General features: G+C 43.0%; 2 protein-coding genes across 3 annotated transcripts; both read right to left on the bottom strand.

The window, feature by feature from the left end:
* Positions 1-14778: 14778 nt before the first annotated feature.
* LOC144889137 (receptor-type tyrosine-protein phosphatase H-like) lies at positions 14779-45482 on the bottom strand. Of its 2 annotated transcripts, none has more exons than XM_078769073.1 (4): positions 45216-45482; positions 17734-17997; positions 15785-16054; positions 14779-15462 (listed from the first exon to the last, which is right to left on the bottom strand). In XM_078769073.1, exons 1-4 carry the CDS (start codon positions 45466-45468, stop codon positions 15047-15049), a joined length of 1203 nt encoding a protein of 400 aa, XP_078625199.1. In that variant the 5' UTR covers positions 45469-45482; the 3' UTR covers positions 14779-15046. The 2 variants fall into 2 exon arrangements, with proteins under 2 accessions (XP_078625199.1, XP_078625200.1); XM_078769074.1 differs by having other exon boundaries at positions 14858-15462; positions 15785-16050; positions 17733-17997.
* A 2019-nt stretch (positions 45483-47501) lies between these two features.
* LOC144889138 (uncharacterized) lies at positions 47502-54933 on the bottom strand. The gene is made up of 4 exons (XM_078769076.1): positions 53022-54933; positions 49752-50239; positions 49487-49547; positions 47502-47617 (listed from the first exon to the last, which is right to left on the bottom strand). The coding sequence occupies exons 1-4, from the start codon at positions 54931-54933 to the stop codon at positions 47502-47504; spliced, it is 2577 nt and encodes an 858-aa protein (XP_078625202.1).
* Positions 54934-72089: the final 17156 nt, after the last annotated feature.

Raw genomic sequence — 72089 nt, 5'->3', positions numbered from 1 at the left:
AGATCAAAGCAGAGGAGATTTTGGGGCAATAATTGTGATAAAGATCAAAGCACAGGAGATTTTGGGGTAATAATTGTGATAAAGATCAAAGCAGAGGAGATTTTGGGGCAATAATTGTGATAAAGATCAAAGCACAGGAGATTTTGTGGTAATAATTGTGATAAAGATCAAAGCAGAGGAGATTTTGGGGTAATAATTGTGATAAAGATCAAAGCACAGGAAATTTTGGGGTAATAATTGTGATAAAGATCAAAGCAGAGGGGATTTTGGGGTAATAATTGTGATAAAGATCAAAGCAGAGGTGATTTTGGGGTAATAATTGTGATAAAGATCAAAGCACAGGAGATTTTGGGGTAATAATTGTGATAAAGATCAAAGCACAGGAAATTTTGGGGCAATAATTGTGATAAAGATCAAAGCACATGAGATTTTGGGGTAATAATTGTGATAAAGATCAAAGCAGAGGAGATTTTGGGGCAATAATTGTGATAAAGATCAAAGCACAGGAGATTTTGGGGTAATAATTGTGATAAAGATCAAAGCAGAGGGGATTTTGGGGTAATAATTGTGATAAAGATCAAAGCAGTGGAGATTTTGGGGCAATAATTGTGATAAAGATCAAAGCACAGGAGATTTTGGGGTAATAATTGTGATAAAGATCAAAGCAGAGGAGATTTTGGGGCAATAATTGTGATAAAGATCAAAGCACAGGAGATTTTGGGGTAATAATTGTGATAAAGATCAAAGCACAGGAAATTTTGGGGCAATAATTGTGATAAAGATCAAAGCAGAGGAGATTTTGGGGCAATAATTGTGATAAAGATCAAAGCACAGGAGATTTTGGGGTAATAATTGTGATAAAGATCAAAGCACAGGAGATTTTGGGGTAATAATTGTGATAAAGATCAAAGCAGAGGAGATTTTGGGGCAATAATTGTGATAAAGATCAAAGCAGAGGAGATTTTGGGGTAATAATTGTGATAAAGATCAAAGCACAGGAGATTTTGTGGTAATAATTGTGATAAAGATCAAAGCAGAGGAGATTTTGGGGTAATAATTGTGATAAAGATCAAAGCAGAGGAGATTTTGGGGCAATAATTGTGATAAAGATCAAAGCAGAGGAGATTTTGGGGTAATGATTGTGATAAAGATCAAAGCAGAGGAGATTTTGGGGCAATAATTGTGATAAAGATCAAAGCAGAGGAGATTTTGGGGTAATAATTGTGATAAAGATCAAAGCAGAGGAGATTTTGGGGCAATAATTGTGATAAAGATCAAAGCACAGGAGATTTTGTGGTAATAATTGTGATAACGATCAAAGCAGAGGAGATTTTGGGGTAATAATTGTGATAAAGATCAAAGCAGAGGAGATTTTGGGGCAATAATTGTGATAAAGATCAAAGCAGAGGAGATTTTGGGGTAATAATTGTGATAAAGATCAAAGCAGAGGAGATTTTGGGGTAATAATTGTGATAAAGATCAAAGCATAGGAGATTTTGGGGTAATAATTGTGATAACGATCAAAGCAGAGGAGATTTTGGGGTAATAATTGTGATAAAGATCAAAGCAGAGGAGATTTTGGGGTAATAATTGTGATAAAGATCAAAGCAGAGGGGATTTTGGGGTAATAATTGTGATAAAGATCAAAGCACAGGAGATTTTGTGGTAATAATTGTGATAACGATCAAAGCAGAGGAGATTTTGGGGCAATAATTGTGATAAAGATCAAAGCAGAGGAGATTTTGGGGTAATAATTGTGATAAAGATCAAATCAGAGGAGATTTTGGGGTAATAATTGTGATAAAGATCAAAGCAGAGGAGATTTTGGGGTAATAATTGTGATAACGATCAAAGCAGAGGAGATTTTGGGGTAATAATTGTGATAAAGATCAAAGCAGAGGAGATTTTGGGGTAATAATTGTGATAAAGATCAAAGCAGAGGAGATTTTGGGGTAATAATTGTGATAAAGATCAAAGCAGAGGAGATTTTGGGGTAATAATTGTGATAAAGATCAAAGCAGAGGAGATTTTGGGGTAATAATTGTGATAAAGATCAAAGCAGAGGAGATTTTGGGGCAATAATTGTGATAAAGATCAAAGCAGAGGAGATTTTGGGGTAATAATTGTGATAAAGATCAAAGCAGAGGAGATTTTGGGGTAATAATTGTGATAAAGATCAAAGCAGAGGAGATTTTGGGGTAATAATTGTGATAAGATCAAAGCAGAGGAGATTTTGGGGTAATAATTGTGATAAAGATCAAAGCAGAGGAGATTTTGGGGTAATAATTGTGATAAAGATGAAAGCAGAGGAGATTTTGGGGCAATAATTGTGATAAAGATCAAAGCAGAGGAGATTTTGGGGTAATAATTGTGATAAAGATCAAAGCACAGGAGATTTTGGGGCAATAATTGTGATAAAGATCAAAGCAGAGGAGATTTTGGGGCAATAATTGTGATAAAGATCAAAGCACAGGAGATTTTGGGGTAATAATTGTGATAAAGATCAAAGCAGAGGAGATTTTGGGGTAATGATTGTGATAAAGATGAAAGCAGAGGAGATTTTGGGGCAATAATTGTGATAAAGATCAAAGCAGAGGAGATTTTGGGGTAATAATTGTGATAAAGATCAAAGCACAGGAGATTTTGGGGCAATAATTGTGATAAAGATCAAAGCAGAGGAGATTTTGGGGCAATAATTGTGATAAAGATCAAAGCACAGGAGATTTTGGGGTAATAATTGTGATAAAGATCAAAGCAGAGGAGATTTTGGGGCAATAATTGTGATAAAGATCAAAGCACAGGAGATTTTGGGGCAATAATTGTGATAAAGATCAAAGCACAGGAGATTTTGGGGTAATAATTGTCATAAAGATCAAAGCACAGGAGATTTTGGGGCAATAATTGTGATAAAGATCAAAGCAGAGGAGATTTTGGGGCAATAATTGTGATAAAGATCAAAGCACAGGAGATTTTGGGGCAATAATTGTGATAAAGATCAAAGCAGAGGAGATTTTGGGGTAATAATTGTGATAAAGATCAAAGCACAGGAGATTTTGTGGCAATAATTGTGATAAAGATCAAAGCAGAGGAGATTTTGGGGTAATAATTGTGATAAAGATCAAAGCACAGGAGATTTTGGGGCAATAATTGTGATAAAGATCAAAGCACAGGAGATTTTGGGGCAATAATTGTGATAAAGATCAAAGCAGAGGAGATTTTGGGGCAATAATTGTGATAAAGATCAAAGCACAGGAGATTTTGGGGCAATAATTGTGATAAAGATCAAAGCAGAGGAGATTTTGGGGTAATAATTGTGATAAAGATCAAAGCACAGGAGATTTTGGTGCAATAATTGTGATAAAGATCAAAGCACAGGAGATTTTGGGGTAATAATTGTCATAAAGATCAAAGCACAGGAGATTTTGGGGCAATAATTGTGATAAAGATCAAAGCAGAGGAGATTTTGGGGCAATAATTGTGATAAAGATCAAAGCACAGGAGATTTTGGGGCAATAATTGTGATAAAGATCAAAGCAGAGGAGATTTTGGGGTAATAATTGTGATAAAGATCAAAGCACAGGAGATTTTGTGGCAATAATTGTGATAAAGATCAAAGCACAGGAGATTTTGGGGCAATAATTGTGATAAAGATCAAAGCAGAGGAGATTTTGGGGTAATAATTGTGATAAAGATCAAAGCACAGGAGATTTTGGGGCAATAATTGTGATAAAGATCAAAGGAGAGGAGATTTTGGGGCAATAATTGTGATAAAGATCAAAGCACAGGAGATTTTGGGGTAATAATTGTGATAAAGATCAAAGCAGAGGAGATTTTGGGGCAATAATTGTGATAAAGATCAAAGCACAGGAGATTTTGGGGCAATAATTGTGATAAAGATCAAAGCAGAGGAGATTTTGGGGCAATAATTGTGATAAAGATCAAAGCACAGGAGATTTTGGGGAAATAATTGTGATAAAGATCAAAGCAAAGGAGATTTTGGGGCAATAATTGTGATAAAGATCAAAGCACAGGAGATTTTGGGGTAATAATTGTGATAAAGATCAAAGCAGAGGAGCTTTTGGGGCAATAATTGTGATAAAGATCAAAGCACAGGAGATTTTGGGGCAATAATTGTGATAAAGCTCAAAGCAGAGGGTATTTTGGGGTAATGATTGTGATAAAGATCAAAGCACAGGAGATTTTGGGGCAATAATTGTGATAAAGATCAAAGCACAGGAGATTTTGGGGCAATAATTGTGATAAAGATCAAAGCAGAGGAGATTTTGGGGTAATAATTGTGATAAAGATCAAAGCAGAGGAGATTTTGGGGTAATAATTGTGATAAAGATCAAAGCACAGGAGATTTTGGGGCAATAATTGTGATAAAGATCAAAGCAGAGGAGATTTTGGGGTAATAATTGTGATAAAGATCAAAGCACAGGAGATTTTGGGGCAATAATTGTGATAAAGATCAAAGCACAGGAGATTTTGGGGCAATAATTGTGATAAAGATCAAAGCAGAGGAGATTTTGGGGTAATAATTGTGATAAAGATCAAAGCACAGGAGATTTTGGGGCAATAATTGTGATAAAGATCAAAGCAGAGGAGATTTTGGGGCAATAATTGTGATAAAGATCAAAGCACAGGAGATTTTGGGGTAATAATTGTGATAAAGATCAAAGCAGAGGAGATTTTGGGGCAATAATTGTGATAAAGATCAAAGCACAGGAGATTTTGGGGCAATAATTGTGATAAAGATCAAAGCAGAGGAGATTTTGGGGCAATAATTGTGATAAAGATCAAAGCACAGGAGATTTTGGGGTAATAATTGTGATAAAGATCAAAGCAGAGGAGATTTTGGGGCAATAATTGTGATAAAGATCAAAGCACAGGAGATTTTGTGGTAATAATTGTGATAAAGATCAAAGCAGAGGAGATTTTGGGGTAATAATTGTGATAACGATCAAAGCAGAGGAGATTTTGGGGCAATAATTGTGATAAAGATCAAAGCAGAGGAGATTTTGGGGTAATGATTGTGATAAAGATCAAAGCAGAGGAGATTTTGGGGCAATAATTGTGATAGAGATCAAAGCAGAGGAGATTTTGGGGTAATAATTGTGATAAAGATCAAAGCACAGGAGATTTTGTGGTAATAATTGTGATAAAGATCAAAGCAGAGGAGATTTTGGGGCAATAATTGTGATAAAGATCAAAGCAGAGGAGATTTTGGGGTAATAATTGTGATAACGATCAAAGCAGAGGAGATTTTGGGGCAATAATTGTGATAAAGATCAAAGCAGAGGAGATTTTGGGGTAATAATTGTGATAAAGATCAAAGCAGAGGAGATTTTGGGGCAATAATTGTGATAAAGATCAAAGCAGAGGAGATTTTGGGGTAATGATTGTGATAAAGATCAAAGCAGAGGAGATTTTGGGGCAATAATTGTGATAAAGATCAAAGCAGAGGAGATTTTGGGGTAATAATTGTGATAAAGATCAAAGCAGAGGAGATTTTGGGGTAATAATTGTGATAAAGATCAAAGCAGAGGAGATTTTGGGGTAATAATTGTGATAAAGATCAAAGCAGAGGAAATTTTGGGGTAATAATTGTGATAACGATCAAAGCAGAGGAGATTTTGGGGTAATAATTGTGATAAAGATCAAAGCAGAGGAGATTTTGGGGTAATAATTGTGATAACGATCAAAGCAGAGGAGATTTTGGGGTAATAATTGTGATAAAGATCAAAGCAGAGGAGATTTTGGGGTAATAATTGTGATAAAGATCAAAGCAGAGGAGATTTTGGGGTAATAATTGTGATAAAGATCAAAGCAGAGGAGATTTTGGGGCAATAATTGTGATAAAGATCAAAGCAGAGAAGATTTTGGGGTAATAATTGTGATAAAGATCAAAGCAGAGGAGATTTTGGGGCAATAATTGTGATAAAGATCAAAGCAGAGGAGATTTTGGGGTAATAATTGTGATAAAGATCAAAGCAGAGGAGATTTTGGGGTAATAATTGTGATAAAGATCAAAGCAGAGGAGATTTTGGGGTAATAATTGTGATAAAGATCAAAGCAGAGGAGATTTTGGGGTAATAATTGTGATAAAGATCAAAGCAGAGGAGATTTTGGGGCAATAATTGTGATAAAGATCAAAGCAGAGGAGATTTTGGGGTAATAATTGTGATAAAGATCAAAGCAGAGGAGATTTTGGGGTAATAATTGTGATAAAGATCAAAGCAGAGGAGATTTTGGGGTAATAATTGTGATAACGATCAAAGCAGAGGAGATTTTGGGGTAATAATTGTGATAAAGATCAAAGCAGAGGAAATTTTGGGGTAATAATTGTGATAAAGATCAAAGCAGCGGAGATTTTGGGGTAATAATTGTGATAAAGATCAAAGCAGCAGAGATTTTGTGGTAATAATTGTGATAACGATCAAAGCAGAGGAGATTTTGGGGCAATAATTGTGATAAAGATCAAAGCAGAGGAGATTTTGGGGTAATAATTGTGATAACGATCAAAGCAGAGGAGATTTTGGGGCAATAATTGTGATAAAGATCAAAGCAGAGGAGATTTTGGGGTAATAATTGTGATAAAGATCAAAGCAGAGGAGATTTTGGGGTAATAATTGTGATAAAGATCAAAGCAGAGGAGATTTTGGGGTAATAATTGTGATAACGATCAAAGCAGAGGAGGTTTGGGGTAATAATTGTGATAAAGATCAAAGCAGAGGAGATTTTGGGGTAATAATTGTGATAAAGATCAAAGCAGAGGAGATTTTGGGGTAATAATTGTGATAAAGATCAAAGCAGAGGAGATTTTGGGGTAATAATTGTGATAAAGATCAAAGCAGAGGAGATTTTGGGGTAATAATTGTGATAAAGATCAAAGCAGAGGAGATTTTGGGGTAATAATTGTGATAAAGATCAAAGCAGAGGAGATTTTGGGGTAATAATTGTGATAAAGATCAAAGCAGAGGAGATTTTGGGGTAATAATTGTGATAAAGATCAAAGCAGAGGAGATTTTGGGGTAATAATTGTGATAAAGATCAAAGCAGAGGAGATTTTGGGGCAATAATTGTGATAAAGATCAAAGCAGAGGAGATTTTGGGGTAATAATTGTGATAAAGATCAAAGCAGAGGAGATTTTGGGGTAATAATTGTGATAAAGATCAAAGCAGAGGAGATTTTGGGGTAATAATTGTGATAAAGATCAAAGCAGAGGAGATTTTGGGGTAATAATTGTGATAAAGATCAAAGCAGAGGTGATTTTGGGGTAATAATTGTGATAAAGATCAAAGCAGAGGAGATTTTGGGGCAATAATTGTGATAAAGATCAAAGCACAGGAAATTTTGGGGTAATAATTGTGATAAAGATCAAAGCAGAGGGGATTTTGGGGTAATAATTGTGATAAAGATCAAAGCAGAGGTGATTTTGGGGTAATAATTGTGATAAAGATCAAAGCACAGGAGATTTTGGGGTAATAATTGTGATAAAGATCAAAGCACAGGAAATTTTGGGGCAATAATTGTGATAAAGATCAAAGCACATGAGATTTTGGGGTAATAATTGTGATAAAGATCAAAGCAGAGGAGATTTTGGGGCAATAATTGTGATAAAGATCAAAGCACAGGAGATTTTGGGGTAATAATTGTGATAAAGATCAAAGCAGAGGGGATTTTGGGGTAATAATTGTGATAAAGATCAAAGCAGAGGAGATTTTGGGGCAATAATTGTGATAAAGATCAAAGCACAGGAGATTTTGGGGTAATAATTGTGATAAAGATCAAAGCAGAGGAGATTTTGGGGCAATAATTGTGATAAAGATCAAAGCACAGGAGATTTTGGGGTAATAATTGTGATAAAGATCAAAGCACAGGAAATTTTGGGGCAATAATTGTGATAAAGATCAAAGCAGAGGAGATTTTGGGGCAATAATTGTGATAAAGATCAAAGCACAGGAGATTTTGGGGTAATAATTGTGATAAAGATCAAAGCAGAGGGGATTTTGGGGTAATAATTGTGATAAAGATCAAAGCAGAGGAGATTTTGGGGTAATAATTGTGATAAAGATCAAAGCACAGGAGATTTTGGGGTAATAATTGTGATAAAGATCAAAGCAGAGGAGATTTTGGGGCAATAATTGTGATAAAGATCAAAGCAGAGGAGATTTTGGGGTAATAATTGTGATAAAGATCAAAGCACAGGAGATTTTGTGGTAATAATTGTGATAAAGATCAAAGCAGAGGAGATTTTGGGGTAATAATTGTGATAAAGATCAAAGCAGAGGAGATTTTGGGGCAATAATTGTGATAAAGATCAAAGCAGAGGAGATTTTGGGGTAATGATTGTGATAAAGATCAAAGCAGAGGAGATTTTGGGGCAATAATTGTGATAAAGATCAAAGCAGAGGAGATTTTGGGGTAATAATTGTGATAAAGATCAAAGCAGAGGAGATTTTGGGGCAATAATTGTGATAAAGATCAAAGCACAGGAGATTTTGTGGTAATAATTGTGATAACGATCAAAGCAGAGGAGATTTTGGGGCAATAATTGTGATAAAGATCAAAGCAGAGGAGATTTTGGGGCAATAATTGTGATAAAGATCAAAGCAGAGGAGATTTTGGGGTAATAATTGTGATAAAGATCAAAGCAGAGGAGATTTTGGGGCAATAATTGTGATAAAGATCAAAGCACAGGAGATTTTGGGGTAATAATTGTGATAAAGATCAAAGCAGAGGGGATTTTGGGGTAATAATTGTGATAAAGATCAAAGCAGAGGAGATTTTGGGGTAATAATTGTGATAAAGATCAAAGCACAGGAGATTTTGGGGTAATAATTGTGATAAAGATCAAAGCAGAGGAGATTTTGGGGCAATAATTGTGATAAAGATCAAAGCAGAGGAGATTTTGGGGTAATAATTGTGATAAAGATCAAAGCACAGGAGATTTTGTGGTAATAATTGTGATAAAGATCAAAGCAGAGGAGATTTTGGGGTAATAATTGTGATAAAGATCAAAGCAGAGGAGATTTTGGGGCAATAATTGTGATAAAGATCAAAGCAGAGGAGATTTTGGGGTAATGATTGTGATAAAGATCAAAGCAGAGGAGATTTTGGGGCAATAATTGTGATAAAGATCAAAGCAGAGGAGATTTTGGGGTAATAATTGTGATAAAGATCAAAGCAGAGGAGATTTTGGGGCAATAATTGTGATAAAGATCAAAGCACAGGAGATTTTGTGGTAATAATTGTGATAACGATCAAAGCAGAGGAGATTTTGGGGCAATAATTGTGATAAAGATCAAAGCAGAGGAGATTTTGGGGCAATAATTGTGATAAAGATCAAAGCAGAGGAGATTTTGGGGTAATAATTGTGATAAAGATCAAAGCAGAGGAGATTTTGGGGTAATAATTGTGATAAAGATCAAAGCAGAGGAGATTTTGGGGTAATAATTGTGATAACGATCAAAGCAGAGGAGATTTTGGGGTAATAATTGTGATAAAGATCAAAGCAGAGGAGATTTTGGGGTAATAATTGTGATAAAGATCAAAGCAGAGGGGATTTTGGGGTAATAATTGTGATAAAGATCAAAGCACAGGAGATTTTGTGGTAATAATTGTGATAACGATCAAAGCAGAGGAGATTTTGGGGCAATAATTGTGATAAAGATCAAAGCAGAGGAGATTTTGGGGTAATAATTGTGATAAAGATCAAAGCAGAGGAGATTTTGGGGTAATAATTGTGATAAAGATCAAAGCAGAGGAGATTTTGGGGTAATAATTGTGATAACGATCAAAGCAGAGGAGATTTTGGGGTAATAATTGTGATAAAGATCAAAGCAGAGGAGATTTTGGGGTAATAATTGTGATAAAGATCAAAGCAGAGGAGATTTTGGGGTAATAATTGTGATAAAGATCAAAGCAGAGGAGATTTTGGGGTAATAATTGTGATAAAGATCAAAGCAGAGGAGATTTTGGGGTAATAATTGTGATAAAGATCAAAGCAGAGGAGATTTTGGGGCAATAATTGTGATAAAGATCAAAGCAGAGGAGATTTTGGGGTAATAATTGTGATAAAGATCAAAGCAGAGGAGATTTTGGGGTAATAATTGTGATAAAGATCAAAGCAGAGGAGATTTTGGGGTAATAATTGTGATAAGATCAAAGCAGAGGAGATTTTGGGGTAATAATTGTGATAAAGATCAAAGCAGAGGAGATTTTGGGGTAATAATTGTGATAAAGATGAAAGCAGAGGAGATTTTGGGGCAATAATTGTGATAAAGATCAAAGCAGAGGAGATTTTGGGGTAATAATTGTGATAAAGATCAAAGCACAGGAGATTTTGGGGCAATAATTGTGATAAAGATCAAAGCAGAGGAGATTTTGGGGCAATAATTGTGATAAAGATCAAAGCACAGGAGATTTTGGGGTAATAATTGTGATAAAGATCAAAGCAGAGGAGATTTTGGGGCAATAATTGTGATAAAGATCAAAGCACAGGAGATTTTGTGGTAATAATTGTGATAAAGATCAAAGCAGAGGAGATTTTGGGGTAATAATTGTGATAACGATCAAAGCAGAGGAGATTTTGGGGCAATAATTGTGATAAAGATCAAAGCAGAGGAGATTTTGGGGTAATGATTGTGATAAAGATCAAAGCAGAGGAGATTTTGGGGCAATAATTGTGATAAAGATCAAAGCAGAGGAGATTTTGGGGTAATAATTGTGATAAAGATCAAAGCACAGGAGATTTTGTGGTAATAATTGTGATAAAGATCAAAGCAGAGGAGATTTTGGGGCAATAATTGTGATAAAGATCAAAGCAGAGGAGATTTTGGGGTAATAATTGTGATAACGATCAAAGCAGAGGAGATTTTGGGGCAATAATTGTGATAAAGATCAAAGCAGAGGAGATTTTGGGGTAATGATTGTGATAAAGATCAAAGCAGAGGAGATTTTGGGGCAATAATTGTGATAAAGATCAAAGCAGAGGAGATTTTGGGGTAATAATTGTGATAAAGATCAAAGCACAGGAGATTTTGTGGTAATAATTGTGATAAAGATCAAAGCAGAGGAGATTTTGGGGCAATAATTGTGATAAAGATCAAAGCAGAGGAGATTTTGGGGTAATAATTGTGATAAAGATCAAAGCAGAGGAGATTTTGGGGCAATAATTGTGATAAAGATCAAAGCAGAGGAGATTTTGGGGTAAGGATTGTGATAAAGATCAAAGCAGAGGAGATTTTGGGGCAATAATTGTGATAAAGATCAAAGCAGAGGAGATTTTGGGGTAATAATTGTGATAAAGATCAAAGCAGAGGAGATTTTGGGGCAATAATTGTGATAAAGATCAAAGCACAGGAGATTTTGTGGTAATAATTGTGATAACGATCAAAGCAGAGGAGATTTTGGGGCAATAATTGTGATAAAGATCAAAGCAGAGGAGATTTTGGGGTAATAATTGTGATAAAGATCAAAGCAGAGGAGATTTTGGGGTAATAATTGTGATAAAGATCAAAGCAGAGGAGATTTTGGGGTAATAATTGTGATAAAGATCAAAGCAGAGGAGATTTTGGGGTAATAATTGTGATAACGATCAAAGCAGAGGAGATTTTGGGGTAATAATTGTGATAAAGATCAAAGCAGAGGAGATTTTGGGGTAATAATTGTGATAAAGATCAAAGCAGAGGAGATTTTGGGGTAATAATTGTGATAAAGATCAAAGCAGAGGGGATTTTGGGGTAATAATTGTGATAAAGATCAAAGCACAGGAGATTTTGTGGTAATAATTGTGATAACGATCAAAGCAGAGGAGATTTTGGGGCAATAATTGTGATAAAGATCAAAGCAGAGGAGATTTTGGGGTAATAATTGTGATAAAGATCAAAGCAGAGGAGATTTTGGGGTAATAATTGTGATAAAGATCAAAGCAGAGGAGATTTTGGGGTAATAATTGTGATAACGATCAAAGCAGAGGAGATTTTGGGGTAATAATTGTGATAAAGATCAAAGCAGAGGAGATTTTGGGGTAATAATTGTGATAAAGATCAAAGCAGAGGAGATATTGGGGTAATAATTGTGATAAAGATCAAAGCAGAGGAGATTTTGGGGTAATAATTGTGATAAAGATCAAAGCAGAGGAGATTTTGGGGTAATAATTGTGATAAAGATCAAAGCAGAGGAGATTTTGGGGTAATAATTGTGATAAAGATCAAAGCAGAGGAGATTTTGGGGTAATAATTGTGATAAAGATCAAAGCAGAGGAGATTTTGGGGTAATAATTGTGATAAAGATCAAAGCAGAGGAGATTTTGTGGTAATAATTGTGATAAAGATCAAAGCAGCAGAGATTTTGGGGTAATAATTGTGATAAAGATCAAAGCAGCGGAGATTTTGTGGTAATAATTGTGATAACGATCAAAGCAGAGGAGATTTTGGGGCAATAATTGTGATAAAGATCAAAGCAGAGGAGATTTTGGGGTAATAATTGTGATAAAGATCAAAGCAGAGGAGATTTTGGGGTAATAATTGTGATAAAGATCAAAGCAGAGGAGATTTTGGGGTAATAATTGTGATAACGATCAAAGCAGAGGAGGTTTGGGGTAATAATTGTGATAAAGATCAAAGCAGAGGAGATTTTGGGGTAATAATTGTGATAAAGATCAAAGCAGAGGAGATTTTGGGGTAATAATTGTGATAAAGATCAAAGCAGAGGAGATTTTGGGGTAATAATTGTGATAAAGATCAAAGCAGAGGAGATTTTGGGGTAATAATTGTGATAAAGATCAAAGCAGAGGAGATTTTGGGGTAATAATTGTGATAAAGATCAAAGCAGAGGAGATTTTGGGGTAATAATTGTGATAAAGATCAAAGCAGAGGAGATTTTGGGGTAATAATTGTGATAAAGATCAAAGCAGAGGAGATTTTGGGGTAATAATTGTGATAAAGATCAAAGCAGAGGAGATTTTGGGGCAATAATTGTGATAAAGATCAAAGCAGAGGAGATTTTGGGGTAATAATTGTGATAAAGATCAAAGCAGAGGAGATTTTGGGGTAATAATTGTGATAAAGATCAAAGCAGAGGAGATTTTGGGGTAATAATTGTGATAAAGATCAAAGCAGAGGAGATTTGGAGGCAATAATTGTGATAAAGATCAAAGCAGAGGAGATTTTGGGGCAATAATTGTGATAAAGATCAAAGCAGAGGAGATTTTGGGGTAATAATTGTGATAAAGATCAAAGCAGAGGAGATTTTGGGGTAATAATTGTGATAAAGATCAAAGCAGAGGAGATTTTGGGGTAATAATTGTGATAAAGATCAAAGCAGAGGAGATTTGGAGGCAATAATTGTGATAAAGATCAAAGCAGAGGAGATTTTGGGGCAATAATTGTGATAAAGATCAAAGCAGAGGAGATTTTGGGGTAATAATTGTGATAAAGATCAAAGCAGAGGAGATTTTGGGGTAATAATTGTGATAAAGATCAAAGCAGAGGAGATTTTGGGGTAATAATTGTGATAAAGATCAAAGCAGAGGAGATTTGGAGGCAATAATTGTGATAAAGATCAAAGCAGAGGAGATTTTGGGGTAATAATTGTGATAACGATCAAAGCAGAGGAGATTTTGGGGTAATAATTGTGATAAAGATCAAAGCAGAGGGGATTTTGGGGTAATAATTGTGATAAAGATCAAAGCAGAGGAGATTTTGGGGTAATAATTGTGATAAAGATCAAAGCAGAGGAGATTTTGGGGTAATAATTGTGATAAAGATCAAAGCAGAGGAGATTTTGGGGTAATAATTGTGATAAAGATCAAAGCAGAGGAGATTTGGAGGCAATAATTGTGATAAAGATCAAAGCAGAGGAGATTTTGGGGTAATAATTGTGATAAAGATTAAAGCAGAGGAGATTTTGGGGTAATAATTGTGATAAAGTTCAAAGCAGAGGAGATTTTGGGGTAATAATTGTGATAAAGATCAAAGCAGAGGAGATTTTGGGGTAATAATTGTGATAAAGATCAAAGCAGAGGAGATTTTGGGGTAATAATTGTGATAACGATCAAAGCAGAGGAGATTTTGGGGTAATAATTGTGATAAAGATCAAAGCAGAGGGGATTTTGGGGTAATAATTGTGATAAAGATCAAAGCAGAGGAGATTTTGGGGTAATAATTGTGATAAAGATCAAAGCACAGGAGATTTGGAGGCAATAATTGTGATAACGATCAAAGCACAGGAGATTTTGGGGTAATAATTGTGATAAAGATCAAAGCAGAGGAGATTTTGGGGTAATAATTGTGATAAAGATCAAAGCAGAGGAGATTTTGGGGTAATAATTGTGATAAAGATCAAAGCAGAGGGGATTTTGGGGTAATAATTGTGATAAAGATCAAAGCAGAGGAGATTTTGGGGTAATAATTGTGATAAAGATCAAAGCAGAGGAGATTTTGGGGTAATAATTGTGATAAAGATCAAAGCAGAGGGGATTTTGGGGTAATAATTGTGATAAAGATCAAAGCAGAGGAGATTTTGGGGTAATAATTGTGATAACGATCAAAGCAGAGGGGATTTTGGGGTAATAATTGTGATAAAGATCAAAGCAGCGGAGATTTTGTGGTATTAATTGTGATAACGATCAAAGCAGAGGAGATTTTGGGGTAATAATTGTGATAAAGATCAAAGTAGAGGGGATTTTGGGGTAATAATTGTGATGAAGATCAAAGCAGCGGAGATTTTGGGGTAATAATTGTGATAAAGATCAAAGTAGAGGGTATTTTGTGGTAATAATTGTGATAACGATCAAAGCAGAGGAGATTTTGTGGTAATAATTGTGATAACGATCAAAGCAGAGGAGATTTTGTGGTAATAATTGTGATAAAGATAAAAGCAGCGGAGATTTTGGGGTAATAATTGTGATAAAGATCAAAGCAGAGGAGATTTTGGGGTAATAATTGTGATAAAGATCAAAGCTGAGGAGATTTTGGGGTAATAATTGTGATAAAGATCAAAGCAGAGGAGATTTTGGGGTAATAATTGTGATAAAGATCAAAGCTGAGGAGATTTGGAGGCGTAATCTGGGGAGTAAACGATGAACTTGATATCAATGACTGGACAACAAGTAAAAAGGTTACCTTGGGAAGATAAAGTGACGTTGAATGGTATTGCATGATAGAATAGCCGCAGCGTGTTGGTTATCGATATAATTCTTCGTCCAACGTCTGAATAACGGCACATTGTGACGTCTCTGTCTGATGTCTGATTGTATCCGACAGCAAGCCAGGTCCGGTAACACTGGGATGATGAATAATAATAATAGTAATTCAGATCCACCACGGTGAGTACCACAACGTGTCCAAGAGGAGCTTCGATGTCCCAAACACAGTCCATGTACAAATACATGTTTTGAGGATATCCAGGGGATGAGAGCCAGCCTTCTGCTCGCACTTTTCCACCACAGGGAACTGTGGGAAATGTAAAGAGACTTTATATTTGGACAATTCGATATATTCAACTTCAATCATGACATAATTGAGCGGGATATTGTGAAATATTTTTCCATCTTGAACATCTCAGCTCTTCTAAAGTTAGTAATTGAAACAAGGATCATAGTCAGGAAATTGTCTCAGCATCAAATTCAATTCCACAAAATGACCTTCTAAGGACATAATATGTAATTTAAAATAATGTTAATATGTTTCATCCAAACACGAAGAATGTGTCGTGTGTCTAAAAAAAGCTGGAATCTCACAAATACTTTGTGACTTCAGTGAGAATGAACAATACCTGCAGTGAAAGTAATTGTTGCAGGAAGGCTGGATTTGTTCCCGTAGGAGGAAGTTACATTCACCGTGCAATTCTCTCCATTTGTAAGTCTTGTAATGTTAATTTCTGTACCGTGCACAGTTCTGGAATTCATCCGGTTTTCATATTGATACCAAGTCACGTCATAGGTGTAGTTGTCTTTGTTGGGATCGTTTGGTGCTGCCCATCTCACAAAGGCAAAACCAACATCCTGTTCAACCACCGTGAGATTCATTGGAGGTGAAGGAGGACCTGCAATACAGAGGAGCCTCGTGTTTACACAACCATCTTGACTTGCCCAGTCATTCCATATTTTATGATTCATGAAAGTCCGACCGGAATTATGATGAAAACAAGCCACCTGTATGCACTTTCACAGGTAACCGAATTATGTCATAAATGTTCACTGCACAATAACAGATTCGAGCACATGGAATCAAAAACTAAATGAAACAAATTAAGTGGATGAAACAGAATTTGTGGACAAAAGTGGTGACCTGAAACCATTTTCCACCTCACTGCTGCCCTGCTATTATCAATGATGCTTACTCTTCTCTTGAAAGATCCATAAGGAGAGCACAATGATGATCAGATCAGATGATGCACCATGCTCTATAAATAATCCAGAGTGTCGGTTTTATCAAAGCGGTTTATTTGCCTTGGGTTACAGTTTACACACACAAGAGAAATACCCGTGCCACGCACGGGTGGGAGGCCAGGTGCAAACAGGCAATGCAGATACGGTGAATGCTAAAGCATGAAACCAATAAATTCCACATTCCTGTAGCACCTTCAGTCGCACGTCAGACATGGACAGCAAGTTCGTGAAGGACTTCAATGAAAAACGTACCTGTTCGCAAACAAACGGGTGCGTTCACGTACAGAAACATCGATCGTGGGACCGTGGCGAATCTGCATATGACGATGGCAAAATATCAGAAATTGAAGGCTTTTTTTATTTTTATTTTTAAACGATTCATATAAACATCCGTTGAATCATATCACACGCAAACCATCAAAATCGAAACAGTATCTTTAGAATTTCAATAAAAGCCACAACACTGTTCATGTCGGTAAATATTATTCCATCATGTTTCAAATTGTGATCGATGCACTATGATCATGATCGATAATCGTGTTCACAATCGCTATGTCGTATGTACTCCCGATACGGGTACCAAATTCCCGATACGTGTAACTGTACCAAATCAACAGTTAAAAGGATTTTGAGCCGAGAGGTGTTACAGCCCTGGCAAGATCAATGGAGACAGCGATCTGTTAAATCTGATCCTCCTTCATGCCGAAGTGCAGATCCTCCTTCATGCCACATCCGATCGATGCAGCCGTGCAGCGATCGGTGCAGTCGTTTGTGCGGCACACGGTGCAGCGATCGGTGCAAACGTGGACTCCCACACTGCCACATCCTGCTGATACTTGCTCCCGCATGACGTTATTTTCCCGGGTGTCGCACAAACGGCTGCACAGATCGAGATTTAACGGATGTTTAAAAAAATCGTTGACAATAAAAAAAAGCCTTCAATTTCCGATATTTAGCCTTTTAATTTGGGCCTCCCAATTGAAGCCCCGCCCATAGAGCGGGTACCGTTGCTCGACGTAAGAAGACGTCACAATGAACGTTATGCAAACGCGAATGTTATGCGGGAGTCCAAACCTGAGAATGCTGGAGACTAAAGCTGAAATTGGGAAAACGAAATAGCCTATTTTACTCCCGGGGATCCCAGGATTATCCACCCAAAATATCTTTGCGATCGGTTGAGCAGTTTTTACGGTGCCTTCGAACGGACAGACAGACATCTTACTATAATTCACCAAATGTCACGGACAGACAGACATTTGGTGAATTATAGTAAGATTCTTTGTCACCAAATTAAACATTAACATCAATGTGTGTACATGTTCTGTGTATATACCTGTTTGCACATCAATCCTGGCAGGAATGCTTTCTGTGCCGTCACACAGAGAAGAGATGGACACATTGTATTTTGTGAATGGTGAAAGTCCTGTGATTGTTATTTCCTTGTTCTTCGTTGTGTGGTTTTGAATTTCTTTTCCAGAGGAGAACAAAGACACAAAGCTGAGGTGTGTGTTGTTGAGGTCATTTGGTACAATCCAGCTGAGGGTCACTGATGTTGGGCTATATGAAACCACTTTTAGCTGAGCAGGTATACAGCCATCTGTGAAATGGGGTTAAGGGATAGGAGGAGAGGGATGGACACGTTTTTTTTATTTATACTTGAACAATAAATTGAAGTGTTTCTTGTTTCACGAAACAATTCACATTTTACATGAAGATGAAACATTAAAAGCAGACACAATTATGTCTAACTTTAGTACCAACATTGAACTATATAAATTGTTTGACGTCATCACTAAACTTTAAGGAACTGGTCCATTCCATTTTTATCTGAAGACGACCTTGATCTGGGGTTTTGGACATTTCTTCTCATTCAAATCCTCCTTGATATTCCTAAATTGGCCTTGAATGTCCCACAATCGCTCTCCCCACCCGAACTTCGATTATACATGCATTTTGAACTTGAATGTTTTTTTTAACCGAGCTCACCCTTTACAAGGCCAAATAGTCAGGCAGCTTCAGACCGGATTTAAGATGGATATGGCCGTTCCGGACAAAAGCGCCAATTTTTTCCCACATGTTACCCGTTACCTTAGCTTTCCATTTTTGATAGGAACCACTTCTTCCGAATACATTATGGCGGCCATCTTGGATTTCCAAGATTACCACCGTGTAAAAACCTATATCTTCCAATATCTCAGCTTCTAAGCCACTTCGGATCACAATCTTGGTGTCTAAACATACATTTTCTGGGTCAAGGAATACAACTATACCATTTAGAAAAGCAACACACGATATTTATTAATACAAAAAAGAAACTGAACATAAAACTTGAAAAAAAAATAAAACAGAATACTGTTAATGTACCATAGTCACTGAAAATACTGCAAGGACTGTAACTAAATCAACTGTAAATGCGACGGCATATTGTCATCACACCCCACTGCCCATGCATTTTATTCCCAGCCGACTTCTCAAAGTGACAACTGCAGAGTTCAGTGCACTTCCAACTTGCCTTTCTGCATGCGCACCGAGCTCCACATCCACTTTGAATCTCGCAACTACATTTGACCATTTCACTGCAGGCCCTGGAGACCACGGGTAACAGTTTGACACAGGAACCCATTAATGGCTGTCCTCATCGAGGGTCCACCCCAACCCTCTGGAGTAGGTGCGTGTGTGAAGAATCAGCTCTTCGTTTGCAAAAGAAGTCCACAAATAGCCTGAAAAATGGCGCAGCTTTATTAATAACCAACTTATACGGATCCGGAGGAGGCCGACGTCTACAGCAATCTACAGCAAGAACATGCCACGTCAAGCCTTCCTGAAAACACATTGATTCCTAGTCCATTTATATAGGGACACGTTTTATCAGGAAATCTCCGAGGGAACAAACAACACTGGGAGAGGTTCCTCCCACCGTTATCATTCGGGGGAGTCAGCCCTTCCTTATCATTGGACCAATAGTTTCTCTGGGCCCCGAGAAAACAGAAATATAACTCACAAAGAGGAGAGTGTATGCTTAGCCAAACAAACCCATATATTTTATGGGTTTGTGTACATGAGTAATCCAAAGCATGTTTATACAGAGTCATGTGTTGCTGAGATTAAAACAAAATATATATGGTTAACGATCATGTCATTCTATTACGCAAAAACAAGCGCATGTGGGCGTGGTTTTACGACCAGCCTCGAAAAGCACACGTATACAATTTGTTCAGCCTGACCTCATTTTAAGCTTTTCCTCATCCAAAACTAAAACGAAGCAAAAACCCTTTATTTACTTTATGAAATAGCATTTTTAGACATCATATAAATCATAACACATTAGCACCCAACGTCTATAACTGAACTTTAGGCAATAACAAATCTACTACTTGACATTCCTTCCTCTTGTCTCGTCGAGACAAAGTATCTTAAGAGACAACGTGCCACATCGGGCTTTATTGAAAAATAATTGTGTAATGCGGGTATTGAAAAAATAATTGTGTAATGCGGGTATCTCCCAAGGGCATATCGTGCGCCCAAAGCGCCTCGCCCGTGCATTTGGCGAACGTGTCGTGTGGTGCGTGCTCGGAGCCTGAGGGCTCAGAACATGAAAGTCCATTAACGTTTCGGATCCACAACGAAGAGGTCTGGTCCAGATGAGGTTCTGCTCCGCCAGAGGGTGCATCACTTCCCCTGCGGAACTGGCTCCCCCCACCCTTTGCAGACCCAGTCCTTGCAGATCTTCGAAGTTAATCAACGGTCATGCCCATGAGGTCCCTCACGTGTTGCTGTTCTGGGGAATACAAAATGTCGTCAGTATCTTGTGTCTCAATTTCCTGGTCAGGGTACAGAGCGTAAAAATCCGAATCCGAATCACTTGAAGCAAAGAGATCCGCAACATGTGGATCAAAGAGATCCGAAACATTTGGATCAAAGAGATCCGAAACATTTGAAGAAAAGAGAGGGACTTCCTTTATGTCAAAGTCTCCCATGGGCGCCTGGTCGGCTTGCGGGTCTAGGATATCCACGTCGGGTCCCTCAACCGCCAGACCCAGTGTCGCAATCAGATCCATAGTTGGGTCGGAAGGGGGCGTGCAGCTGTCAGCTTGTAATACATAAGCAGCGTTAGCCAGTACACGCAAGGGGTTTATAGCACAAGTATCACAGTCATCACATACACCGTTACAGGCAGCAGCCAGTTCCCACATGGGATCCACACAAGTATCACAGTTGCCACAAAATTCAATGCAATTTTCTGGAGCGCCGGTCGCAACTGCCTTGTTGAAGGACCCGTTCAGGTCGACGGCCTCTGTGGTCAGAGCCATAGTTGTTGTCGGCGGCTTCTTCACTTTCCATCCTGTAAAATACTTTCTCATACAGAGGAGGACTAGAGATTTCATTAGTGCCCCCCAAATTACTACCCCGATTATCACAGCCAGTGCGGTCAATAACCACTTCACTATGGTGCCCGTCCATCCCTGGAACCAGTCAGTGAGCCAGCTAAATGTATAAGAATTTTCGCGCGCGATCCGATCGATCCAATAGTATGTCATGAGCCGTAGCGGTGTCGTTTGCCACCTTTTCTAGGGCCAAAGCCAATTTGTCTATCCGGAAACTATCCATGACTGTGCCCGCTCCTGGGAAGAAGAAACCAAACACCTTTTCCCCTAGGCTCCCGTGTAGTTTAGTGGTTCCATCTTCGTTCATGACTGACCTCTTATAACGCCTGTCCAAGGACTTTGGGTCTAGCTCATCCAGTATCTCAACGTCAGGAAGGACTGAACCCAGATAACATGTGCCCCCCCAATTATTTGGTAAATAGGGGTAAGCCTTGTCGCCGCATATAAACATTGTCCCATGGGGTGGGACCAGGTGGGTGGATAAGCACTGGAGTCCCTTTACCACCCCATTAATCCTACTAACCCCCCTAGAGAATGTTATAGCCGTTATGTTGTGGTTGTGTTTATCTTGCAGTACTATTCGTAATGTAATCCCCGAGCTCCCTTGTCCCAGCTTCCCGGGGAGAGTGTAGGCGCATTCTGATTCTCCCATACGCAAGTGGCCGGAACCCTGGAGGCAGACCCTCCCTTTCTGTGGTTTGACCCAGACGGGGCAGGCCTCTCGGCCACATGGGCAATCATTGACGGGCGATAATTAAATTGTCGATTGCAACTCTTGCCGTTGTCAACCCCTTCTCTTTCCAGCGTGGTGACTAAACATGGGGAATCGATAGGTTGTGAGCAGAGGTCATTGAGGGACAGAGGTAGCACTATCATGTGTATTCCTGTGGTGCCTGCTTGGGGAAAGCGCATGCACGACCAGCGGTGTGTCCTATTTTGAATTGTTGCCACCTCCCTGGCCACTTTCCAATATGTGTTTTCCCCCCTCTTTGGGGCCTTATTCTGGGGGTGTGGCGTGAGTATGTATTCGTTGCATCGTATGTAGTTCTTTTCGCCACCGGCCGCGCCAGGGGTCCAGACGCTGCACCGGACCTGCATAGTCATGCCTTTCTCTAGGCGCGTGCGTGTTTGTAGCTTAAAATCAGGGGTTCCCCATTTGTATCCTGGTTGGGCCAAGGTCTTAATGCTAGCTTGCCCGTCTTCCCGGAACTCTCGTTGCTTTTGTAGTATCATGCCAACGCGTCCAGGCCCTGCCGACAGTGCTAGCCATTTTACGTTCACCCAATTTGTGTGCAGGGCTTTCTGTTCGAAACATGGTGGTGATACTCTTTGTCCCCATGTTACGGTGAGGTGTCGGGTTTCGTTTTCGCATCTATTGGAATCGGAGTTTCCCCTAGCTGCTGTCGCTATCAATAGTATTGTACCTATGATTAGGCCCATCCTTACTGTGTTCTGGGGGTGTGGTGTCTGGTGCTTGTATGGCCAACTTACAGTGCGTGGCGTGGATCCACGAAGTCTTGCCCTCGCAAAAGACTGCCGTTGGTGTAGTCAGCAACACCTGGACTGGTCCCTTCCACCTTGGTTCCAAGGCGTTCTTGCGGGTGAAGTGCTCCACGAACACCTGGTCTTTTTCCTCTGGTGGAACACCTGATCCACAAGTCTCCTGGGAGCGCCTGGTCTACAGGTCTCCAATTTCCTAATCCACTTTTTTCCAAGTGGATCCAATTTTATTCAATATTCAATTTTTAAATTCAATCCCATTTAATCCAGTCCAATTCAAATTAAATTCCATCCTTCTCTCAGCATCCCATTACCTGTTTCCAACATCAATAAAAATAAAATTATAAAATTAATAAAAAATCAATCATCTCAACTCTCAAATCGAATCAAAAAATAAAAATAAACGAAAATTACTTCAGCGAGAGTTTCCACTAGAATTAACACAAACCAACCACCTTTAACCTCCATTAACACAAACACAAACCACCATTAACCTCCATTAACCTCCCCCTATTATTTATTTATTTTCACGAATAAACAAATAATAGAAATAACCTGGTCTACTTCCAATTTCAATTCTGGTCAGTTCTGGTGTCTGGTCACACACAATGTTTTCCTCACCCACTGTGATTCGCTCACAATAGATTCTCACTGTTATGTCTGCAATTCGTCTCATGAAAACCCATTCAAGAGTCCGGTGTGACAGACAGCCAAACACATAGACACGCTGAAGACCCCAGGGTACCCATCAAACTAGCTTGTCCCCAGATCCACAACACAGCGAAACATGTAATTTTACTAAAATAATCACTTACTCATAACTAGCTGGATAACTAGCATAACTAGCTCAACACCTGGAACTCATAACTAATACTCATACCACTAATTACTCATAATAACTCATAATTACTTCTGTAATTACTTATGCCAATACTTACTCAAAATAATGTAATATCCCAATCTTCACCCCTTATGCAAATCGAAGCACCCCGGACAACCCACAACCAATATCAACCACTGTAGCCGCCTTCCCCTCCAGGCAGCCACACACAGCCACATACATCTCCATCCACGTCACACAAGACAACAGCCAACGAGTGTGTCCACCACACAGAAACCTTTGGCAATGCAACAACCGAACACCCAGACAACCAACAACAAAACCCAATCCATCTCCATGGCTCATCAAGCAGTTCCAACTTAATCCAGCTTCACATACCGATTTCCCCAAAACTCGTGAAACTTCACCCCCATTCTGGAAAAACCCTGGACTAAACCCTGACACCCTAAATAACTTCAGACCCATCTCCAATCTACCCTTTCTGTCAAAAATTTTTTTTTGGAACGTGCTGTGGCCACTCAACTCAAACATCACCACTCTGCCAATAACCTGTATGAAACATCCCAATCCGGATTCTGCTCCAGCCACAGTACTGAAACTGCTCTCCTCAAAATCACCAGCGACCTTCTCTCTCCTCTGACGCCGGCAACCTCAACATTTTCATCCTCCTCACCTCGACGCCTCCTTTGACATCATCAATCACGCCATCCTCCTCACCCTGTTTAGACCAGCTTGTGCCTATTAAACCCAAATTAGTTCACCCCCAAGCTTCACATGGACCACCTACTACTCTCAAATTATCCACTCTGGCTCCGGAATCCCAAAAGCACTCTTCTCTACAATAAACAAACTAAATAAACAAACTTTACAACGTGAACAAACTCCTCAGCTCCCTGGATACCACCACCTTGCTCCACACACCTGTTGGTGCACACCTGTTCACTCACACCTGGTGCCACCTGCACCCTCCTTCCTTCCTGGACCATTCATCCAAAGCAAAATTGACAGCATCTACAACAGCTTAATCACCACAATTCACTCCCCCTTAAGGTGTCCCCCAAGGTTCAGTTCTTGGCCCCCTCCTCTTCGTCCTGTACCTATCCCCCCTTGGTCACTTAATCCGTCATGCACCATAGCCAATGCACCATGGTCTCCAATTCCACTGCTTCACCGATGACATCCAGCTTTTTCATCTCCACCAAATCGTGCTCCACCACCACCCACTCTATCCTGACAAACTGCCTAACTGAAATAAAATTCTAGCTTCAGATCAGCTTCCTCGAACTTAACTACGCTAAATCTGAATTAATCTTCATTCCCCCCAACATCGATGGTTTCCCAGTATCCACATCCGGAATCTTGGCATCATCATTGACCAAAACCCTCTCCTTTGAAAAATACACTAAACAGATCATAAAGACCTTAAACCTTAATCATAAAAACTGAAAAATGCTTCGCCATGGAATAGTCCACCACTCATGTAAATAATCATAAGAGTTCTGCGAAACATCTCCATCTTTAAAACTTAGCCAACCAAATTTAAACCACATGTTTTCCCCCCAAAAAACAAGTCACATTCTTTGTATATTGCCAACATTGTTCATCGTTTAAGTATCATCCAGAACTAAATTTTTATAAACCATCAACTTGTAGATGCATTTATTTATATCCCATTAACCCAAGAACTCTCAATTGCTTGGTTATATTTTAGTAATGTCATATATCCATATTTCTTTTCCAAATTGTTCCTGATATACACATTAATCCCATCTGTCTTCGTTTCCAGATGAACTCAAATCAGGAAATCAACACAACTCCTTATTACCTCCAATCAATTCAAAATTAAATCAAACAATTCAAAACCAGATCGGATCAGCGATCAGAAATCACTTTTCCAATCAACACATTCCAAGCAACAATTCATTCAAAGACCAAGCTTAAAAACACAACTCTCATCTTACTGTGACAAGTAAGCAACCAACCTACTTCACACTAAAACAAATAACTTTTCATCACCCCTTCCTTGATGGAAAAACTTGATGATTACACAAAGTTCCCGTTTACATTTTGTGACTCACAGCTCCTGCCTCCATGGAACAATGACGCCTGAGCACTCAATTAGCCCTCCCAGTACCAAAGACTTACAATCAGACCGACAGACAGACAAATAACAGAGGCATGTCGCCAGCCCCAGCACAGGACATCCCCTTTCCGGGCAGGCATAATATAATCCACAGCATCGAAATGCCAATTTCTATCCGGGGCCTCGCAAAGCCAGAATCCATGCATGCGTGCTCCATCATGCAACCCGATCTGTACTCGGTGCGCCCGGCGCCCCCTATACTCAGTGAGTTATAATAACCACAATATCTCTGGCACCCAGCTCGTGATACCACAATTTAATCCACGTTACTTGCATCTCTTCATCCTCACAAATGTCCTCCATTTTTAACGTGACTCAAATCCATCTCAAATCCCCACCGCTCGGCCCGGTTAAATTAAATTCCAAGCGTACTGTATTCTCTGTCCACTAATTATGTACATGATTTTGGTTTTACCCACAATATAATGTCCCGATATTCTCCCCAGATTTAGGTTCTATATCCTGTCGTTAAAGCAACACCCTGTAGACTGACTCCGCCTGTCGTTCTTCCAAGGTTAGTGAATTACCTCTGACCTTTCCCTTGCATATCTCGAACAAAGGTCAACTAAACTTTAAAAGGTCAAACTTCGAATTGGGGTAACCAGCGCTTTATTATCCCACAAGTAATGCAAGTCCGGCGACAATGGACAAATGACCCTTATTGAGGCTCTACATAGCATAATGCTAACTTCTACGAATCCAACAACCGTCACAATCCGTCCAGGAACTTCCGTACGAGGCGTGCTTCACAATGCCCATCGCACATCCTTCCTCGTTCGCACAACGCTTCATCAACACACCTCCTCGCGCCCACACCTTGGCACAAGCCACACCACATACCGACAGTTGAAACCTCGATATTCCTCTTTCCTCGGATCAGCGTTCTGTTGAAAACGTGACATTTCTGCTCAAATTATTGAATTTCCAAATACTCTCCCTGCAGCGCCCGTGAGGCAGCTTGTCCCACATTATCTGCCTCCAGACCCATATGTGTTTTAATAACAACCTTACCAGCATCGTTCGCCAGCATACCCTTTGTCCGGCGCATTGATCATCCCAAATGCTTCGATGCATCTTCCAGCCGCCACTCCGCACTGTACCTTACTGTATGAACAAGACTTCCTGTTGGAATTTGGCTCCGGAAATTAATTACTCTGTCTTGAAATCGTTTAATTTAACCATCCTAAATAAATCCATCCATCTATCCATCTTATAAATCCATCTTAAATAACGTATTCGTCCTGTGACATTGCCTGGCATATATGTCGCAGCCGGCCACTATTCCGACATGGCTCATGACTCATGTCTAATTCTAACAAGAAGATGAAGGATGAAGGACATGATATGAAGAAGAAGATTCTGACAAGATACTGACGTGTGAACGTCCGACATCCAGCAAAGTCGAAATGACCCACAATGCATTTGGGCACACACTTCCTCTGAGAGTGGGCGAGTTATCGCCGGCACTCTGAGCAACCTCATACAGCACACCCGTGACTCGCGGCTCGCTTGGCTCCTGTCTGAACACCCAATATCCCTCTACCCAAACTTCCACGGAGCCGCACGGCGGAAACACAGGTTTGTACCACATTTTAATAAAACGAATAAAGCCAGGATTCTCGGATAGACGTTTAATTTCACAACACACATGACAAAAATCCGATTTAAATTCAGAGATCGCCGATTGACCTGGCACTACCATCTTAACGCGATGACGCCACGCCGCCCCCCGTCTTGGCGCGCACCCTCGTGCCTCCACACGAATCCCAACACTCCCTGCACGCCGCTCTATTCGCGTTCGCGGCGGGGTTTACCTCGCGTTGGGACATGCAGTCGGCTGTCATAACAAAGTGCTGTCATAACAAATCCACGACCTGACATGTAGTGAGCTGTCAGAACATTGAGCTGTCAGAACTCATCCCTAGCTAACAGGATCTCCGACGCTTGACCTCTCTGACCCAAAATGCACTATATGACACCAATTCCAAAGGTGAGCTGCCTCAGCGATACATCCCACACATATTGATTCGAATTCTGCAACCATCTCCAAGAAACCGCTTCATATCAACAGTAGATCGACAAGGGCACTCCGGGTGCTTTCCTGACCCGATTTATATCAATTCGCTTCCCAAACAACTCCCAAACAGATGAAAATCCGGACTCAGTTCAGGACCTCGCCTGTTCTCTCGGATAGACGTTAAAATGGACATTCCCGGCCTGAATTTCCCCCAAGTCGAGCAGATCGCTTACAAAGTTTCACACCGAAACCCTCTGCTTTGCACATGACACACAGACAAACACATTGGCCAGACACACACGTCAATTAACATCCCAATATACATTCATTCCTCATTCATGTTACATCTCTCATTCAAGGAAAAGGATTTTTTGGGACGGGTTTGGACGGGGGGTGGGTTGAGGTGGAAAGGGGAGGCAGGGCGGGGGGTGTTGGGGTGTTGCCTAGAGCCCCGGGACTGAGCTCAGGTCTTGGGGGGGTGGGGGTTCTTGGTCTGGTATCTGGTCCAGCGGCATCACTCGCTGTTTTACTTGTTTAACTACCTCCTTAATTGTTTTGTCCTGAACTTTGCTTCCTGAACTTGCTTCCTTTGGCTCTGAAGCTTCAAATTCCTACAATGCAATGGCATACCCCATCTTGTCTCTGGGCTGTTCCTTCCTGGAAAGTTCTCGGCCTGGCTCGACCTCACTTTCCCCCCTTCCCTTGTTAAGTTATAACGTTACCCTTACCGAACGTTATCTTCACCGATATCTTCACCGATATCCTGCGCAAATCCTTTTACTGGCCATGTTCCTATGGCCCTCTTAAGTTCTATCTAAGTTTAGCCACAGCCCTTCGTTCCCTGGCATGCAATGGCATACCCCATCTTGTCTCTGGGCTGTTCCTTCCTGGAAAAATCTTGGCCACCTGGTTTCAGCCTATATGGCTGTCCGACCTCATTTTCCCCTCCTGGTGCTAACTGTAACTTTAAGCTTCCTGTTAAATCCTTACTGATATCCTGCGCAAAATCTATCCTTAGCTTTTTACCCTTAATGTTTATCCAGCGCAAATATTGTAACGTTACTCTTACTATCCTTACTTGTTTATCCTGGCTTTAACAAAGCTACGCCATTCTGAGGCCTAAATGAGCCTCTACTTACAATTTCTGTTCGAGTGCAGACAGCGGGGAAGACAAGGAGACTGAACCCGCGCGAGGGAGGAAGGTACGAATTTGGAATAATAGCCCTCTGATATAAAACAACTCCCACCTTTAGTCAAATCAACGTGCCGGCGCCGGCCTCAGGTCAGCCTTCCTCCTGTCCCTCGGGCTCCGTTTCCCGTCCTCCGCGTCTGTTGACACCCCACTCCTGGTACCATCTGTGAAGAATCAGCTCTTCGTTTGCAAAAGAAGTCCACAAATAGCCTGAAAAATGGCGCAGCTTTATTAATAACCAACTTATACGGATCCGGAGGAGGCCGACGTCTACAGCAATCTACAGCAAGAACATGCCACGTCAAGCCTTCCTGAAAACACATTGATTCCTAGTCCATTTATATAGGGACACGTTTTATCAGGAAATCTCCGAGGGAACAAACAACACTGGGAGAGGTTCCTCCCACCGTTATCATTCGGGGGAGTCAGCCCTTCCTTATCATTGGACCAATAGTTTCTCTGGGCCCCGAGAAAACAGAAATATAACTCACAAAGAGGAGAGTGTATGCTTAGCCAAACAAACCCATATATTTTATGGGTTTGTGTACATGAGTAATCCAAAGCATGTTTATACAGAGTCATGTGTTGCTGAGATTAAAACAAAATATATATGGTTAACGATCATGTCATTCTATTACGCAAAAACAAGCGCATGTGGGCGTGGTTTTACGACCAGCCTCGAAAAGCACACGTATACAATTTGTTCAGCCTGACCTCATTTTAAGCTTTTCCTCATCCAAAACTAAAACGAAGCAAAAACCCTTTATTTACTTTATGAAATAGCATTTTTAGACATCATATAAATCATAACACATTAGCACCCAACGTCTATAACTGAACTTTAGGCAATAACAAATCTACTACTTGACACGTGTTGTTCAATCTGCTCACTGGTGCACCATATTCCTGCCCGATATGCAACTCACTTTGTGTGCTGCAATAGTGCATCCTGTGTTGGGGGAAGTCTCTCCATTGTCTTCCCCTTCTGGCAAAACAGCTCCTTTCCAGCTTCATCCACATGTTGCAGGTCACTGGTCTTATACAGGATAACAGTGAAGCGTTCCAGCAGCTGGAAATGTTGAGCACCAACCTCTATTTCTGTGTAAGGACGAAGAGCCATGTTGGTAAAGGCACATGTCACATCGTGATAGCAGTTCCAAGCCTCCCATGTTGACTTATTGCCTCTTCCAAAGAATGCAGATGTCGTATCGCATTCCATGAAACTATGAAAGACAGGGAGGGCCAGGGATTTCTCCCTACCCAGGTCTTTATAGATATCATTGATGTGATGATATGTAAAGTTCTTGCCCGTACCAAAGGCAGCCCAAATGCTCACAACTTGGCACAGGGTGATCAGGTGATGGAACTTGCCAATGAGAACTACCACTACATCCGTGTCAACAGTGTGCACCAGACAGTTGGTACAGCCATTCTGTAGAGCATCCTGTAAATGGATCAGCAGCCTGGTGTCCGCTTCCTCATGATCACATGGTGCCATGGATTGATCAGTTCCTCGAAGAATAGCTGTGACTCCAGATGTGATGATGATTTCCTTCTCTTAGGGGGCAATCCACAGTGGCAATCTTGTTGGGAAGGAATGCAAACAGTTCCCGTTTGTTGGCTGGGTTACGTAAGAAGTCGGCCCAGTTTCCTGGGAGCTTCTTCTTGCCCGCAACCTTTCTCTGAACACCCTTTCCTCGCTTTTCTCTGTTGGATTATGTGATGCTGCTGGGGGTGTATGTACCCCATACTATAATCAACTCTTTTGGAGTTTTTCAGTTGTTTTATGATGTATGGAACAAAGACCCGATCAGCATACTAATTAAATGTCACAATGTTGGTAGTGGGGAGCAAGTGAACCACAGCAGCTCCATCAAAAAGGCTCATGTCAATGGAATTAGGAGGATCATTGTGGGTGTCTTTGGCCAGAATGTTCATCAGATTTCTTTCCAAAGAGCAATTTTCCATCATCAGATGCTGAAGTTGAAGTGCTGAAGTGCTGAAGTGCTGAAGCAAGTTCACTCCGATACAGGTGTTTCTTCCAAGTCGATGAGCATCATGAATTGTCTCTCGGTGTCTCTCGGTCCCTGCTCTCAAATGTTGTGTTTGTGTCCTTCCCCCTCTCTCCCCATCTTGTCTACCGCTCCCTATGTTATATGTTTTATGTGTCGGTTTGTCTTTCTGTGTAATTAATGTTCGCTCTTTCACGAGCCTCGATATTGTATACAAAAAAAAAAAAAAAAAAAAAAAAAAAAAAAAAAAAAAAAAAAAAAAAAAAAGGGAAGATAAATGGTGCATCAAATGCATCACGATGTACAGGCGAGAGAACAGAACAACAGCATCCTCGAGTAGGGAGATCTTTCCCACTTGTTTGGTCTTGGATTTTGGCCGTGGTCAACTGAAGAGAGGAAGGGCATTCTTCTTAATCAGCTCATGAATGGAGGATGTGCGATCAATAATAACTTCTTTGAAATATTTGGCATACTGATCCTCGTGATTCCATTGACTGTTCACATCGTGTTCACCACAGATTCATCCAAAACATTCCATGTGTCTTGTACCAGTAACTCATCACTGTCATCAAGTAAAGGTTTTCCCAGCTCATTGATGACCTGAACCAGACTCACAGCCTGCTCCTTGCAACTTCTCTGTGTGGAGAATCCCTCTTCATAATGATAACCACAATCTGAGTCTTCATCTTTTGGGAGGTAGTCCTCTTCAAACTCCTTTAGTAACCTTGCTTGTTCAGGCCCTGAGACCATCCATTTTCTGAAGGCTGAAGGATTTTAAGTCAGACCGACTGCACCCCCACAACCCTTGACCGCTTAATTATGTTGTTCATGGGCTTGGTCGATTGGGATGGTCGAGAATCTGTTAGTGGTTTTGTGGATGACCCAGTGACTGTGCTCCTCAAACTCTTTGAGAATGAGTGCTGGCAGACTCTCCATGTCTCGGATGTGTATTGAAATCCACCATGCATAATTGTGGTGGTTTAGAGCGAAGAACCATGGAACCAAGGCCTTGAGGCTTTCAACATACAGAGGAAAATTCCCCTCACGGCATGATCTGATGAAGATGAGTCCCAGGAGTTCCATGTTGAGACCTGTTTCCCAGTACTGGAATGTTGGACTCTTCTGTACCTTTTCCTGCCTCCACGCCTCCTTGGCTTCATCACTGTGTGTTCCCTCAGTGTGCAGAAAAATATCCTCCTGGAGCTTTGCCAGTGTCAAAGCAGTCACCTGGTGAGTGTGCCTTCGTCTGGTCAGATGTGAAGCCTTCAGAAACGAGTTGGCAGTGCCTGATGATGCAATGGCAGCTTGTGTTAGCGCATTGGTCCATCCAGATCCCTTCAAGTAGCCCATACGTTTTCCACATTGCCATCTCTATGTGCAGGCCACCAAACATTGCTATGAACTTATCCTCTCCGTGTGTGTCAGGCCAGTTCCACTGAGTGAACTGGCAAGAGCATAGAGTGGTACATCAAAGGCTATAACTATTATCTGTCCAGGATTGAGAAATTATTTAGCTCAATGCAGCACATTAATTCCATGCTTGATCATAGCTGTAATAGCTGCCTTCTCATAGAAGAGGTGCAAGAGCTGTGTAAGTGTGGTGTGCTGATCTGCTGATGCATCTTGCATGGAGGCATGGAATGCTGACCAGGTAATAGTGTCACCTTTTTCAACTTCATCTTTCTCCATCTGTTGTCTAGCATGCTCCAGCCAGCTCTTCTCCTTCAATTGTGCACCTACCAGTTGTCCATCTTTTGGTGCTGATTCATTTGACAGTTCTGGGACTGACACTTATGCTGTCTTCAAAGCACTGTGGTGGCACTGTGGTGAAGCTGTCTGGCAACTGGTGATTATTCTTGGTATCAGCCAAAGACAGTCTGATGTCATTCTTCTTCTCTTCCAAATTAGATGAAGTGGGAAACTGAAACAGACTGATGTCTGTGCCATGAAATGACCCCTTAGCAGTTGTACTTGAAGGATTGTGATCCAAGTTGTCAAGCGCATCAACAGTAAACAGTCCACATCACAGCTGAGCATGAACCACAGCTCCTTTGTCCTGAAAGTTCTCACAGACAGCAGTCGTAAGCTGGCTCTCAATCTGAAGAACTCTGTCATAGCTGCACGGAGGAGTGGGTTTTGAGGATAATGTGACATTGCTATGAACTTATCATATGTTCATTGCTATGAACATATGAATATCATCTTGAACAAGCCTTGACAGCATCTTTTCAGCATCTTGGTAATCCATTCCTTGGTGGATTACCTGAGACCCAAGTCATATACAGTCACGTGAAAAAGTAAGTACACCCCATGTAAAGTTTTGACGTTTTCAACATATTTCAACATACAGCTATTTGATCTTCATTTCAACAATATTGAGAGATAAAAGTGATATAATATGACAAATATCATGAAACATTTACATTTTGTAGTCCATTGTATAATTTAAATTAACATAAATGCAAATTTCGCATGTGGAAAAAGTAAGTACACCCTGGGCTCTAATCGGTGGTATTGTCCCCATTGGCAGAAACAACCTCAAGTAGGCATTTCTTATAACTGCCTACCTGTCTCTGACATCGACTGGGAGAAATTTTTGCCCACTCCTCCGTGCAGAATTCTTTCAGCTGTGCGATGCTTGAGGGGTTTCTTGCATGCACAGCTCGTTTCAAATCCCCCCACAACATCTCGATGGGATTTAGATCCGGGCTTTGACTTGGCCATTCCAGAACCCTCCATTTCTTTCTTTTCAGCCATTCCTTGGTGGATTTACTGGTATGTTTAGGGTCATTGTCATGTTGCAAGGTGCACCTTCGGTTGAGCTTCAACTTTCTGCCAGATGGCCTCACATTATCCTCAAGCACCCTATGGCACAATGAAGAATTCATAGTGGATTCTATGATGGTGAGCTGCCCAGGCCCTGATGCAGCAAAGCTGCCCCAAGCCATAATATTTCCACCACCATGCTTTACAGTTGGTATCAGGTTCTTGTGGTCAAATGCTGTCTGGTTTTCGCCAAACATGACTTCTGGTGCTGTGGCCAAATAGCTCCAACTTTGACTCATCTGTCCAGAGCACATTGTTCCAGAAGTGCTGGTCGTTGCCTAGGTGTTCATTGGCAAAGTTTAGTCTTGCGCTGATGTTCTTTCTGGACAGCAAAGGTTTCCTCCTGGCACACCTCCCATGTAGATGAAATTTGTGCAGCCTCTTCATAATGGTAGACTCATGCACTTTGACATCAACAGAGGCAAGAGCTACCTGTAGGTCCCGTGATGACATTCTGGGGTTCTTAGAGACTTATTTCAGCATCTTGCGGTCTGCTCTCGGGCTGAACTTGCTGGGGCGGCCTGGCCTGAACAAGTTGGCAGTTGTTTGGAATCTTCTCCACTTGTAGATGATCTTCCGGAGAGTCGAATGATTGATTTGAAATTGTTTGGAGATCTTTTTAAATCCCTTCCCAGACTCGTAGGCATCTATAATCTTATTTCTGAAGGCCTCAGAGAGCTCTTTTGATCTAGGCATGGTGATGCCATACCCTTCAACAACAAAGAGCAAACCAAACTAAATGTCGAAGGTTTAAATAAGACAGGTTCCTCCAAGATCCTCTCTAACGATGTTCTAATCATTTGCACCTGAGCTGGTGCACCTGATTCTAATTTTAGGTATTTGAAGTAGTGATAAATGTAGGGGTGTATTTACTTTTTCACATGCGAAATTTGCATTTATGTTCATTTAAATTACTAGGACGTGCCCGTACGTGGGTGCCCGTACGTGCGTGCAAAAAACCATGCGTGCAAACAACAACAACAAAAAAAAACTTTGAAACCACGTGGCAGTAACGACCACAGAACCCCCCCCTCTATTTACATGAAATGGTTTGGTCCATTCGCAACGACCACAGAACCCCCCCCTCTATTTACATGAAATGGTTTGGTCCAAAGCGAACGGCTTGCGGAGTTTGGTAAAGAAATCGCCATAGCTCGGTAACTACTTCTCCGATTAATATGAAACCTTGAAAAGGCACATCCTCGGGTCCCCAGCAATATACCTGGCAAGTTTCAAGTATATCGGACCGGTAGTTGTCGAGAAACAGCGGTCACAGACAAACACACACACACACACACACACACACAGAGATTACTGGAATTATAGATAGATACAATGGACTACAAAATGTAAATGTTTCATGATATTTGTTATATTATTTCACCTTTATCTATCAATATTGTTGAAATGAAGATCAAATAGCTGTATGTTGAAATATGTTGAAAAAGTCAAAACTTTACATGGGGTGTACTTACTTTTTCACGTGACTGTAGCTGTGTGTTGATCTTTTTCGACCTGATCTCTGTGTGAATCTTCATTCCGATCTGCAGCGGCAATGGTGGTTACGTATCCAGGGAATGCCGACACTTATCAGAAGTCGAAGCATGTTTCTTGAAGTTGAAGAGAATGGTCTGAGAGAGTGTGAGGTTTGCCTGCGAATCTGTGGAATCTTGGTCTTTCAGGTCAGCACCATTCAACAGCATAGACACAAGGGTCTTGAGAGAAGATGGCACTGATCCTTGTTGACAACCAGAAGGAAATTCGCCATCAAAGTGGAAACTTTTGTAGCTGACAATATCTTTGCGCACTATCTTGACAGCCTTAGCCAGCAGTAGTGCATCACCTTCATTATCGCATGCCATGGCTTGCTTTAGCATTTGCTGCATACCATTTTCAAATTCCAGAACCTTATTTTTGCCATCACTTTGCTCTTGTGCTTGCAGGAAGTATGCCAGAACTTTCTACTTGAATCGGGTTCGGTTAGTCTCTTTATCAACACCAAGGTATCGTATGCGGTTTTCATACAGCTGATCAAAGACCGAAAATTTGAAGTAGAAGGTCCCATCTTCCACACAGTTTTCTACATGAGTAAAGAGCTCCACAAGTGCTCTTGCCTTCATCTTCTTTTCCTCAGAAGAGCCTCCCGATCTCTGCTTATTTTGCCGCATCAGTGATCTGTAGCGATTCCGTAGTTCTGTTAAGCACTGCAGATGATATTTAGCCTCGAGTGCGATGAGATCGCCACCTTCTATTCGAGCCATTAACTCTGTTTCCTGCAGCTCGGTAGCCATCTGTCTTATGGTCTCATCAGCTCCAAGTGTTCTAAATTCATGTAGGTGTCCATCCTCTCGATGATAAAACAGACAGCCCATTTTGTCAATCAACTGGCGCCGAGGCCATTTAACCCCAGAAGTGTGCTCTCTGCAGCGTCATCCTTGTCACACTTTTTAGGAGCTCCCTCCAAGTTGTCTTTGCTGAACTTGATATAGCAAGATTTGTGCCATGCAACCCGGTTTTGGACCAGTTCACCTCCAGTCATATCCCCTCCAAAGTTAAGCACCACTGGCAATGCTCCCAGGGCTCTGAAAGAATAAACGTTATTCAAGAAGGAGCTGTGTGGTTCTGACTTATCCCCAATTCTTTGTGCATTGAGTGGGCATTTCAGAAGCTCTGTCGTCTTTTCTTGACAGATCAAGCACATGTTCCAATCCATCATGCTAGTGAACCTGAAAATAAATGAAATTATTAATTTCTTCTGAAATAATTCTCCTATAAAACATGTCACGAAACTTCTCCATCTGTTTTACTTCTTTTTCTTTCCTCTATGTTGATGGAACTGTTCCGCCTGAAAAAAAACCTGAAAATAACCAAGCCTTGTTTTATTTTTGACCAAATAACCAAATACCTTATTATCAAACCAAAACTGAAAATAACCTTATTTTGACCAAATTATACCTAAATGGTATAATTGTGTTCCAAGACCCTGGAAATGTATGTTTAGACACCAAGATTATGATCCTAAGTGGCTTCGAAGCTGAGATATTGAAAGATATGTTTTTACATCGCAGCCATTTTGAAAATCCAAGATTGCCGCCATAATGTATTCGGAGGAAGTTGTTCCTTCCAAAAATGGAAAGCTAAAGCTATGGGTAGCATGTGGGGAAAATTTAGCGCTTTTGTCCAGAACGTCCACATCCATTTGCTAAGCTGCCTGACTAAAAAGGCCACTCTAGGTGGAATTATGCTACACGACAAATAACCCGATGAAAGTTTTAATTTTGGTGTTTTATACGAATTATCTTGCTCACTTGTAAATTTCAAAATCGGTGGCTTACTCTCACATTTCATTAATCTCTCATGAGCCAACAATGTCATTTTGTGAAACATCAAGCATATCTCTGGACATTAGTTCACTACTTAGCAATATTGAATGAGAGTAATTTTGAATGTGAGCACAGGAATGATAAATGTTTAAAACTCACTTTTTATTGGTTGACGTACAATGACATTTGATTACAGCAAATCATACGAGGCAATAATTGCTTGAAGGGGTTTCCATGAAGATAGTTACAAGAAATACAAAAATAGGGCCAATACCCCTGGACACTCACCTGTTGGAATAAACAGTATACGACACTGACTAAGGGTATTTGAAACCAATTTCAATGGTTTCTAGGAGGCAGGGCAGCATGTAGAATCATACAAATATCATCTTAAAACTTTAAACAAAATACCTATTTCGGAGGGCAACCACCCCCTCCCCCCACACACCCCCAACTCCCCCACCTCGTATACCCCCCCCCCCCCCAATTTTTCTAATGCCTTGAACAAACATTGGTACAACACGGGTGCTTTTGGTTGTGGTCAACTTTCATCAGAATTGTGTGTGTAGTTTCAGAGAAAAGAGCAAATACCTATTCTGGGGTTAACCCCGCAGTAGACCTCCTTAGGACTCGCTCTTTTTTTTAATGCCCTGAACAATCCTTGGTACAGCACAGGTGTTGAATGTTGTGGTCATGTTTCATCGGAATCGTGTGTGTAGTTTCTGAGAAGAACCTTGTGGGATTCATTCCACCCCTCCTCCATCATTCTTAAATGGATCGCTAACTTGAAAATCACAATAAACCCAAATTGTTATAAATGTTCGTCTTTCATTAATCATCCACTTTCTAAACTCCCCCCTTGCCCCTCCCCTCCAAATCTCCCCCTTGCCCCTCCCCTCCAAATCTCCCCCCTTGCCCCTCCCCTACTAAACTCCCCCCTTGCCCCTCCCCTCTTAAACTCCCCCCTTGCCCCTCCCATTCAAAACTCCCCCCCAACCCCTCCCATTCAAAACTCCCCCCCAACCCCTCCCCTTCAAATCTTCCCACCAACCATCCCTCCCAAATTCTCTCCCCTCCCACCTCCTCCTCAAAGCTGCCTCATCCCCACTTCATCTCCCTTAAATCTCATACCTCCACCTCCTCCAACCTTCTACTTTCCTCTGCCCCCCCTCAAACAACCCCTCACTGTGCCTCATCCCATCACCATCAAACCTTTCGTCCTCTTCATCCTTCCCTCTATTGTAACTCTTCTGTAATCTCTGACACACCATCAACTGCTCTCCCTACCTCCCCCTCCCCCTCTCATCCTTCATCTGACCCTACCCCTCCCCTCCCCTGTCCTGCAACCGATGCTCCCCCTCTCTCCTCATTAACGGTATGGACCTCAAACATCCGGGGCCTTAGCTCAAACCTGATTGATCTCTCCATTCAGGATGCTTCTGACAATCCAGACTTGATCTGCTCAACAGAAACTTTCCTCCTTCAAGATGTCTCTGATTCCTTAATATCTCTTCCTTGTTACTCCCTCCTCCGGTATGATAGACCTTAGCCTCGTCCTGGTGGTGGGGTGGCAATCTTTATCAAAAACTCTCTTCCTCACTCTCGTTGCACTGCCCTCTCTCCACTCCACCCCCAAGAGTACCTCTGGCTACGGCTTCCTCGCCGCTCCCACCTTTTGTTCATACGTGTTCTGTACCGTCCTCCAAACAGTGATGACTCTATTTACATTTCGCTGTCTGACAACATGGACCAACTTCTATCAACTCATCCAAACTCTCTCTTCCTCATATGTGGAGACTTCAACTGTCATAATGCCAGCTGGTTGGGTGTGGGTTCCTCTCTCACCAGCCATGGCACCTCAGCAAAGGACTTCTGCGACTCATTGGGACTGACACAATCTGTCAATTTCCCGACCCGGATCTCAGTCAATGGAGTATCTTCTCTTCTAGACTTGATTATGACAAACTTCCATGCAAATGTCTGCTGCTCTTCTTCTGCTCCAATCGGTTCTTCCGATCATGTGCTTGTTAAAGTGGACATCTCACTGGCCATTCTCAGAGAGCCTCCTCAGCGCCGACGTGTCTGGCATTTAACTCAGGCTGACTGGCACGGTCTGCAAGCAGCCATCAATTATCTGGACTGGTCTCCCATCTCGACCGCCTCTGACATCAATTCTTCCTGGGAATTCTTCCAAAGCAAACTGCTCTCTCATGCACAGATTTATCCCATCTAATCTTCAGTTGTCTTACCCTTCCTCCCATCCATGGTACACTAAATCTTGTGGTGAGGCAGTTGCCCTGAAACAACTTGCCTTTGCCTCTTGGAAGGCAAATCCAACTGAAGGCAATCTCAGTTCCTTCCACCAATCTCAGAACAAGTGTGTGTCTACCCTCAGAAGCACCAGGAAGCACTATCTCTCCACACTCAAGATTGAACTCTCAAACCTGTCTCCTTCCTCCAAATCCTGGTGGCGTCTGGTCAAATCCATTTCTGGTGTTTGTTCCCCCTCCATCCCCTCCCTTACCTCAAATGGCTCTGCTCACCAAACTCTCCTCCTCTGGTATCCATGGAAAACTCCACTCATGGCTTGCGGACTCCCTCTCTGGTCATAGTCAACGTGTGGCCCTGAATGGGTTTCTATCATCTCCCCTGCCCGTTTTGGCTGGAGTTCCCCAAGGTAGTGTTCTGGGCCCTGTGCTATTTCTGGTCTTCATCAATGATCTCTCCGACTCTCTGGAAAATCCTCTCTATCTCTTTGCTGATGACTCCACTATCTGCCGCTCCATTCCTCATCCCTCAGATCAGCAGTCTGCAGCCTCCCCACTCTCTGCAGACCTGGACAATATCACAGACTGGTCAAACAAGTGGAAGATGTCTTTCAATCCTGACAAATCTCACACTCTTACTGTGTCCCTCCGAAAAGACCTACTGGAAAACCCTCCCATCTACTTCTTTTTTTTTTTTTTTTTTGTATACAAGATCGAGGCTCGTGAAGGAGCGAACATTTATCACACAGAAAGACAAACCGACAAACCGTACACATAACCGACAAACCGACACATAAAACAAAAAGCATCGGGAGCGGTAGACAAGATGGGGAGAGAGGGGGAAGGACACAAACACAACATTTGAGAGCAGGAACCGAGAGACATGGAGACATCGAGAGAACTGTGGGAGGGAGAGGGCTTTGGGGGGGAGGCATGGGAAAGGGGGTGGGAGAGGCATAAAACATATGGACACTGCCAGGACTACCAGGAAGAAGTTGGAATTACAAACAAGGTGGATCTGGGGTGAATTAATGGGGGTAGAAAAGATCAAGGTTTTGGATGGGGGAAGATAAGAGATGGTGGTGAACAGCTGTTTTAAAGACCTGGAGGGAGGAGTGGGATTGAAGGGAGTGTGGGAGTTTGTTCCAGAGGCGGGAGAAAAGAGGAATGAAGGTGTGAAGGTGAGCAGAGAGCCGAGATTTTGGCAGTTTAACCATCAGAGGCTTGCTGGCAGATCTTGTGCGACCTGTAGGAATATTTGGGGGACAGAGCACAGAGAGAGCTGGGGGAGCAAGGCCGGAGAGGAGTCGGTAGAAGACAGAAAGACCACCTACCTGCCTGTGGTGAGTGAGTGAAAGGCCCTCAGAGATAGCTTCATCGCGGGAGATTCCAATGATTCTGAAAGCTTTGGTTTCAACGGCGTGAAGCCGAGCTAGGTGTGAGGCAGGAGCACCAGCCCATAGGGGAGAACAGTATTCCATTGAGCTGCGGATGAAAGCCTTGTATGTCGTGAGGAGCTCAGGTGTGCCTAGGAAGGATTTCGCACGACGGAGGATGCCTAGTCGGCGACTGGCTTTGCAGGCCAGCTTGGAAATGTGGTTTTCCCAAGAAAGATCATGGCAGATAGTGAGACCCAAAAGCTTGAGCGACAGATTGTACTTTGTCAACAATCCTCTCCAAAAAGTTGTGTCGCTCAAGCTTTTTGGTGTCACTATCTGCCATGATCTTTCTTGGGAAAAACACATTTCCAAGCTGGCCCCCAAAGCCAGTCGCCGACTGGGCATCCTCCGTCGTGCGAAGTCCTTCCTTGGCACACCTGAGCTCCTCACCACATACAAAGCTTTCATCCGCAGCTCAATGGAATACTGTTCTCCCCTCTGGGCCGGTGCTCCTGCCTCACACCTCGCTCGGCTTCACGCTGTTGAAACCAAAGCTTTCAGAATCATTGGAATCTCCTGTGATGAAGCTAACTCCGAGAGCCTTTCACTCACTCACTGCAGGCAGGTTGGTCGTCTTTCTGTCTTCTACCGACTCCTCTCCGGCCTTGCTCCCCCAGCTCTCTCTGTGCTCTGTCCCCCTAATATTCCTGCAGGTCGCACAAGATCTGCCAGCAACCCTCTTATGGTTAAACTGCCAAAATCTAGGCCCTCTGCTCACCTTCACTCCTTCATTCCCCTTTTCTCCCGCCTCTGGAACAAACACCCCCACTCCCTTCAATCCCACTCCTCCCTCCAGGTCTTTAAAACAGCTGTTCACCACCATCTCTTATCTTCCCCAATCCAAAACCTTGATCTTTTCTACCCCCACTAATTCACCCCAGATACACTTTTTTTGAAACTTCAACTTCTTTCCTGAAAGTCCTTGCAGTGTCCATATGTTTTATACCTCTCCCATCTCCCCCCAAGCCCCCCCCCTCCTAAATTTCTCTCGATGTGCTTGGTACATCATGGGGGATGAAAGTTGTGGTTACGTTTCATCGAAATAGTGTGTGTAGTTTCAGAGGAACAAGCGTTACGCCTCGGTCCCCCGTCGGGGAAGTGATGTGAGTTGACAAAGTGGAAGACGCAGAAAACATGCTATGATATGATATTTCGCTCACAAGGTTCAGACATACATGGAGGCGGCCATCTTGGATTTTGACGTGGCGACCCAATTTTCAATAGCGTTCTTCCTTACGCCTCGATACACCCACACACCAGATTAGAAGTTGGGACTTCGCTTATTTTTCAAGATATTCCGCTCACAAGGTTCAGACATACATGGCGGCGGCCATCTTGGATTTTAACCTGGCGACCCAATTTTCAATAGCTTTCTTGCTTGTGCCTAGATACACCCACACACCAGATTAGAAGTTGGTACTTCGCTTATTTTTCAAGACATTTCGCTCACAAGGTTCAGACATACATGGCGGCGGCCATCTTGGATTTTAACGTGGCGACCCAATTTTTAATAGCGTTCTTCATTATGCCGAGATACACCCACACACCAGATTAGACGTTGGTACTTCGCTTATTTTTCAAGATATTCCGCTCACAAGGTTCAGACATACATGGCGGCGGCCATCTTGGATTTTAACGTAACGACCCAATTTTCATTAGCGTTCTTGCTTGTGCCTCGATACACCCACACACCAGATTAGACGTTGGTACTTCGCTTATTTTTCAAGATATTTCGCTCACAAGTTTCAGACATACATGGCGGCGGCCATCTTGGATTTTAACGTGGCGACCCAATTTTCAATAGCCTTCTTCATTATGCCGAGATACACCCACACACCAAATTAGAAGTTGGTACTTCGGTTATGTTTCAAGATATTCATCTCACAATGTTCAGACATATATATGGTGGCGGCCATCTTGGATTTTGACGTGGCGACCTAATTTTCAATGGCGTTCTTCCTTATGGCTAGATACACCCACACACCAGATTAGAAGTTGGTACTTCGCTTATTTTTCAAGATATTCAGCTCACAAGGTTCAGACATACATTGCATCAGACATACATGGCGGCGGCCATCTTGGATTTTGACGTGGGTTGCACCCACACACCAAATTCGAATGCGGTCCTTCGCTTACGCACGCACGCACGCACGGGCGGATGGACGGACGGACGGACGGACACACGGACGGAGGGGAAAACCATAGTCCTCCTTTTGCTCCGCTGTGGGACGGGGGACAAAAAGCGAATTCCTATTTTGGGGGGGTCAAACCTGGATCCACTTTGACCCCGGTAGATCCCCATAGACCCTGATTTTTTAAATGCCAGAAACAAACTTTAGTCACAACATAACAAATATAATTTGTGCTAAGTTTGGTCACAGTCCCATCAGCGGTTTCGGGGAAGAAGTTGCAAGTGTTTACGGACGACGCACCATCGCATAAGCTCCCCTGAACTTCGTTCTTCTGTGAACTCTTCCTTTCAGTATTTACCTTAACCTGTCACAGGTGTAAAATACCAGTAGGCTACAGTATGTTTGGGGAAATAAATGTGATCGAACAAAAATTACAAGGACAAATCAACACAGTCAATAGGATTTGAACCAGCAAAATATCAGTTTGATCTAAGTGCTCAGAGGGGAGTATCATGACATATACGGGAAATATTAGAACTAGATTCATGGTTTACTCTGAAAAAGACTCATCCTGACAAAAGAAAACAGTATTTTGGTGAATCTGGTCTGGTGAACTCGAATTTGAGAGAACAAACAGCGAAATGCTAAATAGTAGCAAACAACTTCATGAGGTTGAAAAGCATTATTATGCATTTGGTTTAACCTATGTCGATTTACCTTCTACCAGGTATAACAAGTCACTTGAGCAACTATTGGGAACGTCTCTTCGCGGTGGTTGTTCCCCCAACGCAAGCAAGGGGGCAAATCATCCCCATTCTACTCTGCTGCCCCGATTCGTCATCTGCTGCCAGTTTGTTGGAAGGAAATTTGATCCGTCAACTCTTATTTTGGCTCCTTTTCCACACTTCAATCTTTCCTTGATTTCAGGTTGTTCTCGAAATAACAATCCGCCACTCTGTCCACTCGACCAGCCATTTTGATTTGCCCCCCTAGATGGAAGGAAGAATTCATCGTCAGAAGTTTTTACACCAGCTGATTTCAACATGTTGACAACTGCAGCTCCATCAAGGATGTTAACATGTCTGGAATATCACTTCAGGTATCACCACAAGTTTTGAGACAGGTGAAGAGGTGAGACTTTTTCTTACCAAGACATACACTGCATGAAAATCTAAAGGGTAGAAACCATTTTTGTTGTTGCATTATTGAAAATATTGAAAAAAATGTTTCTTGCTCATAGCACCAACATGGCTGTCCCCGTGGACATGGTGCATTTTCGCGATGGTTCCCCATCCAAAATCTTCAGGAAGCAATATCTATAATTGTGCCAAGTTTCATAATTTTATGAAAAAGTCACATTTCTCACGTTAATCGACTGAACTATTGGAAGAAAAGGCAAACCACCTAGTGTAATTTGCAGCACCATTACCTACCTACCTTTAAGGAGAACCACAAGGAGTGAGTTTACATTTTGTTTTCTGCACAAAGCCAACCTTCACAACAGAGGTGGATACCATTCAGGGATGTTATTCAGTGTCCACGAACCTTTGGTCTCCATTTCCACAATACTTCTCACCTGTTTCACTTTAATCAGGTACTTGGATGTTCATCTACCCTCTGTCATTTAATTATTATTTGACGTTTCCATTGTCCAATCAGAAACAAAAGTTACAAGAGAATTAAATATTCTGAAAATGAAGATGAAAGATGAATTGTCAAAGGTTGAATGGGGGATTTCCACATTTTGTTTCTGCCTTGAGAAATGATTGCATCCCATGGTGCTTAATACCCCCAAGGTAGTGTGAGTAGTGAAGTTTGTTTGGGGCTGTGTGGATAACTTTACACAAAAAATGTTCCGGATGAGCCTCAATGAACCACGGTGCAAATAAAAACACGAGACAAATTGCATAATTAAGTTACAATGTGAATAAAGTTACAAATCCTGAGTCAACAAAATGTCATGGAAAAGCAAATTATACCTTGTGCTGATAATGTGATATTGAAACCTCGGCTGGTGTAATACCAAGGAGAGTGAAAAAATATCCGCATGAAGATGGAGCTTGAGGTGATGATTCGTCCAATATTGTGAGGTTGGCACATAGTGATCTCTCGCTGTGTTGTGTTTGTGTAGGCCACACCCAACCAATCCCATGGACAATTATGAACATCCTCCAGATCCAGGTTCACCACAGTGAGCACCACAACATGTCCATCAGGTGCCCTCACATCCCAAACACAGTCCAAGTTGTTTTGATAGTTGAAAGGGAATCCGGGAGAGACGAGCGAACCTTCTGCCAAAAGGTTTCCTCCGCATTTCTCTGCATGGAAAAATAACCAGCGTTATCAACCAAGAAAGATGTTGTGGAAGAAACATTATTTATTAATGAAATTGAACATTTTGGACAATAAATATTGTTTTTAACATGAACAATCAATCTGCAGGTGTGAACAATTCAGAAGCCAAATTTAAAAGGATGAAGTATAAGTTATTTGGATGCATCATGACAGGGGATTCTGAATGTTCTTTGAACAAAACACACGATAGTGAAGAATCACCAAGGTTTATATATTTTTGAAAAAATAAATATTGATTTATTAATAAAGGTAATAATGAAATTCATCGAGTTAAAATACGTGACGGGTCAATAGAAACAGAACGATTCAAGAAGAAATCTCTTGTACATCAAACAATACTTCAAGATCACATCTTTGGTGCAGTGGATCAAAATGATCAATACCTGCAGCGAAAGTAATTGTTGCAGGAAGGCTGGATTTGTTCCCGTAGGAGGAAGTTACAGTCACCGTGGAATTTATTCCAGGTGAAAGACTTGTAATGTTAATTTCTGTACCGTGCACAGTTCTGGAATTCATCCGGTATTCATATTGATACCAAATCACGTGATAGGTGTAGCTGTCTTTGTTGGGATCGTTTGGTGCTGTCCATCTCAAAGAGGCAAAACCAACACCTTGTTCAACCACCGTGAGATTCATTGGAGGTGAAGGAGGACCTGCAATACAGAGGAGCCTCGTGTTTACACAACCAACTTGACTTGCCCAGTCATTCCATATTTTATGATTCATGAAAGTCCGACCGGAATTGTGATGAAAACAAGCCACCTGTATGCTCTTTCACAGGTAACCGAATTACGTCATAAATGTTCACTGCACAATAAAAGATTCGAGCACATGGAATCAAAAACTAAATGAAACAAATTAAGTGGATGAAACAGAATTTGTGGACAAAAGTGGTGACCTGAAACCATTTTCCACCTCACTGCTGCCCTGCTATTATCAATGATGCTTACTCTTCTCTTGAAAGATCCATAAGGAGAGCACAATGATGATCAGATCAGATGATGTGATCCATAAGGAGAGCACAATGATGATCAGATCAGATGATGTGATCCATAAGGAGAGCACAATGATGATCAGATCAGATGATGTGATCCATAAGGAGAGCACAATGATGATCAGATCAGATGATGTGATCCATAAGGAGAGCACAATGATGATCAGATCAGATGATGTACCATGCTTTATACAAAGTGTCCATTGTTTGAAATCAGTTACTTTGACTAAGGTTACAATCTTGGATGGGTTGCCAATTCGACACAGGAAGTCAAGAAAGGAACCTGTAATTTCGACACGGTGCTGGCGATAAGTCGCCTATTTTACGTTTTATGTACATTCTTTGTCACCAAATTAAACATCAACATCAATGTGTTTACATGTTTTATGTATACTATACCTTTTTGCACGTCAATCGTGGCAGGAATGCTTTCTGTGCCGTTACACAGGGAAGAGATGGACACAGAGTAGCTTGAATCAGGTGAAAGTCCTGTGATCGTTAGTTCCTTGTACTTCGTTGTGTGGTTTTGAATTTCTTTTCCAGAAGAGAACAAAGACACAAAGCTGAGGAATGTGTTGTTGAGGTCATTTGGTACAATCCAGCTGAGGGTCACTGATGTTATGTTATATGAGACCACCTTTAGCTGAGCAGGTATACAGCCGTCTGTGAATGTAGAAGAGGATTGGGGGCAATTATGATTTTCTTAAATCTAACAAAACATTGAAGTGTTTTTTTATTGGGCAATTCACATATTAATTGAGGATGAAACATGATGGCAGATACATTGATGTCTAACTTATGTGCCAACATCAAACGCTACAAATTGTTTGATATTATCAATAAACGTTTGGATATTGGTCCATCCAATTTTCATTTGAAGACCATCTTGACCTTTCAAACATTTCTCCTCGTTTAATCCACCTTGATATCCTTCATTTGTCCTTGAACGTCCCACAACAACTATCCCCCACCCAAACTTTGATATACATGCACCAACATTGATATACACGCACCAACTTTGATATACATGCACTAACTTTGATATACATGCACTAACTTTGATATACATGCACTAACTTTGACATACATGCACTAACTTTGATATACACGCACCAACTTTGATATTCATGCACCAACTTTGATATACATGCACTAACTTTGATATACATGCACTAACTTTGATATACATGCACTAACTTTGATATACATGCACTAACTTTGATATACATGCACTAACTTTGATATACATGCACTAACTTTGATATGCATGCACTAACTTTGATATACATGCACTAACTTTGATATACATGCACTAACTTTGATATACATGCACTAACTTTGATATACACGCACCAACTTTGATATACATGCACCAACTTTGATATACATGCACTAACTTTGATATACATGCACTAACTTCGATATTCATGCACCAACTTTGATATACATGCTCCAACTTTGATGTACATGCACCAACTTTGATATACATGCACCAACTTTGATATACATGCACCAACTTTGATATACATGCACCAACTTTGATATACATGCACCAACTTTGATATACATGCACCACCTTTGATATACATGCACCAACTTTGATATACATGCACCAACTTTGATATACATACACCAACTTTGATATACATGCATTTATGAACTCAAATGCTCTTTTTTAATGGAGCTCATCCTTGACAAGGCCAAAAGGCCACTCCAGGCAGAGCTGGGCTACACCATAAATCACCGGATTAACGTTATCGTTTTGGTGTTTTGTCTGAATGATCTTGCAAACTTGTGAACATAACAATGGGTCGCTCATTCACACATTTGATTCATCTTCAGGTCGCACATTCATTAATCACACACACAGGTCGCACAAGATCTGCCAGCAATCCTCTTATGGTGAAACTTCCAAAATCAAGACTCGCTGCTCACCTTCACTCTTTCATTCCTCTTTTCTCCCGCCTCTGGAACAAACTCCCTCACTCTCTTTAATCCCACTCCTTCCTCTAGGTGTTTAAAACAGCTGTTCACCACCATCTCTTATCTTCCCCCATCCAAAACCTTGATCTTTTCTACCCCCGTTAATTCACCCCAGATCCACTTTTTTGAAATACCAACTTCTTTCCTGGAAGTTCTAGCAGTGTCCATGCGTTTTATACCTCTGCCACCCCTCCCCCCTCCCCTTCGCATGCCTCCTCCCCACAAGCTCTCTCCCTCCCACAGATCTCCCGATGTCCCTGTTCTCTATTATTGTATGTGTGTGCTTTCCTCTCTCTCTTGCCCCATCTTGTGTCCCGCTCCCTTTATCATATGTTTTATATGTCAGTTTGTTTTTTGTGATCAATGTTAGCTCTTACACAAGCCTCGATCTTGTATACAATATATATATATATATATATATATATATATATATATATATATATATATATATATATATATATATATGTGGGTCGAAGACCTCAAGGGAACGAAGAAGAACAAGGAGCAGAGCAACAATGTTTAATAAAATCGATTACAAACACACAGTGTGGAGCAAGGCTCAAGAATGCACCGCCTGACACGCAGTGGGCAATTTCAAGACACTCGCTGCAAAATCAGCAAAAAGGCATTTCATATATAGCAAAAATATCAGACAAGAGTCTGCGCTAAAGACAAAGCAAACTGGGCCGTAAAGACCCACCTACCATCGTCCCTTCCTGCAGAAGGCCAAACTTAGACAGAAAAGATGTAAGCATAGGATAGGGTGACCCTTTTTGGCCCTTTATCTAAACACATCAGACCCGAGCGCAGGCCGAAGGAAATGCTCTCATAATATCTTCAATGGTTTTCATGACACTAAGCATAATAGTAGATTAATGATTGAATACACATGCTGAATACATAACAATCAAAGGATATGTAATGTCTATATTTCTTTTCCAAGGTTGGTTACGTCCTTGATTTAGGAGACACACTGGAAACTACAAAGATATATAATTAATTATTCCCTTTGTGAAGAAGGCGTTTGGCAACATGTTTTCCCTGTACGTGGGTTGTGAGCATTTTATCTTCTGTCTGGCACATACATTCAAGGACTTGTTTACTGGGCTAAGGATCCACCCTGCACCTCGAGCCTCGAAACCACATTTTGTCCACCCGCCTCTGCCTGCAGCTGAGTTCAAATCAGTTTTCAGAAGCACGATATATAATTTCAGACGTTATGATCAATTGAGTCATGGGGTTTAAACCCTAATGGCTAACAGTTCCTCCCTTTGTCTTTACAAGACAACTCCTTGGAAAGACACCGTATACCCCAGTGGTCAGCATCCCAATTAGTCACATGCCAGGCGCGACACAGCGTCACGCATGCTCAAAGAGAGATACCGGCCCTAACTGGCAGTCTAACATTCAACGCATAAATTGTTAGCCATAATTCGCGACGACGGCGCCTGGTTAGGAGATAGCTGCCGCCCGGCCGGATCCCGAATCCACCCTCGCCACGGCGTAGGTGCGACCCAGTTGCCAGCCAGATTTGGGGCCCTCCTTATGCAGGTGTGGTCCTCGCGAATCAGGGCAAACAATCGACGTCCAATGCCATCAAGCCTTGTACGTGTGATTGCTCTGTGGAAGAAAAGGAGGCACATTCGTCATCACCAATATCCATCTCCTCATAATCACAAATCTCCATCTCCACATAGTCTGTATCAACGTCAGTATTCAAAGTGTCGGGTGTCTTAAGCTGAGACGATCCCAAATTGCTTGTTACGGGTGGTGTAAGTGGTGGTGAAGGTGGTTCTCCCGGATATCCCGGATACATGTTTGCCATCCGCTCCTCACTGCTGGCATAATAGCAATAGCTCTTAAAAGAACCTACACTTTCTAAATCACAGGTATAATCATCCCAACTAAAATCATAATCATTATCAGAATCCCAAGCATCAACAGGTTCATCGATTTCAAGCCAGGAATCGTAGATCCCTAAAGCCACATCCTCTTGCCACGAAACGTCGAGGCCATCAACCCAATCGTGGGGGTCCGAGACGATAGAGTTGGCCGGTTCACCAATGGCCTTTGGATCCTTCCCATATAGTGAAAGTAACATCCCGTTGGTGGCGGTGGGTGGGGTCCATCCTGTGAAACATTTTCTCACACAAATCATGATTAGGGCTTTCATTATAACCACGGTGAGTACGATTCCCACGACTATGGCCAGGCCTGTCAATAGCCATTTTACAATGACCCCTGTCCATCCTCTGAACCAGGCTGATATGCTGGACCATACATTATTGGCTTCTTCCCTTTCCTTTCGGCTATCCGTGAGATCCTGGGTCGCGGCCTTAAGCCGAATGATTGAGGCCTCTATTCCTTCCGAGTGATCGGGGATATATGTGCAGCATTTTCCATCGATTACCCCACATACTCCTCCCTTTTCTGCCAACAACATATCTAAAGCCACTCGATTCTGCATCACCATCGTTCGCATATGCACTAATTCGTCTTCCAATTGTAGTTCTGCGATTCGGGTTTCGTTTCCAATTCGTTCCATTACTAATGCGAGACTATCTATTCGCCAATCATTCATAATCACTCCCGCCTGGGGAAAAAATGCTCCTAGTAGGACCTGCCACCAGCGTCCGTCCAGTCTTACTGTTCCATCCGGGTTCCAAAGAGAGAATCGTTTCTTCCTCTCGTGGGTAGGGGTGTACCCTGTTTCATTAAAATGATCTACCAAATTTACCTTGGGAAAGATGGATCCCAGATAACAAGTCCCTCCCCACTGTTCGGGTAGGTATGGATATGCCTTATTTCCGCAAATAAACATCACTCCATGGGGTGGGATAAGGGCCGAGGCCATGCATTTACTAATTTCAACGCGGGTGGCGCTTGGTGCTCCCCAAGATATGGTTAGCTTGGTTACGTTATGCTGGGCCTGGTCATCTATGGTTATTACAAGGGGGCCTCCCTTTTCTCTCCCGTTGGTGTCGGATGGCAGGGTATGGGTGCATTCCGAGGTTCCCATCTGAATGTGTCCCTTTCCTATAAGACACACCCGTCCCTTTTGCTCTGTCACCCAGACTGGGTCAGGTGGTTTGTCTAACAAAGCCTGCTTAATGGGTGGGGTATATCGAAACACCCGGGAACACACTGCTGGGGGTTTTGGGCCTATCAGCTCCAAAGTTGTGGTCAGACATGGGGTACGCAAGGGTCCTGAGCACATATCTCGTAGGGACAGGGGCAGCACTACCATCTCTATCCCTGTCGTACTGGTGTGAGGAAAATGCATACACACCCAACAACGTGATCGGTTCTGTACCTTCGCCATTGCACGGGTCACTGTCCAATACGTATTTTCCTTTGGCTTTTTCTTGCTTTCGATCCGTGGGTGCGGAATTAATATGTGTGAGATGCATGGTGGCCTATAGGCGTAGGGGGAGCTCTGTGAGGTCATGAATTCACATTGTAGTAACAGAGTAGTGCCGCTGTTCAGTAATACATGCGTGGTTAAATTGTTCGAGTCCTTTCCCCATTTGTAACCTGCCCTGGCCATGTTTACTATTGGTGCGCCGCCTTGTCGTGGCGCTTGCTTTATACGACTGAGGGCAGCAAAACCTGTCTTCCTTCCCTGTGAGTCTGTGTACAACGCCCTCCACATTATCCGTGTCCATACGTCTTCCTTTACGTGGCAGCAGGGTATATTTATCCTCTGACCCCAGATAACTCTCTGCCGGTAGACCTTAACAGTTTGGTCGCCATATGCATATGTCTCCGTGTTCGCCCATGCCCTCATGTCCCCCCACTTGAGGCGTGACACGGCAGGTGCAGTGCTGGCAAAGCGGTATATTAAACTAAGTGTGATCGCCACCCCTAACAGGCGGTGGTGCAGCATCCTCGATCTGTGGTGGTGCGTTTGAGGTGTCTGTGTTTGTGGGTATGGCCAACTTACAATGTGTGGCATGTACCCAGGACGACTTGCCCTCACAAAACACCGCTGTTGGTGTGGTCAGGAGAACTTGGAATGGCCCCGTCCACCTTGGTTCGAGCGCAGTCTTACGGGTGAAATGCTTCACCAGCACGTAATCTCCTGCCTCGAAGGTGTGGATAGGCTTGCTTGTTGGCTCCGGCAGGGCCTCCCCAACACGTTCATGTATGCTGCGCGCCACATGGGACAGACCTATGCAAAACTTTAAAAGCATGTCATCCATGATAGGTAATTCAAGTGCTGCCATATCCACTGGCGCCGATACCGGCAAACTCATGGGCCGACCCATCAATATCTCGTGCGGAGAGAGACCAGTGGTGCGCCCTGGAGTGGAGCGCACGCTCATTAACGCTAGCGGAAGGGCCTCCGGCCACTTGAGGCCTGTCTCGTCGCAAATCTTTGCCAACTTACCTTTCAGTGTGCCATTCGTTCGTTCTACAAGTCCCGCCGATTGTGGGTGGTAAACACAGTGGAACGACTGTATCACCCCCAAGGCCTTTAATACGGCTTTAATGACGTCCCCTGTGAAGTGCCCGCCCTGATCGGATGACACTTTCTGCGGGACGCCGAATCGACATATGAAGTGCCGCAAAAGGCACTTGGCCACCGTTATAGTGTCAGCCTTGACGCATGGGTAGGCCTCTACCCACTTGGTGAACATGTCCACCACTACCAATGCATGCTTAAAGGACATACAAGGTGGTAAATTGAAAAAATCGAACTGGATATGACAGAACGGCCCGACCGGAGCCGGGTGGCCCACGTTGTGGCGGCGCCTGGGGGGAGCCCCCCTATTGTGCCGTTGACATATAGCGCACGAGCGACAGACCATGGTAACCACAGCCGAAAGGCCTGGTGCTGCCCAGGTGGAAGTGACCTGCCTCATCACCCCCCTATGGCACACATGGCCATTTTGATGCGCCATGCGTGCCAACCATGGCAATAAAGCTCGCGGTGCCACGGGTTTGTCGTTAATCGTCCACATTTGTCCTTCCGCGGGGCGCTGAGCTCCCAATTTAATCCAATCTTGATGTTCTACGTTTGAGGCCGCGGCTTGTAATTGCATTACATCGAACTCTGTAGGTGCGGATGTCGGAACGTCTGCCTGGGCGGTCGCTTTAGCGCCCTGTTTGCGCGTAACTACTGGCATATTATACCCAACCTGTTGGTTTGCCGCTTGTCCTGCTGCTTCGTCGGCTCGGGCATTTCCGCGGGCCACAGCGTCGTCTGTACGCTGGTGACCTCGGCATTTAACTACGGCTATTTCACGTGGTAGCATAATACTATGAAGCAGATTTCGTACTAAGTCCCCATTTTTGATGAGTGCTCCCGCTGAAGTGAGGAACCCTCTCATTTTCCATATGGCCCCTTTGTCGTGGACCACTCCGTGTGCGTATGCCGAGTCAGTATAAATTGTCACTGCCTTTTCCTCGCTTACTTCGCACGCTCTCGTGAGTGCGTACAGTTCAGCTTGTTGTGCTGACCAGGTGGGCGGGAGGCGGCCGCTTTCGACCGTCTCTGTATCCGAGCATACTGCGTACCCAGATAACAGGGATCCGTCCCATGCCCGTTTGGCTGAACCATCGACGTAATAGGTGTGATCGGCTTCCTGTAGCGGAGTGTCCTGTAAGTCAGGCCTTACCGTTGATATTAACTGGACCACGTCCGTACAAACGTGCGGGACTCCCTCCTCCTTTGTTGGCAAAAGTGTCGCTGGGTTAAGGACGGTGCACCGCATCACCGTTACGTTAGGTGCCATAATTAATGCCGTTTCGTATTGCATCAGTCGAGTGGCTGTGAGGTGCTGTGTGTTTCGCTGTTGTAGTAGCGTATGAACGCAATGCGGTACCTGTAAAAGGACCGCATGTCCCATTACTATGTCGGCCGTCCGCTCAACTGCGTATCGGGCAGCCGCCACGGCTTGTAAGCACAGCGGAAAGCCTTGTTCTACCGCATCAAGCTTTTTGCTGAAATAGGCTACCGGACGTTCCTTATCGCCATGAGTCTGAGTTAACACGGATTGCGCGAATCCCCCTACTGCATGGGTGAAAAGTGTGAAGGCCTTTTTGTAGTCAGGAAGGCCCAAGGTTGGGGCCGTTACCAGGGCTCGTTTGAGCCCTTCGTAGCAGCGTATTCGATTGTCAGTCCAGTTCACCATCCGTGGCTGGTCGTTTTTCGTCGCCTCATACAGAGGTTTTGCTAGTAACGCATAGTCAATTATCCATGTGCGACAGTACCCTGCCATTCCCAAAAATCGCAACACCTCCCTTTGTGTACGAGGCAACGGGGTTTCCATGATGGCAGTGACCCGGCTCGCGTTGAGCTCACGTCTCCCATGCGAAATCGCGTGTCCCAAGTATGTAACTATTTCCCGCACAAATTGCAATTTTTCCCGGCCTACCTTGTGGCCTTTCTCGGCTAGCGCATTTAACAGCGCTAGTGAATCCGTCTCGCAGGCTGCCTTGGATGGAGAGCAGATTAATAAGTCGTCGATGTACTGCAACAGCACCGAGCCGCCTTCCAACTGGACATCCGCGAGATCGCGGTGCAGCGCCCGTGAAAACAAGGTGGGGCTATCTGCGAAACCCTGCGGAAGCACTGTCCAGGTGAATTGTCTCCCCCTAAAGGTGAAAGCGAAGAGGTACTGGGACTCTGGAGCTATTGGCACTGAAAAGAAGGCGGAACACAAGTCTATGACTGTAAAATGTGTAGCCTCTGGCGGAATGGAAGTCATCAGAACGTCTGCATTTGGTACAACTGGATGAATACCCTGAATTATTTTGTTAATCTCCCGCAAATCCTGCACAAATCGCCACTTTCCTGTCATTGGTTTTGGCACTGGGAAAACGGGGGTGTTACATGGGCTGTTGGTTTCGATTATTATTCCCTGCTGCACGAGCGATTCTATCACCGGAAAAATGCCTGCGTCGGCCTCGTGCCGAAGTGGGTACTGCTGAATGTGTGGTAAAGGTAACCCTTCTTTAATTGGAATCACCAACGGGGGTGCATCCCTAATGCGCCCTACTTCATTCTCGTGTTGCGCCCATAGTGACGGGGTGACGGTGTCGAGCAACCCATCGGAGTCCCCTGGGGTCGTGGGGACCGCTCTAACCATGTGTGCCGCTTTGGGTGGTAGTTCCACCATCTCAAATCTAACTCGTCTGTCCTGAGGTGCCAAATTAATTATGAACCCTTCATTGTTGTCCAACACATGGACCGTTCGGTGTTCAACATTGTATCGACGCCTTACTGGCGTTTTCCGCAGTCGGTCCATCATCCATCCAATGCTCTCGGGTGGCCATCCTCTGGCGGTACTAAGGGTAACATGCGCTACCATCCCCTCGGGGTACTTAGCCTTCGATCTCTGGCGCGGCGACAAGGTTACCGTAATCCCAATTCCCTCTCGGCCAATCAATATGTGTGATAATTGAAGATCAGAGGTTTCCCCTAAAGCTGCCGCAACCATGTCTAAATAATAATCATCGCTCCCAGTCGCGTCATAACATGCGGTGCAGTGCGGCGGGTTGTATTTCAATTTTGTGGCTATGTGGTGTTCTTCTAGCCAATCGCGAATTTCTTGCATCTGCGCGCCAATCGTGTCGATCACATGGGTCCATGTTGCTAGAGCCCCTTCCTCCAATCGCCACCAATACACGGTGGGGCTGGCTCGCTGCAATGCCATCATTAACAAATCGCGGTTCGATTCTCCGACGTCGACGTATACACCTTCTTTGGTGCACGCAATGTTACAACCTAATCGACACAGCAAATCCCGTCCTAGTAAATTAGTTGGGGCAGTAGTGGTCATGAGAAATGCATGCTTAGCTTCTAGCGGTCCGAGCATTACTCGGGCCTCTTTTGATACGGGGAGAGCTTCTAATTTTCCCGAAACGCCCTGGATTTGGACGCTCTTGTGTGTGGGTTTCAAAGTAGGTAGTTGTCCCTTATTGATACAACTGCGAGTCGCACCAGTATCCACTAAGAATTCTATCCACCAGTATCCACCATTTACATCTAACGTCAAGGTCGGTTCCTCATCTGGGGTCATCGTTATCAATGGACATTCCTTTGGCGGCCCGCATTCGTCCCGTCAATAGGCGTTTCCATATGACGGCCCTTGCTGTCCCTGGGGCCCTCGCGGTCCCCTTGGACAATTTGGACAATCCCGTCTCCAGTGGCCCATTTGTCCACATTCAAAGCATGCCCCTCTCCCTGGGGGTCCCTGTCCTGGACCCCCCTGTTGGTTTTGTTGGTTTGGCCTTCGCCCCCCTTTGTAGGGAGGTGGGCGCCCTTGCCCTCCCCTCGGCATTTGTTGGCCTGGGGCACAAGGCCCGTATGGCATGCCCGAATTGGGGGTAACCCATGGGGTGGGGCCCATATTGGAGGGTCCCCATTGCGGTGCCCATCCTGGCATGGGTGTTTGTGGTGGTCAATAGGCCGGCGGGGGACCTAGCACAGAACATGGTGGAGCGGCCCATTGGGGTTGTTGGGGTTGTTGGGGTTGTCCCCACGTCTGATTCCTTGGCCCACTAGGTCCTTGTGGTCCCCGGGGTACTTGCATCACAGCTGCCTGCAGTGCCGGACCGAGGGTCTCATCATCACTTGACCCACTCTCACTGTCACTTCCCATTATTTCTGCCCCCTTTTGTTTCTTCTTCTTGCTCCCCATTGTTCTTGTTGCTTGTTGCTGGGCCAATTTTTCCCTTACCAACATCTGCAACATTTCGTCCTTAATTTCCTTCTTTTCCTCCGAGGAGGAGCCCGGACATTGTTCAAGTTTCGTACATAATTCATTGGTCCCCATTCCTTTCCAACCGAAAAGGACGGCATGCACTTGTTTTTTTAATGCGGGCCGAAGCCCTTCTACTAGGTAATTGTTTACCAGGGGAGCGGGTAGGTCCTCGACTTGGATTAATCCTAACCCGCCCCATCGAGCTATTGCTTTTTCTATTCTCTCTCGGTAATCGCCGATTGATTCTCCTGCCTTTTGCTTTATGTTGCCAATTTTTCCCCAATCTGGTCCTCCAGGTGGTGCTAGCGCATTGCCAATGTTGGTCAGGAGATGATTTTTCAAAATGACCCAATCGTTTCCGGCCATGGGTGGCACCCGAGCCATGGGGTCATCTATTGGCCATAATGAAAGGGTTTTAGCCTTTGCCCATACCTTTGGTGGCAATATGGATGCTCCAAAATGACAAAATCTCTCCAATCCGGGGCATCCTCTGTAATCCAGTGACGGAGCAATATTACTATATCCAAAGGTTGGTCGATCAACATTTCCTGAACCCTCTTTTGCATGGCCATTAAATCAGATTCCTTCCACGGCACCCGTTCCCTTACTACCACGCCGTTTGCATCTATTCCCACGCATCGCATGGGGAACACTCCCTTTGTTTCTATCGCACGTTGCACTGGTGCCTGATACTCCACTAGTGAAGGGTATACTTTCTGACCTGGACCTATCGGGGGTGGAAACCCCGGGGTGTCTGTGCCGCTATCTCCATCGTCCTCGACCTGAGGGGCTGATGGTTGTGGGGTCTGTTGAACTCTAGGGGGTCTCCCATTTGTTTCCCCTATAGCGCCCTGGTGTCGGGTACGTGCCTTAGATCCTGGGACTGGACCATGGGGGGAATAGGAAACAGGGATTTCATCTTCCTCATCCTGTTCCTTCTCATCGGAATTAATCCGGGCTACCATTAGCCTCTGGCTTGTCTGCGCTGCGAGCGCCTTCATCTGTTTATCCTGCTTCTTTCGACCCTGTTTGCGCTCATCCTGGTATTTGCCCAACTCTCCTCGCAAACTCGCTTGTCTGGAGGCTGCCTGTCTCTTCAAGGCCTCCACCTTCCACCAACTATAGACCTTTCATGAATCAGGTGGGAGTCGCTTCTTCTTCTTCTCTAGGGCATCTAAAACCCCATATAGCACATCCAACCTGTCTATTGCAAATGACCCTTCCTCTGGCCAAGGCGTACTCAAACCCTTGGTCAATACAGCCCATGCCTTGCCCGGTTGCAAAGCAGCATACCCATATTCTCTTTTCATGTAAAACGCTGGAGTGTTCTTCAAAGGCTCTCCCTCCTTTCGTACCTTATTACCCATTCTTCCTACCTTCTTGGGTTAATCCCTCCTGGTAGTCCTAAGATCGGGTCGCCCACTGATCTCTAGCCTTAAACGCAGTTCTCACGCCGGAGTAACTTAACACCTATTATCTATCACCCACATATGGGTCTACCTGCTTCCTACGCCGGGAGCTTACCTGAGGGGTATCCCTCCTTATCTCGGGTGCCCTGTATAATCGATTCGTTACCCACTGCTGCTCTGGTTAAACGAAATATAGTTCGGAATACAAGCCAGGTAGTACAGCCGACAGAGGTCCACACATCCAAAGTAAGGCAGGAGGCTTTCAATTTCGATGTGCAAAAATGCTTACCCAAATTAGATGCCGGCAGGGCCTCCTTCCCGACCTGGAACGTGAGGAACCACCTCGTCTGCACACCTGGATGATCCCACTTCTGACACCAGGTTTGTGGGTCGAAGACCTCAAGGGAAGGAAGAAGAACAAGGAGCAGAGCAACAATGTTTAATAAAATCGATTACAAACACACAGTGTGGAGCAAGGCTCAAGAATGCACCGCCTGACACGCAGCGGGCAATTTCAAGACACTCGCTGCAAAATCAGCAAAAAGGCATTTCATATATAGCAAAAATATCAGACAAGAGTCTGCGCTAAAGACAAAGCAAACTGTCCCGTAAAGACCCACCTACCATCGTCCCTTCCTGCAGAAGGCCAAACTTAGACAGAAAAGATGTAAGCATAGGATAGGGTGACCCTTTTTGGCCCTTTATCTAAACACATCAGACCTGAGCGCAGGCCGAAGGAAATGCTCTCATAATATCTTCAATGGTTTTCATGACACTAAGCATAATAGTAGATTAATGATTGAATACACATGCTGAATACATAACAATCAAAGGATATGTAATGTCTATATTTCTTTTCCAATGTTGGTTACATCCTTGATTTAGGAGACACACTGGAAACTACAAAGATATATAATTAATTATTCCCTTTGTGAAGAAGGCGTTTGGCAACATGTTTTCCCTGTACGTGGGTTGTGAGCATTTTATCTTCTGTCTGGCACATACATTCAAGGACTTGTTTACTGGGCTAAGGATCCACCCTGCACCTCGAGCCTCGAAACCACATTTTGTCCACCCGCCTCTGCCTGCAGCTGAGTTCAAATCAGTTTTCAGAAGCATGATATATAATTTCAGACGTTATGATCAATTGAGTCATGGGGTTTAAACCCTAATGGCTAACATATATATATATATATATATATATATATATATATATATATATATATATAATATATATATATATCTACAGTCACATGAAAAAGTAAGTACACCCCATGTAAAGTTTTGACTTTTTCAACATATTTCAACATACAGCTATTTGATCTTCATTTCAACAATATTGATAGATAAAGGTGATATAATATAACAAATATCATGAAACATTTACATTTTATAGTCCATTGTATAATTTAAATAAACATAAATGCAAATTTCACATGTGGAAAAAGTAAGTACATCCTTGGCTCTAATAGGTGGTATTGCCCCCTTTCGCAGAAACAACCTAAAGTAGGCGTTTCTTATAACTGTCTACCAGTCTCTGACATCGACTGGTAGAAATTTTTGCCCTCTCCTCCATGCAGAATTCTTTCAGCTGTGCGATGTTTGAGGGGTTTCTTGCATGCACAGCTCGTTTCAAATCCCCCCACAACATCACGATGGGATTTAGATCCGGGCTTTGACTTGGCCATTCCAGAACCCCCCATTTCTTTCTTTTCAGCCATTCCTTGGTGGATTTACTGGTATGTTTAGGGCCATTGTCATGATGCAAGGTCCACCTTCGGTTGAGCTTCAACTTTCCGACAGATGGCCTCACATTATCCTCAAGCACCCTCTGGTACAATGAAGAATTCATAGTGGATTCTATGATGGTGAGCTGCCCAGGCCCTGATGCAGCAAAGCTGCCCCAAACCACAATATTTCCACCACCATGCTTTACAGTTGGTATCAGGTTCTTGTGGTCAAATGCTGTCTTCTGGTACTGTGGTCAAATAGCTCTACCTTTGACTCACCTGTCCAGAGCAAATTGTTCCAGAAGTGCTGGTCTTTGCCTTGGTGTTCATTGGCAAACTTTAGTCTTGCCCTGATGTTCTTTCTGGACAGCAAAGGCTTCCTTATGGCACACCTCCCATGTAGATGAAATTTGTGCAGCCTCTTTCTAATGGTAGACTCATGCACTTTGACATCAACAGTGGCAAGAGCTACCTGTAGGTCCCGTGATGACATTCTGGGGGTACTTAGAGACTTCTTTCAGCATCTTGCGGTCTGCTCTCAGGCTGAACTTGCTGGGGTGGCCTGACCTGAAGAAGTTGGCAGTTGTTTGGATTCTTCTCCACTTGTAGATGATCTTCCGGACAGTCGAATGATTGATTTGAAATTGTTTGGAGATCTTTTAAAATCCCTTCCCAGACTCGTAGGCATCTATAACCTTCTTTCTGAAGGCCTCAGAGAGCTTTTTTGATCTAGGCATGGTGACGCCGCACACTTCAACAACAGAGAGCAAACCAAATTAAATGTCTGAGGTTTAAATAAGACAGGTTCCTCCAAGATCCTCTCTGACGATGTTCTAAACATTTGCACCTGAGCTGGTGCACCTGATTCAAATTTTAGGTATTTGAAGTAGTGATAAATGTCGGGGTGTACTTACTTTTTCCACATACGAAATTTGCAGTTATGTTTATTTAAATTATACCATGGACTACAAAATGTAAATGTTTCATTATATTTGTTATATTATACCACCCTTATCAATCAATATTGTTGAAATGAAGATCAAATTGCTGTATGTTGAAATATGTTGAAAAAGTCAAAACTTTACATGGGGTGTACTTACTTTTTCATGTGACTGTCTATATATACATATATATATATATATATATGTATATATATATATATATATATATATATATATATATATATATATATATATATATATATATATATATATATATATATATATATATATATATACATACATACATGTCAAGTAGTAGATTTGTTATTGCCTAAAGTTCAGTTATAGACGTTAGGCGTAATGTGTTATGATTTAAATGTTGTCTAGAAATGCTATTTTCATAAAGTAAATAAAGGGTTTTTGCTTCGTTTTAGTTTTGGATGAGGAAAGGTTTAAAATGAGGTCATGCCGGACAATGGTATACGTGTGCTTTTTTCGAGGCTGGTCATAAAACCACGCCCACATGCGCTTGTTTTAGCGTAATGCAAGTAGAATGACATGAACCTATCGTTAACTATATATATTTTGTTTTAATCTCAGCAACGCATGACTCTGTATACATGCTTTGGATTACTCATGTACACAAACCCATAAAATATATGGGTTTGTTTGGCTAAGCATACACTCTCCTCATTGTGAGTTACATTTCTGTTTTCTCGGAGCCCAGAGAAACATTTGGTCCAAATGATAAGGACGGGCTGACTCCCCCGAATGATAACGGTGGGAGGAACCTCTCCCAGTGTTGTTTGTTCCCTCGGAGATTTCCTGATAAAACGTGTCCCTATATAAATGGACTGGGAATCAATGTGTTTTCAGGAAGGCTTGACGTGGCATGTTCTTGCTGTAGATTGCTGTAGACGTCGGTCTCCTCCGGATCCGTATAAGTTGGTTTATTAATAAAGCTGCGCCATTTTTCAGGCTATTTGTGGACTTCTTTTGCAAACGAAGAGCTGATTCTTCACAGATGGTACCAGGAGTGGGGTGTCAACAGACGCGGAGGACGGGAAACGGAGCCCGAGGGACAGGAGGAAGGCTGACCTGAGGCCGGCGCCGGCACGTTGATTTGAGTAAAGGTGGGAGTTGTTTTATATCAGAGGGCTATTATTCCAAATTCGTACCTTCCTCCCTCGCGCGGGTTCAGTCTCCTTGTCTTCCCCGCTGTCTGCACTCGAACAGAAATTGTAAGTAGAGGCTCATTTAGGCCTCAGAATGGCGTAGCTTTGTTAAAGCCAGGATAAACAAGTAAGGATAGTAAGAGTAACGTTACAATATTTGCGCTGGATAAACATTAAGGGTAAAAAGCTAAGGATAGATTTTGCGCAGGATATCAGTAAGGATTTAACAGTAAGCTTAAAGTTACAGTTAGCACCAGGAGGGGAAAATGAGGTCGGACAGCCATATAGGCTGAAACCAGGTGGCCAAGATTTTTCCAGGAAGGAACAGCCCAGAGACAAGATGGGGTATGCCATTGCATGCCAGGGAACAAAGGGCTGTGGCTAAACTTAGATAAAAGGCCATAGGTTAACTTAGAAGGCCAAAGGGACATGGCCAGGAAAAGGGAAATGCGCAGGTACCATAGGTTTGACAAGAAGGTAGTGACAACTACGAGGTCAAGCCAGGAAGTTCTAGACAAGAGGTCCAGATAAAGCAGGCCAGGACCTGGTGGACAAGAGAAAATAAATAAGCTCACAGGAAATGGGCCAGGTGAAACAATTAAGGAGGTAGTTAAGCAAGCAAATCAGCGGCTAATGCCGCTCGTCCATAATCCGGACCAAGACCCCGCGAAAGGGGAGGTAGCCACCATGCCCCCAACCCCCCCCCCCAAGACCTGAGCTCAGCCCCGGGGCTCTAGGCAACACCCCAACACCCCCCGCCCTGCCTCCCCTTTCCACCTCAACCCACCCCCCGTCCAAACCCGTCCCAAAAAATCCTTTTCCTTGAATGAGAGATGTAACATGAATGAGGAATGAATGTATATTGGGATGTTAATTGACGTGTGTGTCTGGCCAATGTGTTTGTCTGTGTGTCATGTGCAAAGCAGAGGGTTTCGGTGTGAAACCTTGTAAGCGATCTGCTCGACTTGGGGGAAATTCAGGCCGGGAATGTCCATTTTAACGTCTATCCGAGAGAACAGGCGAGGTCCTGAACTGAGTCCGGATTTTCATCTGTTTGGGAGTTGTTTGGGAAGCGAATTGATATAAATCGGGTCAGGAAAGCACCCGGAGTGCCCTTGTCGATCTACTGTTGATATGAAGCGGTTTATTGGAGATGGTTGCAGGATGGGCTGTTTTTTTTCGCTAAATGCAGAATTCGAATCAATATGTGTTCCGGACTCATTATGTGTTCCGGACTTCCGCACTCAATATGTGTCCTTCATCCTTCATCTTCTTGTCAGAATTAGACATGAGTCATGAGCCATGTCGGAATAGTGGCCGGCTGCGACATATATGCCAGGCAATGTCACAGGACGAATACGTTATTTAAGATGGATTTATAAGATGGATAGATGGATGGATTTATTTAGGATGGTTAAATTAAACGATTTCAAGACAGAGTAATTAATTTCCGGAGCCAAATTCCAACAGGAAGTCTTGTTCATACAGTAAGGTACAGTGCGGAGTGGCGGCTGGAAGATGCATCGAAGCATTTGGGATGATCGATGCGCCGGACAAAGGGTATGCTGGCGAACGATGCTGATAAGGTTAAGTTATTAAAACGCATATGGGTCTGGAGGCAGATAATGTGGGACAAGCTGCCTCACGGGCGCTGCAGGGAGAGTATTTGGAAATTCAATAATTTGAGCAGAAATGTCACGTTTTCAACAGAACGCTGATCCGAGGAAAGAGGAATATCGAGGTTTCAACTGTCGGTATGTGGTGTGGCTTGTGCCAAGGTGTGGGCGCGAGGAGGTGCGTTGATGAAGCGTTGTGCGAACGAGGAAGGATGTGCGATGGGCATTGTAAAGCACGCCTCGTACGGAAGTCCCTGGACGGATTGTGACGGTTGTTGGATTCGTAGGAGCTAGCATTTTGCGATGTAGAGCCTCAATAATGGTCATTTGTCCATTGTCGCCGGACTTGCATTACTTGTGGGATAATAAAGCGCTGGTTACCCCAATTCGAAGTTTGACCTTTTAAAGTTTAGTTGACCTTTGTTCGAGATATGCAAGGGAAAGGTCAGAGGTAATTCACTAACCTTGGAAGAACGACAGGCGGAGTCAGTCTACAGGGTGTTGCTTTAACGACAGGATATAGAACCTAAATCTGGAGAATATCGGGACATTATATTGTGGGTAAAACCAAAATCATGTACATAATTAGTGGACAGAGAATACAGTACGCTTGGAATTTAATTTAACCGGGCCGAGCGGTGGGGATTTGAGATGGATTTGAGTCACGTCAAACGGAGGACATTTGTGAGGATGAAGAGATGCAAGTAACGTGGATTAAATTGTGGTATCACGAGTTGGGTGCCAGAGATATTGTGGTTATTATAACTCACTGATTATAGGGGGCGCCGGGCGCACCGAGTACAGATCGGGTTGCATGATGGAGCACGCATGCATGGATTTTGGCTTTGCGAGGCCCCGGATAGAAATTGGCATTTCGATGCTGTGGATTATATTATGCCTGCCCGGAAAGGGGATGTCCTGTGCTGGGGCTGGCGACATGCCTCTGTTATTTGTCTGTCTGTCGGTCTGATTGTAAGTCTTTGGTACTGGGAGGGCTAATTGAGTGCTCAGGCGTCATTGTTCCATGGAGGCAGGTCCGGGGGTTTTGGTCCAGCCTGCAAGGAGTCCAGGGGCTTGTTTTAGGGCTGGGTCGCCAAAAATGGGATGCTGTGCCCATCTGGATGTAAAATTATCCATCAAGGACGGGGAATAATGTGCAGTGTGATTGGGTAAGAGGTAAAGGCCATAAAACACCAACCCCATGAGGAACGAAATAAATGGAGAGATGTTGGGATCACATGATGGTTGGGATTGAAGAACAACCTACTGGGATTTCAAACCTGTGTTTGGGTCTGGGGCAACTGGGTGATGGGCAATAGTGTATGAGTGAGTAATTATGATCTGTTTAAGTGTAAGAGGCGGTGGAGAAGAAAGGGGTGATGAAAAGTTATTTGTTTTAGATAAGTTATTTTATTATTATTTGTGAAGTTATTTTATTATTTATTTGGTTTCTGTTTTATTTTATTTGGTTTGGTATTTATTTATTTGGTTTGGTTTTATTATTAATTTATTTATTATTATTTATTAAAAGTTATTTTATTTGTGAAGTAGGTTGGTTGCTTATTTGTCACAGTAAGATGAGAGTTGTGTTTTTAAGCTTGGTCTTTGAATGAATTGTTGCTTGGAATGTGTTGATTGGAAAAGTGATTTCTGATCGCTGATCCGATCTGGTTTTGAATCGTTTGATTTAATTTTGAATTGATTGGAGGTAATAAGGATTTGTGTTGATTTCCTGATTTGAGTTCATCTGGAAACGAAGACAGATGGGATTAATGTGTATATCAGGAACAATTTGGAAAGGAAATATGGATATATGACATTACTAAAATATAACCAAGCAATTGAGAGTTCTTGGGTTAATGGGATATAAATAAATGCATCTACAAGTTGATGGTTTATAAAAATTTAGGTCTGGATGATACTTAAACGATGAACAATGTTGGCAATATACAAAGAATGTGACTTGTTTTTTGGGGGGAAAACATGTGGTTTAAATTTGGTTGGCTAAGTTTTAAAGATGGAGATGTTTCGCAGAACTCTTATGATTATTTACATGAGTGGTGGACTATTCCATGGCGAAGCATTTTTCAGTTTTTATGATTAAGGTTTAAGGTCTTTATGATCTGTTTAGTGTATTTTTCAAAGGAGAGGGTTTTGGTCAATGATGATGCCAAGATTCCGGATGTGGATACTGGGAAACCATCGATGTTGGGGGGAATGAAGATTAATTCAGATTTAGCGTAGTTAAGCTCGAGGAAGCTGATCTGAAGCTAGAATTTTATTTCAGTTAGGCAGTTTGTCAGGATAGAGTGGGTGGTGGTGGAGCACGATTTGGTGGAGATGAAAAAGCTGGATGTCATCGGTGAAGCAGTGGAATTGGAGACCATGGTGCATTGGCTATGGTGCATGACGGATTAAGTGACCAAGGGGGGATAGGTACAGGACGAAGAGGAGGGGGCCAAGAACTGAACCTTGGGGGACACCTTAAGGGGGAGTGAATTGTGGTGATTAAGCTGTTGTAGATGCTGTCAATTTTGCTTTGGATGAATGGTCCAGGAAGGAAGGAGGGTGCAGGTGGCACCAGGTGTGAGTGCACAGGTGTGCACCAACAGGTGTGTGGAGCAAGGTGGTGGTATCCAGGGAGCTGAGGAGTTTGTTCACGTTGCAGAGTTTGTTTAGTTTGTTTATTGTAGAGAAGAGTGCTTTTGGGATTCCGGAGCCAGAGTGGATAATTTGAGAGTAGTAGGTGGTCCATGTGAAGCTTGGGAGTGAACTAATTTGGGTTTAATAGGCGCAAGCTGGTCTAAACAGGGTGAGGAGGATGGTGTGATTGATGATGTCAAAGGAGGCGTTGAGGTGAGGAGGATGAAAATGTTGAGGTTGCCGGCATCAGAGGAGAGAAAAGGTTGCTGGTGATTTTGAGGTGAGCAGTTTCAGTACTGTGGCTGGAGCAGAATCCGGATTGGGATGTTTCATACAGGTTATTGGCAGAGTGGTGATGTTTGAGTTGAGTGGCCACAGCACGTTCCAAAACTTTTGACAGAAAGGGTAGATTGGAGATGGGTCTGAAGTTATTTAGGGTGTCAGGGTTTAGTCCAGGGTTTTTCCAAAATGGGGGTGAAGTTTCACGAGTTTTTGGGGAAATCGGTATGTGAAGCTGGATTAAGTTGGAACTGCTTGATGAGCCATGGAGATGGATTGGGTTTTGTTGTTGGTTGTCTGGGAGTTCGGTTGTTGCACCAAAGGTTTCTGTGTGGTGGACACACTCGTTGGCTGTTGTCTTGTGTGACGTGCATGGAGATGTATGTGGCTGTGTGTGGCTGCCTGGAGAGGAAGGCGGCTACAGTGGTTGATATTGGTTGTGGGTTGTCCGGGGTGCTTCGATTTGCATAAGGGGTGAAGATTGGGATATTACATTATTTTGAGTAAGTATTGGCATGAGTAATTACAGAAGTAATTATGAGTTATTATGAGTAATTAGTGGTATGAGTATTAGTTATGAGTTCCAGGTGTTGAGCTAGTTATGCTAGTTATCCAGCTAGTTATGAGTAAGTGATTATTTTAGTAAAATTACATGTTTCGCTGTGTTGTGGATCTGGGGACAAGCTAGTTTGATGGGTACCCTGGGGTCTTCAGCGTGTCTATGTGTTTGTCTGGCTGTTACACTAGACTCTGGGATGTGTTTTCATGAGACGAATTTCAGAATTGATGACAATTCAGTGAGTATGGTGGACAACGTAAAGTGGCTGGTGTGAAGGAAGGGGTTGGGAAAGATGGACCCCCTTCACGAATACCCAGTAGGGTAGCTTAATTTCAGACATAACAGTGAGAATCTATTTTGAGCGAATCACAGTGGGTGAGGAAAACATTGTGTGTGACCAGACACCAGAACTGACCAGAATTGAAATTGGAAGTAGACCAGGTTATTTCTATTATTTGTTTATTCGTGAAAATAAATAAATAATAGGGGGAGGTTCATGGAGGTTAATGGTGGTTTGTTTGTATTAATCGAGGTTAATGGTGGTTTGTTTGTGTTAATGGAGGTTAATGGTGGTTTGTTTGTGTTAATGGAGGTTAATGGTGGTTTGTTTGTGGTAATTCTAGTTGAAACTCTCGCTGAAGTAATTTTCGTTTATTTTTATTTTTTTGATTCGATTTGAGAGTTGAGATGATTGATTTTTTATTAATTTTATAATTTTATTTTTATTGATGTTGGAAACAGGTAATGGGATGCTGAGAGAAGGATGGAATTTAATTTGAATTGGACTGGATTAAATGGGATTGAATTTAAAAATTGAATATTGAATAAAATTGGATCCACTTGGAAAAAAGTGGATTAGGAAATTGGAGACCTGTAGACCAGGCGCTCCCAGGAGACTTGTGGATCAGGTGTTCCACCAGAGGAAAAAGACCAGGTGTTCGTGGAGCACTTCACCTGCAAGAACGCCTTGGAACCAAGGTGGAAGGGACCAGTCCAGGTGTTGCTGACTACACCAACGGCAGTCTTTTGCGAGGGCAAGACTTCGTGGATCCACGCCACGCACTGTAAGTTGGCCATACAAGCACCAGACACCACACCCCCAGAACACAGTAAGGATGGGCCTAATCATAGGTACAATACTATTGATAGCGACAGCAGCTAGGGGAAACTCCGATTCCAATAGATGCGAAAACGAAACCCGACACCTCACCGTAACATGGGGACAAAGAGTATCACCACCATGTTTCGAACAGAAAGCCCTGCACACAAATTGGGTGAACATAAATTGGCTAGCACTGTCGGCAGGGCCTGGACGCGTTGGCATGGTACTACAAAAGCAACGAGAGTTCCGGGAAGACGGGCAAGCTAGCATTAAGACCTTGGCCCAACCAGGATACCAATGGGGAACCCCTGATTTTAAGCTACAAACACGCACACGCCTAGGGAAAGACATGACCATGCAGGTCCGGTGCAGCGTCTGGACCCCTGGCGCGGCCGGTGGCGAAAGGAACTACATACCATGCATCGAATACATACTCACGCCACAACCCCAGAATAAGGCCCCAAAGAAGGGTGAAAACACATATTGGAAAGTGGCCAGGGAGGTGGCAACAATTCAAAATAGGACACACTGCTGGTCGTGCATGCACTTTCCCCAAGCAGGCACCACAGGAATACACATGATAGTGCTACCCTCGTCCCTCAATGACCTCTGCTCACAACCTATCGATTCCCCATGTTTAGTCACCACGCTGGAAAGAGAAGGGGTTGACAACGGCAAGAGTTGCAATCGACAATTTAATTATCGCCCGTCAATGATTGCCCATGTGGCCGAGAGGCCTGCCCCCGTCTGGGTCAAACCACAGAAAGGGAGGGTCTGCCTCCAGGGTTCCGGCCACTTGCGTATGGGAGAATCAGAATGCGCCTACACTCTCCCCGGGAAGCTGGGACAAGGGAGCTCGGGGATTACATTACGAATAGTACTGCAAGATAAACACAACCACAACATAACGGCTATAACATTCTTTAGGGGGGTTAGTAGGATTAATGGGGTGGTAAAGGGACTCCAGTGCTTATCCACCCACCTGGTCCCACCCCATGGGACAATGTTTATATGCGGCGACAAGGCTTACCCCTATTTACCAAATAATTGGGGGGGCACATGTTATCTGGGTTCAGTCCTTCCTGACGTTGAGATACTGGATGAGCTAGACCCAAAGTCCTTGGACAGGCGTTATAAGAGGTCAGTCATGAACGAAGATGGAACCACTAAACTACACGGGAGCCTAGGGGAAAAGGTGTTTGGTTTCTTCTTCCCAGGAGCGGGCACAGTCATGGATAGTTTCCGGATAGATAAATTGGCTTTGGCCCTAGAAAAGGTGGCAAACGACACCGCTACGGCTCATGACATACTATTGGATCGATCGGATCGCGCGCGAAAATTCTTATACATTTAGCTGGCTCACTGACTGGTTCCAGGGATGGACGGGCACCATAGTGAAGTGGTTATTGACCGCACTGGCTGTGATAATCGGGGTAGTAATTTGGGGGGCACTAATGAAATCTCTAGTCCTCCTCTGTATGAGAAAGTATTTTACAGGATGGAAAGTGAAGAAGCCGCCGACAACAACTATGGCTCTGACCACAGAGGCCGTCGACCTGAACGGGTCCTTCAACAAGGCAGTTGCGACCGGCGCTCCAGAAAATTGCATTGAATTTTGTGGCAACTGTGATACTTGTGTGGATCCCATGTGGGAACTGGCTGCTGCCTGTAACGGTGTATGTGATGACTGTGATACTTGTGCTATAAACCCCTTGCGTGTACTGGCTAACGCTGCTTATGTATTACAAGCGGACAGCTGCACGCCCCCTTCCGACCCAACTATGGATCTGATTGCGACACTGGGTCTGGCGGTCGAGGGACCCGACGTGGATATCCTAGACCCGCAAGCCGACCAGGCGCCCAAGGGAGACTTTGACATAAAGGAAGTCCCTCTCTTTTCTCCAAATGTTTTAAGTTCAAATGCTTCAAGTGAATCGGATTTTTACGCTCTGTACCCTGACCAGGAAATTGAGACACAAGATACTGACGACATTTTGTATTCCCCAGAACAGCAACACGTGAGGGACCTCATGGGCATGACCGTTGATTAACTTCGAAGATCTGCAAGGACTGCGTCTGCAAAGGGTGGGGGGAGCCAGTTCCGCAGGGGAAGTGATGCACCCTCTGGCGGAGCAGAACCTCATCTGGACCAGACGTCTTCGTTGTGGATCCGAAACGTTAATGAACTTTCATGTTTTGAGCCCTCAGGCTCCGAGCACGCACCACACGACACGTTCGCCAAATGCACGGGCGAGGCGCTTTGGGCGCACGATATGCCCTTGGGAGATACCCGCATTACACAATTATTTTTTTCAATACCCGCATTACACAATTATTTTTCAATAAAGCCCGATGTGGCACGTTGTCTCTTAAGATACTTTGTCTCGACGAGACAAGAGGAAGGAATGTCAAGTAGTAGATTTGTTATTGCCTAAAGTTCAGTTATAGACGTTAGGCGTAATGTGTTATGATTTAAATGTTGTCTAGAAATGCTATTTTCATAAAGTAAATAAAGGGTTTTTGCTTCGTTTTAGTTTTGGATGAGGAAAGGTTTAAAATGAGGTCATGCCGGACAATGGTATACGTGTGCTTTTTTCGAGGCTGGTCATAAAACCACGCCCACATGCGCTTGTTTTAGCGTAATGCAAGTAGAATGACATGAACCTATCGTTAACTATATATATTTTGTTTTAATCTCAGCAACGCATGACTCTGTATACATGCTTTGGATTACTCATGTACACAAACCCATAAAATATATGGGTTTGTTTGGCTAAGCATACACTCTCCTCATTGTGAGTTACATTTCTGTTTTCTCGGAGCCCAGAGAAACATTTGGTCCAAATGATAAGGACGGGCTGACTCCCCCGAATGATAACGGTGGGAGGAACCTCTCCCAGTGTTGTTTGTTCCCTCGGAGATTTCCTGATAAAACGTGTCCCTATATAAATGGACTGGGAATCAATGTGTTTTCAGGAAGGCTTGACGTGGCATGTTCTTGCTGTAGATTGCTGTAGACGTCGGTCTCCTCCGGATCCGTATAAGTTGGTTTATTAATAAAGCTGCGCCATTTTTCAGGCTATTTGTGGACTTCTTTTGCAAACGAAGAGCTGATTCTTCACATACATACATACATATATATATATATATATATATATATATATATATATAATATATATATATATATATATATATATATATATATATATATATACAGACTTGGCATTTAATATGGAATATTTTTTTTTCTTGACTTGGGTTTACTTTCTGAAAAAAGTATATCAATCTGGTGAGTTTCTTTTACCCTTCGGTGATGTCTTTGTTGAAAGAACCATGTCACTGATTGTCTTTCGCAGCAAGAAGTCAATAACAGGATAATATCACAGGTGGCGTGACAAAATGTAAGGACAGGTACATTTGACGATTGGCTTCACAATTGGGTATATAAGGGTTTTTGCGTTCTGTATTAGTGGAAAACAACTGCTGCACATCTACAAAAGTTATTGCCGCTTCCTCTGGAGATGGTCCGTCAACTTGACAATGCTGTTTGTCATGGAGTGGTGGCTTTACGAAATTCTGGCATGAAACAGCGTGCTATTGCTCGGCAGTGTGGCATCACTCAAGGTCAGGTGTCAAAGATCCTGAAACGAAATGCTCAGAGGGGTGTCCCTCCTCCTATACCGAGGCCAGGACGTCCACGCAGAACCACAAGGAGAGATGATCGCCAGCTGCAATCTGCAATCTAATCGCCACAAGGACAGATGATCGCCAGCCAGTTAGTCTGCAATCACCGTACCAAGTCAGCTAATCGGCTTAGGGCTGAGTGGCAGCAACTGACAAATGTGCCTGTATCCAGAAGGCTAGTCAACCAACGACTGGTTCAAGCAGGCTATCGTGCCAGGCGTCCCCTGAGAAAGCCACGCCTGACCAGACAACACAGCTAGCGCCGATTGCAGTGGGCCAGAGAGCACCGTCAATGGCAGCCAGGACACTGGAATCACGTGACCATCAGTGACGAGTCTAGATTTCTGGTCGATCGTCAAGATGGCCACGTCCGAGTGCGCAGACAAGTGCATGAAGCCCACAACGAAGACTGTATAGTGCCAAGAGTCCAA

The sequence above is a fragment of the Myxine glutinosa genome, unplaced genomic scaffold (assembly GCF_964187855.1).
Source record: "Myxine glutinosa unplaced genomic scaffold, kmMyxGlut1.1 SCAFFOLD_1062, whole genome shotgun sequence".
Classification (NCBI taxonomy): domain Eukaryota; kingdom Metazoa; phylum Chordata; class Myxini; order Myxiniformes; family Myxinidae; genus Myxine; species Myxine glutinosa.
Note: the sequence above shows the minus strand (reverse complement) of the source record. Positions and strands in the feature narration are given on the sequence as shown.

What these genes read in the sequence shown, in the direction of transcription:
- LOC144889137 (XM_078769073.1), bottom strand. Translation starts at nt 45,468, where the DNA reads ATGAATCTCACGGTGGTTGAACAAGGTGTTGGTTTTGCCTCTTTGAGA. An exon ending in AACAATTACTTTCGCTGCAG is followed by an intron (nt 17,998 to 45,215) that starts GTATTGATCATT and finishes CCCATTTCACAG; the next exon opens with ATGGCTGTATACCTGCTCAG. An exon ending in CAGGATTGATGTGCAAACAG is followed by an intron (nt 16,055 to 17,733) that starts GTATATACACAG and finishes TCTGTATTGCAG; the next exon opens with GTCCTCCTTCACCTCCAATG.
- LOC144889138 (XM_078769076.1), bottom strand. Translation starts at nt 54,933, where the DNA reads ATGGTGGAACTACCACCCAAAGCGGCACACATGGTTAGAGCGGTCCCC. An exon ending in GGCTTGAAATCGATGAACCT is followed by an intron (nt 49,548 to 49,751) that starts GTTGATGCTTGG and finishes GGATCGTCTCAG; the next exon opens with CTTAAGACACCCGACACTTT. An exon ending in CTATGTGGAGATGGAGATTT is followed by an intron (nt 47,618 to 49,486) that starts GTGATTATGAGG and finishes TATGTTCACAAG; the next exon opens with TTTGCAAGATCATTCAGACA.